This window comes from Ochotona princeps, chromosome 3 (genome assembly GCF_030435755.1).
Source record: "Ochotona princeps isolate mOchPri1 chromosome 3, mOchPri1.hap1, whole genome shotgun sequence".
NCBI classification, from domain to species: Eukaryota; Metazoa; Chordata; class Mammalia; order Lagomorpha; family Ochotonidae; genus Ochotona; species Ochotona princeps.
Window position 1 is genome coordinate 23134511 of NC_080834.1, and position 72089 is coordinate 23206599.

The following is a 72089-nucleotide window of genomic DNA, read 5'->3' on the forward strand; positions in this document are numbered from 1 at the left end:
CTCACATTCACACTCATACACACACTCACACACATACTCACACTCACATACACTCACACACATACTCACATTCACACTCATACACACACTCACACACATACTCACACTCACATACACACATACGCACACACTCATACACACACACACACACTCACACACATACTCACACTCACACACACACACTCACACTCACACACACTCACACACACAATGTCAGATGCTCTTTATCTCTGAGTTCCATTTTCTGCAGATTCTGTGAAACCCGTGTATGTGTGTGTACACGTGTGCGTGTGCATCTCATAGCATCACAGAATAAAGGAGTTCTTTCATCACTTCACATTTCACTATACTTGCAAAGCAGAATTAAATGAATTTCAAATTTTTACTGCTTATAAGATGGCTGTTAGAAATGTTGTCATTTAAAATTTAAAAATGCTAAGCATATGTATCATTTTAATATGCCAATTCTAGAGTATTCTGCAGATGCCGTATTCTCGTGGTGGAGTGTTGATCCCAAACAGGTGACCACAGGGGTCCATAGTCACCTTGGGCAGTCTAGGTGACTTCCTTTTCAACCGACTTCTCTGAAAAACTATATTATGAAGAAACGAGGCCCTATAATGATAAGTACTTAACATACTTTTAATCATGTAATTTATCATAGCCATTCATAACTTTACCCAAAAAGGTGATGTAGAATAACTGCTGGTAATAAAGATAAAATTAGACAAAATGACTCTTTTTTGGTGTGATGATTATCCAGTGTTCTTTCTCTTCATATTTAAAACTACTTTCTACATCTTCTGTAACTTCTATCCCAAATAAGAAATAGGAAATCTTAAAGGAAACTGGGTTGGAAGCTGGACTGGAAGTCTGTCGCAGACACTGTAAGATGGAATGCTGGTGCCCTGACTGGGGAAAAAAATCACTGCACCACAACTTCATGACCGGTGAAGAAATCGAGAAAGATTAGGTGACTTGTGGGCCCAACACAGTAGCCTAGTGGCTGAAGTCCTCGCCTTGAATGCACCGGGATCCCATATGGGCGCCAGTTCTAATCCCAGCAGCCCCGCTTCCTATCCAGCTCCCTGCTTGTGGCCTGGGAAAGCAGTCAAGGACAGCCCAAAACCTTGGGACCCTGCACCCACATGGAAGACCCAGAAGAAGCTCTTAGCTCCTGGCTTTAGGCTTGCACAGCTCCCCAAGTTGCAGCCACTTGGAGTGAGCTATTGGACGGAAGAACTTCCTCTCTGTCTCCTTTTCTCTGTATTTCTGACTTTCCAATAAAAATAAATAAAATCTTAAAAAGGGAAAGATTAGGTGAGTTTTCCAGGATGATTTTCCCCATCCTCTCTTTTTTAATAAATAATTTTATTATCAAGGTTGTTATCCAAAGACATTGTAGAATGATGAGACTATTATCCATAATCCTTGGTCCTTGGTTAAAGATCCTTTACTTTTGGAGAGATAAGAGAAAGCAATACTATTATTTGGCTTTTAACTTCTCAATAGTAGTAGTAGTCACAATTTCTTGAATCCTTCCTCTGTGGTAAGCTGCAAAATAGACGTTGAGTGTATATTAGCATACTTAATCGTTACAGTCCAGATTGTGGGTTCATTACATTGTGATGGGAACAGGAAGCTGGTCCCTGGCAAGGTGGGCTCCACTCTGGCCACCCACCCGTGCTACCTGACCTCCCCTAGGCTCCCTCCCAGTTCTTTATTGTGAGAGCGGTATATTCTGTACTGCCCTCGGCTATCATTTCCAAACCCTGAAGAGAACTGAATTTCCTTTGTCTTCTGTAATGATTAGTTATAGGGATTCATTGTAGGTCATCATTTGTTTTATAATATGCTGTTACCATTATATACAGTGCAGCTCAAAAAGATAAAGCTATTAAAAAATTCATATCAGGGACCTCTCTTCCTGGTGTTTATGATATATGGTAGAGTACCTGGCAATGACACAGAGAGATACTAGAAAGCTATTAGAAATAACAGTGAAAAACGACTTTAATCAATAGAATCTTAGTGAAGACTTCCTTTGGTGAGCCAAACGTACAATGGTTTCACTCACCCCAATGGTGCACAATGCATTATTCCTGAAGGCTATTGACCCTGGCCCCAGATCCCATGTGGCATGACTCCTGGGCAAGAAGGTTCCTAACTATGGGAAAGACTGGGGCTAACTCCAACACAGCTAGAATAAGAAAGGAATGCTCTTCTAGCACAAAGAATCAACCACAGGTTTGAAAGAACATTACTTAAGTGTAAGGGAACAATTCCAAAAGCCTCAGAGGGCACACATACACAGATGAATATTTTAGGTGGTCTCATGTGCTCAGACCCCAGCACCCATGCCCCTCAGATTCTCTTCAGGAGTGAGAATTTTAATGTGCTGTCCTGGGGTCTGCCCGTGTGAGCTCCTCAGTGCCCCTCCACAGCCCCACAGCACCTCACTCTGCCCTGGGCAGGCTCTTTTCTGTTCTCTGACTCAGCAGCTTGTACAGACTCCAAAGGGACTATCCCCAGTACAGTTCAAGGATGACGTTTGGAAAGGGACCATTCTGGTGTCTTAATTTCAGGTGTGAGTGGAGTTTAACAGATGAGAAATCATTGTTTTGTGAGATTTACTTATTTTTATTGGCAAGGCAGATTTACAGAGAGAAAAAGAAACAGAAGGAAAGATCTTCCATTCACTTGTTTACTCCCCAAATGACCACAACAGCAGGAGCTGAACTGATTGGAAGTCAGGAAGCAGTAGCCTCTTCCAGGTCTCCCACATGGGTGCAGACATCAAAGGACTTGGGCTATGCTCTGATTTCCAAGACCAAAACCAGGAAGCTCATGGGAAGTAGAGCAGCTGGGACATGAACCAGCGCCCATATGACATGCCAACAGTGTGCCTGAAGATGGAAGATTAGCTTGTTGTTTCAATATGCCTGCCCAAGACATTTTTCTTATACATGAAATCACTAACTTAGAATTCAGCAGAATTCTCCTTGAATCTAGGCTGTACTATCCCTTAGTTTATGTGATCACATACAGATATTTCACTGTTCTAATTCCTAACTTCCTTGTCTATAAAATCAGGCTAATACTTAGAAATTGACTTCAGAGGCTTGTTGTAGAAATTACGTGATTTCCTGCATATAAAGCACCACATTTGTGACATGAGAATTGCTCTACAAATAAAGGCTCTTGTTTTTAATCCAAGGTAGTTAGAAAGAATTGTATAAAGAGGTAGGATTGAAGCTGGTTCAAAGTCATAATGGACCGTCTAGATGGATGAAATGTGATGTTTTGTTAGCAGACCCTAATACATCATCAGTAAGTGCCACTCACATTCGCCGACACATGCGTGTCCAGGAAGAGATGTCATGTTCTCTTGTTGTAGCATGGGCTTCCTTGTAAGGATTCTGTTATATAATAGTAACAAAAAACAGTTTAATACTTTTCTTATTTGCATATTTAAAAAGTCATTTCTAACGTGAATGCTCACTAACACCTATGAGGCATTTAAAAGTATTAGGATCTCATCAATAAATATCCTCACTATTCTGTATTCCAGAGATGAGCAGAATCACTTGGGAGGTGCTGGCTAAAACTCCAGCGCCATGAACTCCTCCTCTGGAGATTCAGAGGTAGAATATAGGGGCTGGAGCTCAGGCAGCTGTGTCTTTAACAAACACAGCCAGCCAACCTGCTGTAGTTGGCTGCACATTTTGAAGATTTATTTTATTTTACTTTCTCCTTATCTAAGAAGAAACAACTGCTTAAAGTTTTATTTGTTTCTTGGAAAGGCAGATCAGCTTTAACAGAGAGAACAAGAGAAAAATCTTCCATCCGCTGGTTCACTCCCCCAGTGGCCTCAATGGCCAGAACTCAGCTGATCCGAAGCCAAGAGCCAGGAACTTCTTCCAGGTCTCCTATGCAGGTGTAGGGTCCCAGGTCTTTGGGCCATCCTCCACTGCTTTCTCAGGCCACAAACAGAGACCTGGATGGGACAAGAAGCAGCTGGAACATGAACCTGTGTCCATATGGGTCCTGGTGCTTGCTAGGCGAGGATTTAGTCACTGGGCCCACAGTTGTTAAGAGCCCAGAGTTTTCCGATCCTCCCAGGCCTCTTTCTCCTTTCAATAGCCTGTTTATGAAACCCCAAAGTATACTTGCGTGTGAAAGGACAGATCACCTGCTCACCTACTCCGGGGACTGTCGCCAAACTGCACCACTTGCATTTGAATCCTTCTTTCCAAGCTTAAAGCTGTCTCATAGATACAATTCTAAATCACTTCTGCCTAAGACATTTTGCAAGTGTTATTTTTGAAAATTCAGTAGGAAAACTTAGATTTTATGTTCTTTTCTTCATCTATTTTTCATAGAAAGCCCTTGGTGAATCTCATGTCAGAGTTAACATGAAATGACAGATGGGTCATGTAAGCTATCAGGTCTAATTAAGCAAAACTAATTAAGTGCTTTAAAATTATGAAATGGAAGCACCTTATGTGCACTTCCAGGCCTTGACAGCACAGCCATAGTCCAGGGTGTGGGCTTAGGTTAATGTTGAAAGACATTGGAGTTGCCTTTTCTGATGCAAATTGCTTTTTTTGTGACTCCTCTGGACCATGTCCTTCAGATGGTATTTCTTTCCTTTAACAAGTACAAGCACAAAGCATCATCTTGAGCCCTGATTCTGGCACCTTTCTCTGGCCTCCCTGGAGGACTTTAACGGCACCCGCAGGGCCTAGGCTTAGCGGTGTGTCATGAATTAGACCGTGAGTTAAAGCACGTGAGAAGCTTTTAACACGTGTTTCAATTACTGTGTAATTTGGAGCAAGTCATTTCATCTCTTTAAGCTTAGATCAAACCTTTGTACAACATGGTTGGTAAGAATGGATAATATTTAAAGTGCATGTGTTATGGGTTGCAGCCAGTGATAGTGGGCAAATGAAACTTGGTTGGGTCCCCTATCCTCTGTCCTGAAGGTGGGTCCTAACAGCAATGGAATGATAATTCAATCCTCCACCACTTCCCCCATGTCCTAATTTAGCCAGGATATTGGATACAGACAAGTCCAATTAGTCTAGGCATTTTCAGCTACAAGCCCAGTTCCTGTTCCTGCTCATCCCAATGAACGCCAATTAACTCCTTAACTCACAACACTTAGGTATTCACTCCTGCCCACCTGTGACTCACCTATCAACTGAGAGGGGATGGTATTGCATTGTCGTGTAACCATGCCCCTCAGAAGCCCCTTTAAAAGGCCCAGCAAGCAGGGGCTCTCTCTGCCCAGCTCTCTCTTTCTCTCTTTCTTTCTGGCCAGGTGCTTCCATTATGCTAGCACCTCGACTCTTGGCTGACCCAGGACAGGTGATCTCCTGAGCATGGTCCCTGTGTACTGCTTAGATAGAGCAATGGTTATAATAATGTTGTTTCTGGTTTGTGTGCTGTCAGGAGTTCCAGGAGGGGTGAGGCCTAGCAGTAGTAGAATGTGGGCAGAGAAGCCAGGGAAAGGCCAATGTCTGCAGCTTTGTAAGTGTGTCCAGGTTCTTTGTAAGTGTGTCCCGGTTATTCGTTGCATGTCTCTTAGGATAACTTATATTGTTGGGGAAGCTGGGACATAGGTCTTCAGCTTAATGGATGGACTTAAGGATAATGACCATTTGCTCCTTTTGGGATTATGATTGGTTGGATTATGATTGGTTGGGTTGATGTATGGACTTGTGATTTGCTATTGTGCTCTATTATCACCAAGCTTGGTTAATAAAGACTCCTTAATAAGCCTTAGACATGTCTGGTGTGATCTCACTCGCACCCTGCAGCACATGCAAAGTGAGTGGAAGCTGTTATTGTAACCTATGTGATGTTTGCTGAAGCCAGTTGACAAGTCAACCCACCTCTACAAAATGATCTGGACTTCAAAATAGCAGGTATTCAAAAATAGAACACGCCATGTTTGGTTCTTAGAGGACACATGCAGATTCAGTCCTTGAAATAGTTAGTCCTACAGGAAAAATTAAAAAAAAAAAAAAGGCAGGTTGGGGGTCGGGGAAGGTTTGAAGAGCTGGCAGCGTGCCTGTCAGCTGGTCTGGCCTCGGACAGCCGACATTAGGGAAAGTTCTTAGAGGAGCAGCCAACACTGGCATAGCAGCAGGGGACCTTACACATCTTTACAACACCGAATTCCTTTTTGGCAGGCACTTCCTTGTTACTATTTATTGTTTCGTGTATCAGCTACACATCCAATTAGTGTGGGACATTTAGCCAAACCATAAAACATTTTTTTTTTTGCCTTGTTGCACAGATGAAAAACCAGGTGACTGAGTTTATCCAGGCAACTTCTCAAAATGCTTTGTTGCTTTGTGCAGATTTTCTATTCAGGTCTACGGCCATACCACCCTGAACACACCCGATCTCGTCTGATCTCGGAAGCTAAGCAGGGTCGGGCCTGGTTAGTACTTGGATGGGAGATTTTCTGTTCAGACACATATCTGAAAAGTGACATTTTCCTAACGACCCCCTTTATAATAAAGATTAAGGCCTAGAAAACTGATTATTTAGCCACCAATCAAATATGCCTTTCTTGCATGTATACATTGCAATTCCAGAGAGTAAGCTTGTTAGTGCCTCTGAGTTAAAATAAAATTAAAATTTCTGTCTTTAAGTTCAGATTCTAATAATTATTATTATTATTGCAATCTATTTCGGTATAATAAACAACTTCATGGAAGAAATATTTATGAAGAGCCTACTGGGTGCAATGCAGAATACTGAATCCAGCCATGAAGTCTTCCTGCATCATATAGATACAGGTGGCATGTGGAACAAGCGGAACTCTTGATATGTAATCAGGAATGCAAGTCAGACTGCACACTCAGGTGTGCAGGCAGGTAGCAGGTAGATCAAAACTGAGAGATTTTACCCATCTTGCTCTCAATTGCTTTTCCCCCTTGTCATCCAGCATGGTAAATAGTTTATTTGCTTCATTCATTTAGTGGAGAATGAGGTCACCTTCCAAAGACATTGCAGAAGCTTTGCAGGTTTTTGTTCCTTGAAGTCTGAATTCAGCAGATGCAAACATTTGAAGGGACTCACCCAGGGCAAAATGGAGGCTGCCAGATCCCCATCGCGTGTTTAGTCCATGGGATGGGAGGCCAGGGAGGTCAGGCTTCCACATCTTTAAGGGAATCTGGAAATTGAACATTTTAATGCATCAAGTGTTCGATTCCAGCCTAAATAAGGGGAAAGAATTAAGAGAAAAGTCTTCCCCAAGACTAAAAAAGAATTTTCCAGGATTCAGGGAGAAAGAAGAGGAGATTATTAAGGGTTCCGGAGGAGTAAGGATCTTTGCCCAGCCTTGAGCCTTCCTCCACTATGGGCTCCAGATGGCGGGGGCGGGGATGGGTTTATACAAGTCTTGCAAAGGTGGGAGCCCAGGCACTGGAGCTTTCAGAAAAGTTGTTCAAAATGTCAGTGAATCACTATCACATGCTTAGAATCTCATTTCAGGGAAGAGAAGAAATTGTGCATATAAGAAATCCAGTTAGAATGTTTCATGTGCTTAAAGAATATTACTATTGGATTGAGAGTCCCATGGCTAGTGGTTTAATGTAACTTGAGCTCAGATACTAGGCTTCTATCATGAATCTCGAATTTACTAAGTCTACACCTTTAGGAAATTTGCCTAAATTGTGAATCCGTTAGTTTTCCTTACAGTCAGTGTGGTGGTAATACCATGGACCACTCTGGGACCTTAAAGGAACTGAAGTCAATAGTATGGTTATATCTGTTATGTAAATGAAGCAGAACTCTGGAGACACAGTCAGAAAGCTACTTGATTTCCATTGCCCACCGTCCTTTTAAAATGTAAGCCTTAAAGAAACCCTTGTCTTACCATTGATAACAAACAGCCTAAATAATTTTCCGCCACATTTTAGGTGCTGAAATGTTATTCAGATATTCAACATTGCCAACAAGCACTTCGATTCTGAAAATAAAGTGTGATCTCAGAAGCTCTCCACCTCTCAATAAGTTAACTTTAGAAAATTAAAATAATAAGCACAAGTTCTGTCAGCCATGCGCCTCTCTTTCACCGGATCTTCTGTCAGTGGGAAGGTAGGGCGAGGAGGGGTCTCCCTGGGTTGATGCTGTTAATGTTCACAGGTACTGGCAGGTGGGCTGACTGCTTCTGGGCACCCACCGAAACTCATCTGATGATACGAAGGATGTCAGCCACTTTGAAAGATGTCAGCCACTTTGAAAGAGTCCCTGTTTTCTTCTGGTGTCACAGGCCAGGAATCCTAGAGTACTCTGTCTTACTCCTGCATGCTACCACAGGGCAAAGGTTAAATAAATGCCAATTTTGTTAATATAGTTGTGGCAACGAGGTTGAGAAGATTGAACAAAAAAACATTAAGTCTGGTTCCAATTTATGTAGCTTGTATGTTAGACTTTGAAAAAATTTAAAGGTTTAAATACGATTATCTGTGCTTAGTATGCAATCTCCGCCCTTTCGCTTCTGTTCTTCCTGAAAATTCTTGTAACCAGGCTTTAGGTGGAAATGCAAGCCTGCGAATTACACACCAGATGGCACCAAAACATAATACTGCACGTTTTAACTCCAATCCAAACCTTCCAGAGCTTTGAGATTATAAAGTACATCTCGAGGGAAAAGTTTAGCAGGAATTGAAATTCACACTTCACTCTCTCAGAACATATGATGTTGGATTGTATGAGCAAGAAGGAAAGTGGTGCACAGATAGGAAAAGAACCAAACAAATCGATGGGGGAGGGGCTGGGAGGAAGAAGGATGAATGAGGGGAGCAGGGAGGAGAGAGAGACAGAGAGAGAGACACACAGATTTCCCCAGAAACAGGTCTTTATGATTTTGTCTGGAGTCAGACCAAAGAGCTCTTATGGACACTACAAAACCAAGAACATGAATATTCCAGGAATCCCGTCACTCACTCACTCCGTGTTCTTTCATCAATGCTAAAGCTGTTACAAAATTTTATTGTGTTGAGACATTGAATTGTAGTACATAAAGAATATTTTAAAGACTTCTTAATTTTATTTGACAAGAAAAGTGACACACATACAGAGAGAAAGGGAGAGAGTCTTTGTGTAATTTCTTTACTCCTCCTGTAGCTACATTAGCCAAGGCTGAGTCAGGCTGAAACAAGAGCCAGGAGCTCTCTCCAGATCTCCCATGTGGGTGGCTGGGAGCCAGCTTCCTGGGCCAGCTTCTGCTGCCTCCGCAGTGTTAGCAAGAAGCTAAATCTGAAGTAGAGTAGTGTGCGCCAAAAGCAGTACCCTGATGTGGATTCGGGCATCACAAGTGGAGGCTCAATTCACTTAACCATGATGCTGCCCCAAGAGCATCATAATTCTTTACAATGATTTCTTTTAATGAAAATAACAACTAATGGAAATGAAGACAAATCTACATCCAGTACCCTAGCTCAACAGTGGAGCAAGATTAAATCTTTCCTTAATCATTTTACAATTGGAAAATGCAACAATTTTTCCTCAGTTTCAATATACAAATAATATATATGGCCATTTAAATCATTAAAATATCCAACAAAATTACTAAATATGTCTTTTGAGGTACCACGTTTAGGATAGTTTTTGTTCAACCAGCACAATTTACAGTAGATGAAGTTGATGACATAGTTTAAAAAAAAATCTTGAATGTTTAGAAAATGCTAACAATATTAGATAGCTTTAAATATCACATATCATACAGCTTAGCACCTTTTAAAAATTTATTTTTATTGAAAAGTCAGATATGCAGAGAGGAGGAAAGAGAGAAAGCTGTTCTAAGCTCTGATTTACAGTCCAAGTGGCTACCAAAGACCAGAGCTGAGCTGATCTGAAGCTAGGAGCCAGGAGCCAAGACCTTCTTCTGGGTCTCTCGTGCAGGTTCAGGGTCCTGAGGCCTTGGGCCATTCTCCTCAGCTTTTCCAGGCCACAGGCAGAGAGCTGGATGGGAAGTGGAGCAATAGAGACACGAACAGGCACCCACATGGAATTCCAGTGTTTACAAGGTAGAGAATTAGCCAGTTGAGCTACTGCTCTGGGCCCAACTCAGCACTTGATCAGATATCACTTTGACAAGACTTGAACAAAATTTCATGTGAGGAAAAAATATCTATAAAGGGTTAGTAAAGTTACCAAAATAATAGAATACATGATAATGAATATAAGAGCAGAAATACTAACTTTTCTTATTTTTCTTTTCTTGTGAGAAGAGAAATGATTTATGAATAAATACACAGAACAAAGTGAATTTTAAAAATGAAACCATATTAAGAAGTTATGTGATGCTATTAACTTTATACATAATTTATGTATTTCATATAATATTTTATATGCATATATGCAATACTTTGCCAGAACTGTAATGTGTACATACTGTAGAAACATCTTTGTTTTTTAAGTAAAGAACAGAAGAGAGAGGCAGAAGAGAGAGGAAATCAGTGCTGCCATCAGCTGGTTGACTCCCCAGTGCCTGAAGTGGACCGGAAGCCTGGGTCTGTAGATGGAATCTGGACCTGCCACCTGCTGCCTCCCCGTGAGCTGGAGTTATCACTCACAGCTGGTGTCCAACCCCAGATGTCCTGTTGTATGACAACCACCCCAAAGTATTCTTTGTTTTGTAAAGTTCTACATGCATGGTTTGGGGGAGGGAGGCTGTATTTTTTTTTTCTGTGAAAAATGGAATGTATCGTGCTGTAGGGCATGAATGATCGTCTGGCTCTTTCTCCACCTCTATGGAGTCACGTGAATGTCTACACTTCTCCAAGTGCTCTGGGCAAGCTAGACTCACAGATGCTCTTTACTGCAAAGGTATCATTTTATTCTGAAGGGATTCTCATCATTTTGTGTTTGTGAAAACTGCCAGTGTGTCTTTCTCGAAATGCAATTATCTGGAAGAAGCAAACCAACACCGAATGGACCCCTTGTCTTCAAAGTCATTTTATTAAGAGTAAATTAGACTGGAAAAATGATAGTCTAAAATGCATTTTCAATAGATTGCTGTCAGGCCTGCTACCTGTCAAGTAGAGAGGCCTCAAGTTTCATAGTGACATGTGGATTAGCCCGGTCCTCCCTGCAGCGTGAAAACAAAAGACAATTGGTGATGCATGGGGCAAACTCATCTTTAAACAGAGATATCAACAAAGGGATATGACAGCAGAGAAAGACAGAAAGCAAGGCTGTCTGAATCCATAACTTCAATACACTCGGAGACACAAGAGGAGAAGATGCACACTAAGTGTAGTTGTTGTTTGGGTACGTTTCCTTAGCAGGTGCTGGATCTCAGTCTTTAAAGTAGGGACCAAGCAGGAGCAATGAATAGAACAGATACCATTGTAGAAAGTTAGTAAGTAAAAAAAAAGAAATTAGAATTATTTGATTTTTAAAACGTCATCCATCATACAGCCTTGAATGTCCAAAATTCCCATCCACTAATCAATCCAAAAAGAAAGGCTTGGAGCCACAATAGAATCTCAGGAGCAAGATTCTTTTCTGTTAGTTTTAAAGAAAAACGATGAGGTCATTAAATTCAGACTTTGCCCGGAAAAAAAGTGCATATCAAAGTTAAAGAAAATCATATAGATTTGCTTAGGTCTCAGAAAACATGATTTTTTTGGTAATATCCCATGTGAATCATTACATAGAACACTTGTCTGACCAGTAAGTTTCAATTAAACAGAAATGAAAGTTCCTTTAATAGCCATCTTAAGCCATGTATCATAGGGACTGCACAAGCAAGTGCAGTAGCCAATGCAGAAGTTAGTGAAGGAAAATGATGCGATGAATAACAAAAATTAATGGATCTCATGCTTGTGATGAAATGCTATAAAGCAACTAAGATGGAGCACAAGGGTGGTTGTCATGGTGTAATGGACAAAGCCACAATTTGTGATGCCAGCATCCCATGCAGTGTTTCTTCCCAATCCTGCTCCTTGCTTATATACCTAGGAAAGCAGCGGAAGATGACCCAAGTTCTTGAGCCCTTACAACCCACATGGGTGACCCAAATGAAGTTCCTGCTGCTGATCTGCAGCTCGGCCCCAGCCCTGGCCGCTGTGTCCATTTGGGGAGTGAACCAGAGAGTGGAAAATCTCGCCTACTCTCCTCCCTGTAAGTTTCTCCTTCCTTTTTTCCCTGTAACTCTATCATTCAAATACATAAATAAATCTTTTAAAAAATAAAGACATAGAGTTCAGTGGGAATCTTCAGGAAAGGGCACTTTTGTGGTCTTCTGAAGGAATCTGGTGGTAGAACAGAGGTCAATGTTGACTGCTACTTTTCCCCAAATACCATCCATGTGGTGGTCTGCTCTCCTGTCCACAGAAGTATCTGTGCAGAATGAATGGACAGCTCCTTCAGGAGGGGCACTGAGGGATTGCTGAAGGCTCTACAGGCACAACGTGGGACACTAGTACCTGAAACAATTGATGAGCTCAACATGTTTTGGTTAAAAAGAAGGCAGTCTGGTTTCTCATTAGCATGCTAGTGATAGTTCAATTATCCATGTCGTGGCATTTTGAACAGCAGAGCAAACACATTTGGGGATGTTCTTTGGCTTCACTTTGTGAGACTTGCTTCTCAGGAAGTTTTGGAGGAAGCTGGATATACTGGGATTCCAATATATCCCAGCAGAAAAAAAAATAAGGACCATCCATGACTGCAATTCCCAGTTTCACAGTTTTTAGTGTAAGTCCCATTCCTCCTGAGTAATTTAGCTCGTTGATACTTACTTAAATACTACATAGAGTTAGACATGCTTAAACATTACATGAGTAAAACAAGTATGTATAATATGGCATTATTTTTACATTGTGTCTTCTTTTTATAATTAGTTGCAGTTCTATTCATGGTGCTGCTTGTCTGTGAACACTTCTTTCCCAGGATTTAACAGGAATCAGCCTTGATTTCCAAGGCTTCAGTATGTGCTATTCTGGTCTAGTTACTGCTGGCTTTATGGCTTTTAGATTTACTTTTGTCGTATTCATGTGCTTGGCTTCCTGAGTATCTCAGTGTTAGCAAACGTACTGTGCTAGATGAGATTCCTTGTAACACCTGAGGCCCGTCCTAGCCAATCGTACAGCAACGGGTTTACTTTGCTCAGAGATAAGCAGTCCAAGACTGTTCCAGTTGCTTTTGGGGCCATCAGAGCTGACAGGATGTCCCTCTGTCTGCTCGCTATTTTTGACCTGGGACTTGGGATTTTAACCCACACAGCAGGCACATCTCATGGATCTAAGATACTCCATTTCTGTGGCCTTTCCCAGGTATTACAGTTGAAAGAAGAAAATAAAGAGAGTTGTGCTTATTAGGGAAGTGAAGTTCTCCCAGAAGCCCCCAGTCATCTCATACTTCTGTTTTGTTAACCAGTAGTGTGCCTGATGAGGCCACATGGACAGAGAGGTTATAGCTCATCACGGAGCTGGCCTGTTTTATCCAGAATGACACTGGAATGTGATGAGCAGACGCCTGCCCACATGGGCATCTCAGAGTGCTAGTACAGTGGAACAGGAAAATACATTCTTACCAAGATTCAATATGTAGCTTCCTATGGTACAAGGAAAATGTATTGGAGTATAATGTCATCCTGTGCAAGTAGGATGCTTAAAAATTCTCCCCTGGAGTGTGGGAGTTCGGTGTTTGGCCCAAGCAGACTTTAAATCTTTCTATTTTTGAAAGGATTTAAGGCTGACTAGCGTGCAATGAAAGGAGAGAAGCATGTAAGAATACCTAGGCAAAGGCACAGAAGAAGATAATCATGGTTCATGCCTTCATTTCATTTGAAAACAGAGATGAGATGAATTTCTCACTTCTGAATGGCTGAACTACAGATAGAGCTGCAGAGGTTCAACAAAAAGGCAGATGAAAGTGACCAGTGTGTCTTTTTCGTTCTCTGCTGCCTGTGCGGCTTGACCCAATTACTTAGCTTCTATCCTCACGTCCGGGACAATTACTATTCTTACCTTATTGGTAAGATTACATGACACAGTGCCCAAAATACAGCAGTCTATCAGAATATGCTGAGTAACAGTGGCTGCATTCATACAATAAATACAAAGCTGGGAATTATTTCATTGATTCTTGCCTAATCATCTCTTGTTATGACATTGCATAAATCATTTAACTCTAGGCAAACAAGTTTTCTTTCAATAAAATGAATGTAGTAATACCAAACTCACAGGTCAGTGATGGCAGACAGATAACTGTTACATAAAAATGTTTGGAATCAGGAAGTGTTTTATTAAAATGTGCAGTATCCTTAGTGTTACTATGTTGTTATTCTTTTTGCCATCTCCTAATTGCTGCTTTCTCTTTTTTCCCTTCCTGAAGTCAAACTGGGAGAGGACAAGGTAAATGATCTTTAAAAATTATAGGCCGTGAGTCTGGGTAGACTGCCTCCCATCTGCAGCTACTAGTGCTCAAATATTTATTTACCAGGAACTAAGCCAGGATCTAAAATATTCTTTGTGATTTTCAGCTCAAATGGAAAAGGAGTGTTTTCAAGCTGTGTAAGCCAGTGGTAAGCATGCTACTGTGACGCGTTACCAGTTGTTAGTGCTCCAGTTCAGCTTTGGAAAGTACTGATATTGTTTGCCTTTGTCATGAACAATCCCCAGCATAAAATGGTCTTGGGTCAAAGTCCCAGACGAGAAAAGTGAAGATTGAGTCATAGGATAGTAGAGATTGTGCTGACCTCTGCCGCCACCTGCCTCAGGCCTGGGAGAGTTTGCGCACTCTTGGCTGTAACTTTTAGTCAGTTTCAGCGGTCTGCAGTAAGTTCCAAAGAAATGCTTTCAGTAGAATAGTCCTAATTTTTAGAGCTTAGGTAGATTACAACACGTTCCTTGGATACCTCCCACATAATTTTTCTTTCGTACACTATGTTGAATTTCTATTCCAATTTTCCCTAATTTTACTTTAAGGGACACTTAGTACTTGATAACAGCTTTTTCCAAATTGATGCACCAGAACTTTTGCTTTTTTATCATTAATTCTAAACTTTTAAAACGAGGCTGAGTATTGGCTGGCGTGCTTCTTTTTCATGTGTTAAAAAAGAGAATTTCTTTGTATCTGGCCTCAGCTCTCTTCAGTTGATTTCTCTTTTTCTTTGATTCAGGGAAAGAATTAAAGTCAAGATGGAAGTGAAAGTGACCAGAGAGGCAAGACTGGCTTGCATGAAAAGCAAGGAAGCCAGGCAAGCAAGGCCCGGCTTGAGCAGAGCTGCACTGCACAGGTTCTGCTGTCAACCTTTACATAAACTGGAGGCAAAGAGCAAGGCGGCTGCTCCTCAGGCCTATTCAGGAGGGGCAGAATATGGGGTGGACCTTGAACGTCTTCAGTTTGCTTATCGTTTTGCAGTGAAATATCACGATGCCATCGTGGATGTGCCATCCACAGTAAGTTTATTATACGACCTTATAATGAGCCACTGTTCATTGTGGAGATGCACTCAGCACACCGGAGTATAATGTAGCCTACTCTTGTGACCTCAAGTTTATCTTCAAAGGCCTAAACATACGTTGAAGTTTAGCTCTTGCGGTTAACTTCTTCCTGAAGGAAGAGAGAGAAAGACATTGACTATGCCTCATTTCCTGATTGACATGCTTTTTGCTACTTCCTATGTCTTCCTTAGGAAGCTTCCAGTGGCTTGAAAACCTCAGTTAATGTTTCCTCCACAATGGCAGAAGGAGCAAATATTGCCACATATTGTGATAAAATGGGTACCAAGTGAGACCGATCTTTCAGGGGTCCTAAGGATATTGCCACTTTTTCCTGACATAAGGCTGGATTATCTGTCAAATTCTTGATTATATTGTAATTGACAGACTTGACCAAATGCTTTTTTTTTTTTTTGTAATACCAGCCATTGAATAGGTAACCATGCAGTCTTGGAATCCCTGAATTGTCATGGCATCTTTAATAACCCCAAGTAAGGTCTGTTTGTGGGATTGTCACAGCCCCTACAGCATACTAATTCACCTCCTGTATCACCATGAATCAGTATGGGCTTGGGTTCCAGGCTAGATTTGTTTTCTCTCAGAGGTAAAACAAACGAACTTAAAATAATGTGTGTGGATTATTCCAAGTCAAGTTTAAGGTGAGACTTAGGATCAAAAGTCCTCAGTGAAGTTGATAGGATTGTCTGAATATCTCTCTGTCTCTCTAGCTTTTGCTTGCACTGATTCATATTGGTTGCTGTGCCCCAGCCTCTGTTATTCACTTGCATGTCAGGAGCTCCCACTATAAGTCATCCATCCTTCAGAGAATGTTTTGGGTTGGGCTGCAAGATGAAGGACCAGAAGGAGGTGGAAGAGAACCAGGGCCTGGAAAAGTGGGATGGTTCTGAGGTACAGACAAACCTATCTGGAGCTGGGTTAACCTCAGGTGGTAGAGGGCCACCCAATAACAGGATCATTCGGCATATCTACTGCTCTTGTAGCTCACATCTCCAGGAACATATGGACTTGATAATGTCTACACTTTTCCCTAAGGCTGGGAGTTGGGAAGAGATCCACTCAGACCTGATGTCCCAGCTGTAGAATACAATACATGATACTGCTGTGTCCCCGGGCCCCTTCACTTAGGTCAGATGTCTGTGTTTTCTGGAAATATCCATAAGAAATACAGGGTCTGCAGTTATCTTGGGCCTCGTTTTGAAATTTTGACAAGTTGCTGTGCCTGGTGCTTCAGGCCCAGTCTGTTTGATACCACTATTAATACAATCCTTGAACATTCATAATTAAGGGAACAGAGACTGTTTTTCTTCAGAAGAATATTTCAAATAGAGTATTACTTAGAATATGTATTGGTCATGTCCAAAGCACATATTTATACCTCTTGTTCTGGATGTTGCAAAAGTATGGGAGATGACCACAGTGCCACAAACAGGGGAGAAGACACAATCCCCACGTAAGGAGGGTGATCACAAGTCCATAGTGTCAAAGTAGGAATGAGAGGGTGGCTACATCCCAAAGGGTTTTCCACACTAAGAGTTTTCTGAGGACAGAAGACGATAGCATATATAGGCAAGGGCTCACAGCCTGGAGACATGTTACCTGTCAGGTGGAGGCCCCTGCCCGCTGCCTAAGACCCATTCCCTCACAGGTATGGGCTCACTGTCCAAGTCCCAATGCCTCACAGGCAGGGACTCACTGTCCAGAGACCCAGTAGCCACCGTGCTGGGTCCCCTGGATCCATTTTTTAAAGACTTATTTATTTCACTTGCAAGTCAAACTGACTGAGTGAGAGAGATGAGACAGACATTAGTTCATCCACTGGCTGGTTCACTCCCTAGATGGTCGCGATGGCCAGAGGTGGCCTGTTGCAAAGCTCAGAGCCTCAGGTTCCCATGTAAGTCCAGGGTCCAACGACTTGAGCCATCCCTCACTGCTTTCCCAGACTAGAAGCAGAGAGTTTGATCAGAAGTGGAGCAGCTGGGACATGAACCAGGGCCCATTTGCGATGCGGCGCCGCAGTCAGAGGAGTAGCCTGATATACCATTGCGCCAGCCTTCTGGAACAAATCCTTAATGATTCCAGACTGAAAACCTCAATCGATTGGATGCTAAGATTGTGTTTATCAGAAGTCCCCCAGAGATGTATTTTAACATGTGAAAGGCAATATGCTAACTTATAATATAATATAAACTAATTCTTAACATGACACAATATTTGAGACTATCTCTACCTTAAGGCTTTAAATCCAGACCCACAAAACATCCTAGATTCATAAATAATAAATTATCATTGATTAAAATACTTTATCTTCCTATCTTGAACCATCAAGTCTATCTTTATTATAATACAGAAGACCACTTAGAAGTTTCTTTGTGAAGAGGAGCCAGCTTTGCTGCCTGCAATGTTCATGTATGAATAACCCAGTTCCAAGCTCTTTAACAAGGTGTCTCACCTCCAAGCTGTGAGCACACTCGGCTGTGTCTAAGTACAATCGACACAAGGAGCAGTCTCCTTTGGTCTCTCCTTTGTTGTCTTTGGGGAATGGGACCCAGGGAAGCACCTCAACAGGCAAACATGGAGCCATTAGTTTCGGCAGAAATCTGCAAGAGCTCTGGGAACCCAGCTCCTGCTGCTAGAACAAGGCTAGTCCTGAAAGCGTAGATGTGGTCCGAAAAGGGCCAGAGGGGGCTTCTCTGAAGGCTGGGATTCAGGACAGCAGGTCCATGCCACACTTTGAGAATGGACTGAATGATCAGGATGTCTGAGATGTTAAGCTCTTATTGGCATGTCACTTGATGAGGTGTGGCAAGATATTAAATGGAAGTAAGCTTCCATTAGGAATATTTTTGAAGCTTCAAACATGCTGGATTGATTTTCCAGTTACACGAACGAGTCACATCTTCAGTGAACACACATGCCTAGTGGAGGTAAACAGTCTTTGTCTCCACTTCTCCTCTTTCTTCAAGTCCTCCTTCCCTCACAGCCTAACTGCTTTCCTTGCTAATTATCCTAGATGGCTTTCTATATACTGTTGAATCTGATTTCCAGAAAGGGCACACAATTGATTCCATCTAATTAAAATACTTCAGTTTACAATCTTGAAATTCTTCTGAGTCACCTTGCCCAGATTTGCAGCTGTTTTCTCAACTCCTAACTTCTCTTGTGAGGAATTCACAGGTTTTTGTGCTTTTATTTTTTATTGATTAGTTAATTTGAGAGGGAGACAATTTGAGAACGACTCTGTTAGTCCATTCCAGTCAATGCTAGCAATGGCCAGCTCTTAGACCAGGATCTGGTGACAGAACCCAGGTCTGCCACACATGGAAATCACCCAGTTACTCCAGAGGTAAGGGTGTGAATTAGAGGGAAACTGGAATCAAGACCAGTGGTCTTGCCTAGTGGTCAAAGTCTCGCCTTGGTGGTGCCAGGATCCCATATGGTCACCAGTTCTAATCTCAGAAGCCCCACTTCCCATCCAGCTCCCTGCTTGTGGCTTGGGGAAGCAGTCCAGGATGGTCCAAAGCTTTGGGACCCTGCACCTGTGTGGGAGGCCTGGAAGAGGCTCCAGGCTCCTGGCTTTGGATCGGCTCAGTTCCAGCCATTGCAGCCACTTCGGAAGTGAACCATGAGACAGAAGATCTTCATCTCTGTCTCTTCTCCTCTCTGTATATCTGCCTTTCCAGTAAAAATAAATAAATGTTAAAAAAAAGAGCAAAGGTGAGTGTCAAACCCACACCCTGAGGTAAGGCTCAGGTGTCATGCAGAGTCCTAGCTAGGGTGCCCAACGCCCACACCCACTCCTCTTCTGTTTCACACTCAACCAATAAAAAACCTAGTGCCGCCTCCTCAAAGAAATCATCCGTCATCTGTGAAATATGAATGACCTTTTATTTTAACCATTCAGCTTCATCTGTGCTCATCCCATTCCCTCTGTAACATAAGTGTTTAGAAAGCTTGCCAGTATCTCAGGGTGACCCTGACTGGTGTGCAGGCTCAAGCACCGGTAAAGCGCTGTGAGGACATCCTTGGAACCTGTGCCCACTCTTCTTTGGACTATGGTGATAAGCATGAGAGGGGGAAAGCCAACTCCTTGGGTGACCACAGATGCCAGCTTGTGGGTGGGCAGTTGACAAAGTGCTGGCTGCTTGTGGAAGGAAACTGCGCAGATGCGGCTGCCAGGGGGAGAAACGGTGGATATTACCGTGGGAGCGTGTAATGCCTCCACAGGCCTGGTAGTCTGAGGGTGAAATTTCGGCTCCCAGTCACTTCCTGGATGCTTAAACAATGTCATGGTTGCCCTTTGCTGGAAATCTTTTCATTTTGCATGGCCTTGACTGATTTGGCTCCGTCTTGCCTTCCTCGTTAAGCTCTCTGCGCTCATCCTTTCCCTTTCATCTTTCCGCTCCGCTTCAGAAAAGGGAATCTTTATCTTTCAAGCAAATGTTTTATCCATTACAGGAGTTCGCTGTTTTCCTTGAGGCTTAAATCTTTGGAAGCGAAGTCAGGAAGAAAGCTAACTTCTTTTTCTTTTTCTTCTTCTTCTTTGCTTTCACCCAATTATGCAGCTCTCTTGGGTAAGACCCGCAGCATGGAGCAGGTGCTGTTCTGCAAGGTTATGGGGAGGCAGGCAGTGCCCTGCCTGCAAAGGGCGACTGTGAGGATGGTGTCAGAGCACAGCCTGCACGCCCACTCACTGTGCTGCCAGAGGACTTGACTGCAGCCAGTCTGTGGTCAGCGACTTGGGGCTGTTCGTCTGTGCTGCTCCCTGCCTGCCATGTTTGTTGGGAGGTCTGGGTGTAACGACATTTTACTCAAACTGATAGCTAATACCTCTATCTTTGGAAGAATTTTAAAGAGCACATGGAAAACCCTTAAAATGCTTACAATCTCAGAGCCTTAGGCCAGCTGGTCTAAAACAAAGCCTCTGGAGCAAGCTCACCCACTCCCTCCTTCAAAGGCATAGTCCCCCCCCATAATGCAGGGTCAGTGGCAATAGCAGGAATTCCAGCAGCAGCCACATATGTGCAAGTCAAGCTTCTCTCCATCTATTTCCTCCCTGTGGAAAAATCTAATGCTAAAATGACTTTCTAAGGGCAGGAAGCACAGCTGCTGTGCCCAACATCCCTGTGGAGTCACAGGAAAATAACAAAGCTGAAGTCCTCTTGCCCTAAGCTCTGGCTTGTGAATGGAAAGCGTGAATGGCAGTGATGATTCCCTGCCACCAGGAGACTGGGTCCAGCAGCACCTCCTTCACTCTTCTGTGTGTCTTCTGACCCAGGGAGCTGGAAAGGCAGAAAATCTCACATCTCAGGTACCGGTTCCTGGTAATATCTCCGTTATAAGCCAATCTGAGTGGGAAGAAACATCTTCTATTTCCCTGAAGTCATGCTGTCACCTGGGAGGTGGGCAGAGACGCAGGAGTCAGAGGCCCAGAGAATGAAGAGTGTCACTGGTCGTGGGGAGTTCAGGGATCCTTCAGGAATCTTAAGAGGGTAGAAACTTTGGACCAATATGGCAGATCACTTGCATTTCTCTAACACAAAAATGATGTCTCCGTAGAATCCCTTTGTCCAGATTTTCCAGCGCTGAAAAATCTCATCATAGAACTGAGTTACTTCGCTTATTTCACTTGACTTTCTTCGTCTAGGACCAGGCCCTGATTTTCTAAAGAAATTACAATTTCACAAATTAAAATCACTGGTAATAACTCTTAGCTTCTTTTATTTTATACAATGCATTCTTCTTTCTTTTCCTAGTATTTAAAATTTTTTTTCATGGTATAGTTTCAAGACACAAGGATTCCATCCCTCCTCCACATCCTTCTTAAGAAAAATAATCCAATTTACTTGATTAAAAGGCAGGACCTTTATTTTCAGTAGAGAGATGTACTGGAATTAAAAAATAGGGCTAAGTGGATTGTTACTTTGTGACTTAATAATACTATGATAGCCTACATTTTTAATGCATTTTGTATTTTTTGAACAGCTTTTATGTAATCTCATTATGGGCATTCTACTAGTATTTGCGAGGAAATGGGAGAACTCAAGTCCACTGAACAGCAATTTCTAGAGGTCAGAAACAAATGTGGCCTCTAACAAATGTGAGCGGCATAGAAGCTGTCCCACTCCACCACTTCCTGTGAGTAAGAAGGAGCGGGCAGCTGGTCAGCCAGTGTGCCTAGTTTATTTTATCTGGATTGAAAACTCAAGAGGACAAATGGTCAACTTGAAAGAACAGAGAAACTTCATACCTATGCGTGGTCTCATTTATAATCAGGAAAATGACTCAGACTCCCACATTGCCTAACTGCTTTCTCCTCACCAACATTTTCCTAATTTATATTTCTTCTGTGTCGACTTTGGCCCTGATTAAATGACAGCTAGATGATTTAATGTGGCTAATTTAAACTGAGAAGAGTGAAGCAAGCCAGTCCCCCAATCAGATATTATATGTTTTCTCTGATTTATGGTAACCAATAAAAAGAGAAAAATGCAATGTATATGGGTGAAACTGATATTTTGAGATTTGATTATTGTTCACAGCCCTTGTCTATATTCATGAGGAACAATGGTTCATTTTTTTTCTTACTACTTGCTGAAACCTTTGTTTAGTGAAGGGTTAAGCATGTGATTACAAAGTAAATTCAAAATATGTCACTGCAAATTAGAAAGAAAAATTAGGAAGGAAATGAGGGTGGGAGCATATGGGGGGGAAGGTTGGTAAGTATTTGCTCTTAAAACTATCTACAAAACACATGAGCTATGTTGCTTCCATAGAGAGAAGGGTAGACTGGAAAAGCTATGTCGTCAGGGAGACATGAGCCCTTTCTTGTTGGGAATTATTACCTAAGGCAGTTAACATCTCACAGTGTTCAAAAAATGACGATGGAACTGCACTTTCCACTTTCTCCTGGGCCATTGCAGTATCTCTCATGCCTAGTTATACCAAGCACGTAAATTCTCTTGACAATAAAGGAATATACTGATAACCCGATCAAGGAATCCAGATGTTTGCAATGATAAAAGGAGCAAATCAGTGACTCCATGTCTTTGTGTCTTTGTGTTTTCCTAAACGCTGCCTTCCTGCTGGCGCTGCCTTCTTCACAGCACTTCTGTGAGGGCATTACAGTTTGTGACATTAACATCGATATTTAAGCTTTATAATCTAAAGTGAGTCAAGAAGAGCTTTCTCAGTGCTTCTCCATTTGGAATAAGGAATTGTAAAATCCCAACAAATTCCTCTGCATTCCTGGTTTGATCAGATTGCTATGCACGTCCATGACGAAGCAAACTCCGCAGCCTCAGCAGTATCTCTGCTGTGTCGTCCAGGCTTGGGTTAGTTCAAAGCTGAGTGGGGTCACTCATGAGACAGCCACGTCGGCCCTATCCGAAGGGTGTGTGTTATGAATGGGCATGCTGCGTTAACTAAACATTAGGATGCTCTTTGGAAGGAGATAGTGGATACTGAAGTAGGCAATATGCAACCAACTAGTAGTATCTGACACGATTTTTAGGTACCAAGCAGCATACTAGACATAGGGCATATATTAATGTTTCATTTTTCTTACAAGTTGAATTTCTGTAAAGATTCAAAGAAAGTGGATGAATTTTGGGCCTGGCGTGGTAGCCTAGTGGCTAAAGTCCTCGCCTTGAACACACTGGGATCCCATATGGTTTCAAGTCTGTGTCCCACCTGCTCTGCTTCCCATCCAGCTCCCTGCTTGTGGCCTGGGAAAGCAGTCAAGAACAGCCCAAAGCTTTGGGACCCTGCACCCACATGGGAGTCCTAGAAGAAGCTCTGGGCTCCTGGCTTTGGTTCAGCTCAGCTCCAGCTGTTGCAAGCACTTGGGGAGTGAATCAGTAGATGGAAGATCTTCCTCTCTGTCTCTTCTCCTCTCTGTGTATCTGACTTTCCAATAAAGATAAAAATAAAATATTTTTGTAAAAAAAGAAGAACGTGGATGAATTTTCAAGTGCTGACCAGTCAGAAATCCAGCAGGAGTGGGGAAGAATGGCTAGTACGGCAGCCAGTGTCTCAAGAGTGAACACATAGCACACTCAAATGTGGAAAGAAAAGCAAGTTATGAAACAGCTATTTACAAAAGTCCAAGAAATGGATGAGGGATGGAGAAGCAGTGCGGTGCTGGAGATGAGGGAGTGCTTCCCTGCAGGCCGCAAGGAGTAAAGAAGGAAATTGGTAACCATGCTGAGAGAGGAGCTGCCAACTACTCCCAGGGGGACAGGTGGAGGAAGAAAACTGCGCCCCTTGGGGAACATTTGCCAGTGTCTGGAACTAGTTCTCTCTCTTATGACTGTGGGTTGCTCTTGGCCTCCAGTGAGTAGAGGCCAGGGATGCTGTCAAACAGGCACACACAATAAACAATGACATGCTCAATCTGTTGATAATATCAAGGTTGAGAACACACACATTGTCAAATGGGGGGTTTGGAGAATGTGGCATTTGATTAAATCCCAAGGGCTGGGGGCAAGTGGAGGCAACAGATGTCCAATCTCTGATTCCTGTCCACCCACATTCTAGCGGTTTTTATGAGGCAAAGCCTTCTCAAAACTAGAGACAAACCAGTGGAGAATTTACTGCCCCCCTGATCTCAGCAACAACAAAAACTGCTGGAAGTGAGAGAGCCAGGAATTCCATTGATGCAGATTTTAAATGTCACCATTACAGGCAGAACGTATGAACAATGGTAGCAAACACAGAGCAACAAATGAATCCATCAAGTCCAGAAGATAAGAGCAAGGGATGAGTCAAAGACCATCAAATACGATTAATTGCTTATGGTTCAGCCTACTGATGGCATCTGAGGGCAGGTAGGCAAGTTGTGGGTCTCATGGAAGAACAAGTTCAAGTTCTTCACTTTGCATTCAATTGCACTCACACATTTCTCTCAGTATTCTGAGAGTAAGAGCCACGGCGGAGTTCTACGGGGTGTCTGTCCTTTACGCAATTACACTTGTTGAACATTGAGCATGGGATGGCTGCCAAGAAATTTGGGAAATAATATACACACTCTGCTTTCCATAATTAAAAAAAAAACACATCTTTCAATTGATGGAAGCCTTTTTCTAGAAACAGGCAAATGGAGCAGGTGATCCAGGAGGTCTATTTGGCTACAGCCAAATTTCATGGGTGGCAGAATGTGTTGAAATACCATGAAGGGCACATGAGGTAATAATGGTTAAGAATTTTTCCATTTTGGGCCTGGTACAGTGGCCTACCAAGTAAAACCTCACCTTGCATGTGCCAGGATCCCATATGGGCGCTGGTTCATATCCCAGCTGCTCCACTTCCCATCCAGCTCCTTGTCTGTGGCCTGGGAAAGCATAAGGGGGCCCAAAGTCTTGGGACCCTGCCCCGTATGGGAGACCTGGAAAAGACTCCAGGCTCCTGGCTTCGGATCAGCTCAGCTCTGGCCATTGCAGCCACTTGGGGAGTGAATCAGTGAATGGAAAATCTTCCTCTCTATCTCTCCTCTTCTCTGTGTATCTGAGTTTCCAATAAAAAGAAATAAATTTAAAAAAAAGAAAATCAAGTTTTGTTTGGATGGAAGCATGCAGCATAGACTCCCTTTGACACCAGAGGGACCTGGTATTTTTCCCTAGAAAATGTATCACATTTTAGAGCTAGAAAGGACCCCAGTGTTTACCCCATTCACCTTGTTGTTAGAGGGGAACTCTTAAAGAAAGAGACGTTAAATGGTTTTTCTAAACTCACACACATGTTAGCAAAAGGTAGGTTAGGAAGCAACAATTTCTAATTTTAATTTCAACTCCATTCTATCTAACATTACCTTCCAGAAGCCAACACTAAGGGCACTTTGCACAATCACCCTCAATTAAGGGGAGGGATTTTTTACAATCTGTCAAAATGGGCTTTTTATTTGAGGTGTCAAACAAGGTTGGTAGCAGATATTCCTAAGCATCTTACAAATTCTCTTTGGAATTTAGAATGAACCTAGTTGCTTACAGTTCTATGAGTGACAATACCTCTGGTGCTGTTAAATGCCTGGGATATACATCAGCCAGCTTGGATCCATTAGAATATGTAAACCATTAATGCTGGCTCTTACATTGTTAATCAGTTTGCATGTCTGTGGAAACTCTTTAGTTACAGCATCCAGCTTTCATAGATACACCTCCTACTTCAATCTTTGCCCCAAAAATAATTTTATTTGTGTTTGTCACCTTAGAGCATGATGTTGATATTAGCGTTATTTTACATACAGGTAATGCTTAATAGTCATCTATGGTTAGTCTCCTAGAGGGTTAATATTCCCATTCGTAACTCAACTGTTTGTAACACTGCATCTCAGGGAAAGTATCAGCAGAATGGAAGCAGGCAACATCCTTGGAAACATCATGAAAAAAAGCCAAAATTATACGTTTGCTCCTCCTTTGTTTCCCCTCATTCTGCAGCTTCTTCGCGCTGTGTGCTGGTTCCAGCGTCATCTGCGTTTGTACGAGTGTACTTTTAACTCGGTTGGAAATGAACTGAATGCTCAACTGCAGGGGAGGACTATTTCAATCTTATTATGAAAAAACTTACTATTCAATTCTATCAAAGGCATATGAACTGTCCTGTGGGGATGTTAGTATGCATTATTTTAAAACTGACGTTCTGAGACCAAAGTAAGTTCTCTCTCTTTACTTTTCTTAATGCTGAATATTATCTCATTCCGTGACATTTCATGTCCTGTTGAGGGATGCAGGCTCCTTCTATATCTTGGTTACTGTAAATAATGCAGGAAAGATCATGGGCGTATAGATAACTCTTCAACACGTTGCTTTTGTATTCTGGGAATACATACTCAGAAATATGATTACTAAGTTATGTGATAGTTTTATTTTTGGATACTGGAATCTTTCATCATTGTAAGTGTTGGTGCCATCAAAACTTTGTGTCTTTTGTAGTAGATTGATCATAACTAAAAGTTGAAACGTCTCAAAATTATTTTAAGAGAAATAGCCAAAAACGCAAGGCATACTGTACAATGCCCTCGTGAGTGTATATATATTTCCCACGGACAAAGTTGATAATAGTGGCTAAAAATTGATCACAAATACCAATAAATAGTGTCAAACATGTGACATTCATAAAACAAATTATGTCATTGTGGTCTCTAACACATACGTATCCTCCATTCTATCTTACATGTTCTAAATGGTCCCCCATTTTCTTTCTTTTTTTTTAATAGTCTTTTTTTTTTTAATTTCATTGCATTATGTGACACATTTTTTTTTTATGCACTGGAATTCCCCCCGCCCCTCCCCCAACCCTCCCCCCCCATCACGGTGGATTGCTCCACCCCGCTGTGTTTCCATAGTTCAAACTCAGTTGAGATTCTTCTTCAGCTTTCCTATTTTACATATACATGTATACATATATATGTATATGCACTCTGTGCTTTAAATAAGAAATGAAAGAGATTTTTCCCACTCATATATTCTTTCCACTCTTTTCCCCTGCTCTTATTCTTGGAGAGAATTATATAGTGCTCCTTGTCTTTTATTGTTATCATAGAAATATTCTGCACTCCACTAAGCATGTAGCAAACTTTTATGCAATTTTTGAATGACTATCACATGAACACACACACCTAAAACAATGTTTAATAAAAACGTAAATTAAAAATATTTGCAATGTTTACTCTTTTGTTGTATACTTTTGATGTTACGTAGGGTTGCATAAGACATCCCACTTCAGGATATTTTAGCTAGAGGACACCGAAAATGAAGCTGCTCCAAGGCGTAAGCAGATTGATTCAAGACTTTGTGGCTCTTGGCTGAGCCCCGAGTAGTATGTGAAGGCCAGAGACAATCATCATAAGACCACAGCCATATTAAAATTTTTTTCTTCATATAAAGAGAAGAGATAATACACATTCCATAGACACAGTTCCAAAAAGAAAACCATGCTCCCTTCGCTCCCCTGCGCTGCCCAGTCTCCTTCCCTGCCTCCACTTTCTTCATCACATTTAGCAGACTCTAGCGTATTTTAACCCACGCCTTATTCACATGCTTAAATTGCTGGAGTTTTAATTCTGTTAAATTGGCCTACATGTCTATTTTTGTGCTACAAACAGGTTGTTGAGGTCTGATATTGTGATAGCTCCAGCTTTGTTTTTATTGTTGAAGATTGCTTTAGTTATCAGGGACCCTTGAATTTTAGCATCAATTTTTCTAGATCTGAGAAGAATGTCATTTGCGTTCTCATTGGTGTCACAGAGTCTATAAATCGCTTTCAGTACTACAGACATGTTGAGTTAACCCTCCCAAACCAAATACATGCTAGCTTTGGTTCTTTTCTACTTCTTTCTTGAACATTTTGGAACTTCCACTGAAGAGATCTTTCACATCCTTGGTTAAAGTTTTTGCTAGGTATATGGAGTTTTTGGTAACTACTGTGATTGATCTTACAAGTTCTTTCTCAGTCTTGGCATTATTTGTATATTAAAAGTTTACTGATTTTTGGGTGCTGATTTCATATCCTGCCATTGTACTGATCTTTCTTATAAGCTCCAATAATCTCTTTGTGTAGTCTTTTGGTTCTTCTATTTACAGAATCATGTGCCTGAATAAGGGTAATTTGATTTCTTCTTTTTCAATGTGTATCCCTCATGGCTGTGGCTAAAGCTTTAGAACTACATTAAATAGCAGTGGTGAAATTGGGCATCCTTAGTCTGGTTCTAGACCTTAACGGAAATGCTTTCGATTGTTCCCCATGGAATATGATGCTGTGTGGGTTTGTCATATATTGCCTTGACCATGTTGAAGAATACTACTATGCCAATTTTGTTTAAGATTTTTTTTGGTCATGAAAGGGTATTATATTTTATCAAATGTTTTCCCTGCATTTTTTGAGATAATTATATGGTTTTATTCTTCAATTCTATTCTTCAATTTGTCAATTTGTCAATCACATTTATTGATTTGCATTTATTGAACCATCCCTGCTTACCAAAATTAAGTCCCCTGTGGTCTGGGTGAATGATCATTCTGACATGGTATTGAAGTGTATTAGCTAACATTTTGTTGAAGATTTTTGCACCTATATTCATTGTAGATATTGGTCTACAGTCCTGTCTGTTTTTTGCAACTTATTTATTTATTTCCCTTCCTTCCTTCTTTCCTTGCTTCCTTCCTTCCTTCCTTCCTTTCTTTTTTAGAATTAAGGTGATTCTGGGCCCTGCACAGTAGCCTAGCAGCTGAAATGTTCGCCTTGCATATGCCAGGATCCCATATCGGTGCCAGTTTAATCCTGGCAGCTCCACTTCCCATCCAGCTCCTTGCCTGTGGCCTGGGAAAGCATTCAAGGAAGCCCCAAAGCCTTGGGACCCTGCACCCACTTGGGAGACCTGGAAGAACGTCCAGGCTCCTGGCTTCAGATCAGCTCAGCTCCGGCTGTTGCAGCCACTTGGGGAGTGAGTGAACAGACATAAGATCTTCCTCTCTGTCTCTCCTGCTCTCTCTATATGTGACTTTCTAATGAAAAATATCTTTTAAAAAAAGGAATTAATGTGATCCTGACCTCATAGAAAGAGTTTGAGAGGATTCTCCCCTTCCCTTTTTATGGCTTTGAATATTTTGAGAGGAATTAAAATTAGTTCTTCTTGAAAGGTTTGGTTGAATTCAGCAATGCAACTATCTGCTCCTAAGGTTTTCATTTCTGAGAAAGTCTTCATTCCTGACTCGATGTCTCTCTTGGTTGTTGCTCTCCTTCTGTTTCCACATCTTCAAGGCTCAATTTTGGTGTACCAGGTAGGTCTAGAACTCTATCCATTATTGAGGATCCTTTAAGTGAAATCCAACTTAAAAGCACATTCCTTATGGATTTGAAGTAAAAAATCCTGATTTCAAGTTTCTGAAATTTACTCTCTTTTTAAGCGTCTCTTCGCAGTGTTTACTTTTGGACCCATATATGTAGAATCAAAGGAACAAAGTCCTTGAACATCTTGCGGACAAATCCTGATATAGTTGTCGAATTTTATGTGTTGAATGAGTTGGAGATTTGTAATCAGTTTGCCCTTAAAATTAAGCCTAATAACTTGCTCAGTTCAGGCAATTTGAATAAACTGGTGGCAGCAATGGGCAAGAGAGGCAGAGCTCAGATAACAGGTGTCTGGTGGAAGGAAGCAATGCCTTTCCAAAAGCATCCTGGACCTGGAGCAACCCAACAGGTTGTCAGCATGTGTGTGTTGGTTTTCCACCTGCATTCCTGAGAAAACCATGCAGATGTAAGGAATAATAAGCAAGCTGTCATTGATTATAGACATTATAAACACCAAGAAAACATGCAGAATAATTTATTTAGCCTTCTCTTCATTCTTCATCTGTAAGAGTGTGGTATTTATTTTGCTTCTGATATTGTAATAAATTGAAATTAAAAGTTTTATATCAAAAAGTTCAAGTTAAAATTTTGAAATATAAACAAATAAGCAGGCATTTAAAACACAGAGAGATATCATTAATGTCTATTTCCAAATTCTTGCTTTCCAGCAGCAATGGAATGTATTAGATCACATTTGATTTTTCCTAAGGAAAATTTATCCAGAATGTTTTCCAGTGGTTCTCTAAGCAGGCAGAGTGTCAGGAACGTAAGTGCTGCATAATGTGGCCTTGCGCTTTAGCGATTACTCCCCACAGGAAATGCACACAAGTCTCCTGAGGGCTTTGGTGAGAGAATATTCTATCCTGGGTGCAGATGCCCCGTCTTCGACCCACTCCCTATATTTTTAGTGGGAGAATCTCATCTAACAACTAGGAAATAAAGTTAACTTAGTTCAACATTGCTTTTCTGTGAAATTTCCTGTCAAGTCTTCTACAGTCCCAGGCCAACACCTCTGGTGGTACTTACATAAAGCTTGAGTAACTTCCGTACTTGCCCTTTGGTATGCCTGCTGACACCTACAGCATACACAATCACAGCTTACCTCTTAATCCAGCTGAATGACTCCACACCATTTTATCACTGAAAACACCATCTTACTGCATAGGTGGACTGTGTTACGTCCTTGCTTTTGATACTGCTATTGCTTTATTGGGAATTCTAAAACTGGCAATCCTTGACAGCAAGAATATCAAGTCTGGTACAATGAGCCCAAGCACCTTCCAGATCGAAAGCAGGCCTAGATGACTGCTTGGTATAAAATTGACAGACTCCCTAAAATGGGAAGTGGGGAAAGGAATATGATGCTGACAAATAAGACTAGTGGAAAAATGAAGCATTTGCGTTTGCCACAAAATCGGCTCTAAGGTTTCATTGAAATCATCTAATTTCTGCCGGCATGAGAATGATTCCTGGGACGATGAGGCGGTATACTCAGGGGACAAAATCGGGAGAACCTAGAAGCAGGTTTGGGAAGCATCCTTTTCAAAACACCCTTTTTCAACCAAGCTGATAAAAGCATCTGGAGAAACCCATGGCAGAGGCAGCAGTGAAACGGGCTGTATCAAGAAAACCATCTTGAAACATTTATCTCCACCCAAAACGGAGCTTTATAATGTGTTTGCCATAAATGCACATATTCTCTTCCAGATAGCTGCAAAGCAGAACCTGACATCAAATGGCAGGACAATAGTATGCTATCTCCCTCCCAGTAACATTTAATATGGATTTTTTTAAAAGCCTATCCCTCAACCAGATTCTGTGCTTAATAATGAAGAAACACTTGATTAAGAGCTCACAACCAAACTGGAAGAAAAAATGTCCACCTTGAGCAAGAAATCATGATAGAACAACTCAGCCAAATGTTCCTTACAAAGTACTGTTAGTATCTGCATGAACAGTATCACAGATGTTCTAAAAACTAGATCATCCAAAGGACAGATAATTCTGAAATTCTTGAATCAAATATTAATGTTATCATGTGCTTCATTTTCCATTTGAGAAAATTCAACCTGGTATCTTTACCTTATATGCTATATAGCAAAATAATCATTAAATGGCCTTTCATATGTTAAAAAAATGATTCCTGGAATGCTCACAACTATTTTTCTAATTTTGCTTATTTATATTTTTATTTGAGAATCACGCTGAGAGATAATAAGACAGAGAAGAACAGAGAGAAAGAATACAGAGGGGGCATTCTTGCATACATTGCTCAGTCCCCTGGAGCCTGCAATAGCCCGGGCTGAAGTTGAGAGCCAGGAGCTCTTGAGGTCTGCTACATCGGTGGTAGGGCCCAAGAATTTGGAGGCTCACCAGCTACCCCCCAACATGCTATAATGAGTAGAACTGGAACCCAACTGCCCAAGTACTCAGACATGGGGAGCAGGCAGTCACAGTTCAAGTAGAAACCTCATGGTCACGCTTTACAGAGGACTAAAACGCAGGCCCACAGCTATCTCCTAGGTCATCTCCTCTCAAATGCTAGACCTTTCTCTGGACATCCCAGGCATGAATACTACAGGCACAAGACAGAGTCCAAGAGAACACCTAAGTCAAGTCCATTGCCTGGGTCGGCTCCTTACTCATGTAAGAGGTCGTTGGACTCTACGATTGTGCTTCTTTGGTGTGCCATCACATGTGCTACAATACACAAATGTGGAAACATATGAAGGTAAAAGTGATTGCACTTCTACTCTGGAGAAACAAAAATGGCATGAAAAATTCATATTTATTTCTTAAGTTTTCCTCTCTTATATCCATACCCTAGTTCCAGCATTTCAGCTCTGTAGGATTCTAACTTGGTCTTTAAGGCATCCCTCATATATTAAACAATTGCAATAAGGGTTGCTCAGCATGCTACTTGTTAATAAAGGACATCTGCATTTGTTTTAATGCTTATTTAAAAAGAAATTGGGATTTAGTGCTTGTCGGCACTAATGGAATCAATGGTACTTTAATATGTGTTAATGGCACTTCAGTTCCTTTAACAGCACAAAATAGCGAGGTTGTTAACCAAAACACACTACTGCATCAAATGAAAGAGAAAGTTTATAGAACTTAGAAAAGATGGCCCATGACTCTGCTTCTGTGAGATCATTTAAGCCCAAATGAAATGTGTACATTTCTCTCCTTCATTATATATTAATCCTAAAGTCAAGCGATCTTGTAATGCTGAGTGCTGAGTGGGGCCATCCTGCATTTTATCCAAATGGAATACAATCAACATGCTCCATGTCCGTCTTGTGAAATTTCAGGGAGATGCTGTGAGCTGTTAGCTTTAGGAAAGCATTTAGTTCCCCATTGCTTCATACATCTTCAAAGGACCAAACAATTAGGAGGATAGGAGGAGATGTGTTCTAGAAAGAATTGAGACGGGCAATATAGTGGGCTGGGTAGCCCTGAGCTCATCGTATCAAACTCAATAAAACAGAAAAGGCCATATTGGAAGTTGAGACCTTGTGGTGGGCCACCAAGCTCCCCTTTGCTGTGTACAGGCGTGGAGTTTTGATCTTACAGTGTTTATTGCCACCTATATTTATGTATAGGTATATGTATCAATATACATATATGTGTATTATAATACATCTACAGGCAGAACTTGAAACTTAGGCACTGCATGTTGTTAATCCAAAACTACAAATAATGCCAGAAAGCAGAGATAATTAACTTCCAAAAGAGATAACTATAATTTTTAGATAGTTGTATCAAAGTGATGATAATTATCTCTTAATTCAGGTATTCCTTACTTGGTTTAGACTAGCTAAAGTTTTCTGCAGTTAAAAGATTCATCAAGGGCCCGGTGTGATAACCTAGTGGCTAAATCCTCACCTTGCACATTCTGGGACTCCATTAGGTGCTGGTTCTAATCCTGGCAGCCCCGCTTCCTGTCCAGCTCCATGTCTGTGGCCTAGGAAAGCAGTCAAGGAAGGCCCAAGGCCTTGGGACCCTACACCTGCTGGGGAGACATAGAAGAGGCTCCAGGCTCCTGGCTTTGGATCAGTTCAGCTCTGACTGTTGTGGCTACTTGACGGGGAGTGAATCATCGGACGGAAGATCTTCCTCTCTGTCTCTCCTCCTCTCTGTATATCTGACTTTCCAACAAAAATAATAAAATAAATCTTAAAAAAGAGGTTAGTCAAATATTTTGAATGAATGAAAAGTAAGTTTAATAAAAGGAACTAAAGTGCCATTAACACATATTAAAGCACCATTGATGCCATTAGTAGTTATTGTAAAGTATCTATGTTATTGATATTTCCCTAACATTTATATAATTTTTGGAAAAATAGAATTACACCCTTAGTTGAAAATGAAAGTTGCTTGAATTCTCACACGGTCGATGATTTAACTCTTGGTCAATGGTTGGTGGGCTTTACAAGCGTTTCTGGAATGAAACCCTTTTCAAATCTCGTACATAATGGGTGATTTCTGGCATTTTTGGAAACTCAAAGGACAAGTAATGATCAAGTGTTTGAAATACTAGTTTGGCAATCAGGAAACTGAAGCTATTACCTCAGCTTAATACACTGTGGCTTCAGTGTCTGTAACAACACAGTTGTAACAAAACTCAGCAAGGCACTTTTAAAGGGGTGCTTTTTTATTTTTGAAAGCTTTTCTATTAATATAAAGCATTAATATGCGTTGCTTAGAGTGCCTTGGCTGAAACCTGGGAGCCAATACCGTGTTCTCTGCTTAGATAAAGCACTCCAGGATTATACAGTTCATTTCATATTCACACAGGGCTTTTGTTAACACTCACTGTATAAAGGGGTTCTATGCGCTGAGATCAGTCAGCTATTAGAAGTCACTCCGCATGTGGACAGCATCGCTTTCTGTATCATCACTCTTGGTTTCCTATAGGAATTTTCTCCTGTCTTGAATTTCAACATGTTATATTAACTTGTACATCGTAAAACCTAGCCTACTGTTTAAATTTTCTCTATTTTCGGGAACAATGAAAAGCAAAAACCGTAGATTTGAACATTTCACAAAGAGAAGCAAATAATACCCTTGTAAATTGACAGCAGATTTCTGGACATGAGTCAAACCATAATGAATTAACTCGATAATGCTGGAGCTTCAGTCTAGACAGAATGGGCTGCCTGGAAGGCAAGAGATCATAGTACAGCTTCTGCCACAAGACTGTGCTGTTCTCAACTTTCTTAGATGTATTTCAGGCAACATTCTTAGCACTTTAATATGGGACCATTTTCTTCCACATTTTCTTTGGTGTGAATAGCCATCATCCTAAAAAGTGAGAATTCAGGCCACATGTCAACCTCTCAAGGAGGTACACTGGGAGGTGATAACGGCCAGAAGATAAACTGGAAAGATACCATGGGTGTTAGCTTGTGTCAATGCTGCTTTCGATTTGTGCAGCAGACACTCTAGCACTCTCACAACAAGAAAATGATTTAAATGAAATTCTTGGCTGTCCCCTGAAGTCCTAAAAAGAACCAAATATCTGGATTCAAAATGATTTGAATCCTACCCTAAAACCATTCCACAGATGCCTCAATCACATTTGATAATTGGGCCAACAGGCTTGAATATAGCTTAATTTCTACCCTCTCTAAAACACTGACAAGGGTGATTCTTGAATTGTTGTAAAATCCTCTGCTTTTTCTGCTTAGAAAGGACTCCTCAAATGCCAGAACTTGTCCTTGCTTGTCATTTTTTACATGGCTGTTGCTTACATTGAATCCAAAAGAAGCGTTTCTATTAGCCTACCTTTTTTGTCCTGCTAAGTGAATTACTACTGACAGTATAAGTCAGCCCATTCATGGACTAGTTTTCTAAATGACACTTTAAAAATTTACTTTTAACTAAACCATTTAAATCATCCTGCATAACCTGTCCAACACTGTCAGATACTTTGTATGCCACAAGTAAGTACACAACGATTTCCAACTTAAGGAACTCAAAATAAATTTTAGTGGAAGAAATGGACAGTAAAATTAAAATATTTGTATATTAAGTTAAAGCAGTCAACTCAAATGTCATGTGAAATTCACCGTTAAGTGGACAGAAACTCTTGTAGTTGTTTTTAACTTGTTTGTTGCTAGGAGTGGATTGGAAAGGAATTTGTTGTGAGGGCGTTTTAAGAAGAGCTTAGCTTCCTTTGGAATATGCATAATGGTATTTTCTAAATTCAATTTGTATTTTGATGTATGCTTTGCAGGGCTTCTCCAAAGTGGCTCAACAACTAGTCCATTGAAAAGGATTCATTTGCAAGTCACTGTTTATAAAAATTAAGCAGGTAGCATTGTTCAGGTCAGAAGGGAGACCCTGGAAGCAAGGTCCTGCAGAGGGAGAAGCTGACCTCAGAGCTCCATGCCCATGCTGGCCCAGGGAGGGGCCTCTCCTGCGAAGGCAGCCGGCCTCTCTGCCCACGTGGGAGCCCTCACAGAGCCCAAGGACTGCGAGCTTCCATGTATGTGTCTGTAGTAGTACTTCCTCTCACCACTCCAACAGCAACCCTTTTGAATATATAAGTGCTCTTCAAAAAGGTCAGTGGGAAATAGAATTAAAAGATGTCTATTTCGGTTTCCTCCCAAACTGAAATTCATGTATAGATTTGCCATTACTCTCATTCTCCATGAACTTGATATAGACTAGACTGAAGGTTTTCGCTGAGTCTGATAGGATTATCAACCTTTTCTTAATGTTATTTCAACCAACTTCCCAGGCCACTGGTGAATTTTCTAATATTTGTCCCATGTGCAGAGTTTCCTTCATCTTATTGTAGTCTCCTTGGCTTTAAAATTCGTTGTCACTCTTTGAAGTACTAAGTGGCAGTCAGGGACTTGATGCAATGCTTAGTATGTCGTTCCATATCAGAGTATTTGAGTTCCAGTCTTGACTCTTCTGATCCCAGTTTTCTGCCAATGCATGCTGTGAAGGGCACCAGGTGACCACCCCCGTCCCCGCAGCCCTGCCACCCGCCCCAGAGACCTGGAGAAGGGCACCAGGTGACCACCCCCATCCCCGCAGCCCTGCCACCCGCCCCAGAGACCTGGAGAAGGGCACCAGGTGACCACCCCCGTCCCCGCAGCCCTGCCACCTGCCCCAGAGACCTGGAGAAGCTTCTTGGATTTCTGCTCTGGCGTGCCTGGCTGCAGTAGGGAGTAAACCGCTGAGTGGGATGTTTTCCGTTTTTGTGCCTCTATCTTCCTAGCTTTAAATAAATAAAACTAAATGAAATTGGTGGGGAAATTTTGGACTCAGGGGAACGGCTGCTACTGACAGTGAGTGTCTGGCTGGCGACTGCAGAGCCACCACTAAGCATGGCTTTGAAGCTCGGATCCCACATCTTTTCCCGGAACAGGAAAACTGCAGCCTGACTACTTGCCAGGAGCCCTGGCAGCCCCTGGTTGGTGTTGCCTCTGTGGAGTGGCAGTAAAGCAAATAGGGTTCTTTGTATTGAAGCTTTTACTATCAAATACTCAAGACAGTATAAACCCAGAGCTTTTCAGGATTTAAGAAAAATGAGTAATCTTAAAAAGAAAGAAAATTCTTGCCTCTAGAAAAATCAGGTAAAAAAACCCCATAGCATGTGAACAGTAGTAGATTTATTATTTTATTCAGCAGGAAGGGATATAAAGAATTCCTGTATACCCAAAGATTTTCTAAAAGTCTACCTTCATTTTATTTTTTCTTCCCTCCGAACTTAATCTCTTTTGGAAGCTCTGACATTTCTTTTTTTAAGAAAAATATGTTCAATCAAATGCTCCTTTAAAAAAAATTAATGCCTTTGCATTAGCAAAACGTACTGTTCTTTAATGCTGTGGAAGGGAATTTGACAGCAACGGAAGGCAAGAACCTGTAATGAAGTATCAGGTTTTGCATCTGTTCTTGGGAGCCAGGCCACAGCAAGCAGTGCGTGAGTCCACACAAGGAAGCTCCAGGAGTCGTAGATCTCAGCGATCACCCGGTGTGATAGCATAGTGGTTAAAGTCCTCGCCTTGAACGTGCCGGGATCCCATATGGGCGCCGGTTCTAATCCCGGCGGCTCCACTTCCCATCCAGCTCCCTGCTTGTGGCCTGGGAAAGCAGTCAAGAACAGCCCAAAGCCTTGGGACCCTGCATCCATTTGGGTGACCGGAGGAAGTTCCTGGCTCCTGGCTTTGGATTGGCTCAGCTACAGCCATTGCGAGCGCTTGGGGAGTGAACCCATCAGACAGAAGATCTTCCTCTCTGTCTCTCCTCCTCTCTGTCGGTCTGTCTTTCCAATAAAAATACATAAATTAAAAAATATATATCCCAGATGCTGAAGTCAAGCAGCATCATTTGTGCATCTGGGTTCCATTCCTAGCCCTGTCTCCTGACTCTGCTCAGGCACATCCTGGGAAGCCACAGGGATGGCTTCAGAAACTGGGCGCCTATGACTCAACTCACTGAGGATTCTGGGTTACATTCCTGGTTCTCAGCTTTCACCTGACCCATCCTTGGAAAGTGAAGTGTTGGGGCCATTTAGGAAAGTAACTCTGTGTGTGTGTGTGTGTGCATGTGCGTGCAAGTCAGCCTCTCAAACATAACTGTAAATCAAACTTTTAAACATCAAAATGAAATCTAGCAGCAGGGCTGAACTAATTATCAGATGAGAATTGAAGCATCCTGAAAGAACACAGGGCTCTCAGGCAAGGCGGCTCCCACCGTGTACCGATGAGATCCTTCCGTATTAGCCAGCGTTCACTGGTGCACTCTGATTTATAAACTGATAAACCAGGGGTGTCTTCAGGGTGTCTCAGGCTTCTAACACAGGAACTGACAGAATTTCATTATGTGGCGATACCAAGAGAAATATGCACATTAGAACTAGCTCAATAAGTCCATTTATCTAAAAGACATCCTATGTTTCTCAGAATCTGTTCATCAGCTCTACAAGAAAATCCGTCCAAAGAGGGAAAAAATGTTTCAACCTGGATATCAACTCCGAAGTATAAACACCGTATACCTTTTAAGCTTCTTAGATTACCTATCAAGCAACAAATAAAGCCATGTGCGAAGCTTTCAGGAGAGTCCCCAGTGAGGGCTACTGTGAAGACAAATGGTTAATGTCTGCTCTCCCAGCTGCTCAGTTAATTACTGTAATAGAAAACATCTTGAGGGAAAACACTGCATACAGTTATTAGCAATTAACCCACAACTCTAAAAAAAAATCAGAATTCTAACTAATAGTAAAACATCGCTCAGCCAGTCTAATTACTGTTTCTATGCAAAAGTCTTATATTTACAAAAAAATGTGTAGTATTAGGTAAGTCACAATGTGGACAGGAAATGAGGAAGATGATTACACTTCAAAATGGAGTAGACAGAGGTGGACGAGGCATGATTTTTGTGGTAACAGGCCAATTCCTCACCGTGTAACAGATTCAGATGTATCAGCCAGAGAACTTCTCTCTAGGTGCTCGCCATAATACAGGATCCCGTGGTGTTAATGGTTGGTTACACTATAGTGGTGTGAAATGTGGAATAGGATAATGCTGGGCAGGAGAAATTCATGCGATAAAATAAACAGACACTGAGTTAGGATGCTATTTCTTAATCATCTCAGATAAATCAAAATCTTGAATCTCAGATGTTTTACCTCCCATTTGGATATGTTTCTTTTATTGTTCTCCTTTTTACTGACTTTTCTCCGTGCTATTGGGCTTTTCTTCTCATCTCTGGAACACATTATTCTTGCCTCAAAATCTCAACACTTGATGTTACTTCTCCCTAGAATATTCACCTACCAGATATGACCTGATACACTCCTTTTAAGGATTCAAACATGTGCTCAGAAAAGGCCCATCCCCTACAAACATCCTGTCTCTGCTTTTCCTCCATCCTGTTGCATTCCGTTGCTTCTCCCTTCATGTTCCACTATCTGCTGGTTTGGAGACCACACACTGACAAATACCAACTTCGACACGTATGATCTTTCTGGTAAATGCGCTCTAATGCTATCGTCCACATTCAGAGACACACTGAGGCGGTACTCCTCTTTTGTGGCTCGCCTCACACACACACCACAGAAGATCTTCCCAAGGCAATCCCTCCCATTGCATTCTATGTTTACTTGCTTTGTGATACGAACCACATTGGACAAGTTACATCTTTTGCTCCCTTACAACCAAACGAACTGTTAGAGCAAGCAGCAACTTAGTTTTGGCATAGATTCGACTCTGCCTTTCCTTTCCCTCTTCTTCCTCTTCCTGGTCTCAAGGATGATGAAAAGAAAAAACTGGCTCAAAAACCTTGCCATGGAGGAGAATGTCACACGACCCAATTCATTTGCTAAGCGGTAGAGTCTGATCTCATTGTGGCAAGAGCTGGTATGATTATTGGTATGATTATAAATTATTGGTATGATTATAAATTTGATGACACATATATTTTACTGCGTATACAGAAAAAAGTGTTAGCTGTGAAGGATACATTTCTCACAACAGTACAAGTTCACCGTGTCACCAGGCTAATCTTATAACTGTGGTCCAATAAATACATATTAGAACTCACATTTGATTGGTCAGCGTTTACAATCAACAAATATTGCAGGACTGAGAAATTACTTATAAAGCATTAGAGATCTTAAGAGTTCAGTATTGAATTTATTTTTTGAGACAGAGAGAAACAGAAAAGAGAAAGAAAGGGATGGGTTTTTAACGACAACATTTAGCAGCATAGGAAACCAAAGTCAGGACGATTCTGTACATCTCAGTGTGACAGTCCCAGTTGGTTCCTGGGTGGATTTCACTGTATTTTGCCCGGCATCAAGATTTCAATGCACATGGCTCATTAGTGTTTCCAGGCCTTTCTATCAGGGCCATTCATTACACTTGCAGGTGACAGGAGCTCTCCTTTGAAGAACTGCTTCCTCACCTCCTCCTCTTTCAACCCACAACACCTACCGAATGAAATGGCCCTGCTCTCTGTTTCTGTCCCCATACGGATACTGGAAGTTTTTTTGTGTGTGCAGAACAGGGCTGATAAGCTTTGGCAGGGAGGTTTACGCTGCAGACTGCCTGTCGAACTGCATGGCTCAACAGTTTCTCAATTAGAAGAAGATAGACGAGAAGATAAAGTATTTGGTGACTGTGAGGCTTCAAGCAGCAGCTGAGAAAGATTTTGAGAACATCTGGTCGGAATCTATTTCTTTTTAGGTAAGCATTCCTTTTTTACAACTGGCATACATAAAGCATGAAATTGGCTTACGCCACCTCCTCCTAACAAGAAAGAAGCTGGTTGGATTATTCTGCCTTTGATGCGGGCTTGGAGCGAGACTGGCGTGGCAAGTGCTGCGCCCACTCTATGGCCTCCCCAAGTCTCTTGGACTGCACCCAGAGAGAACATTTGTCTGCTGTATCAAACTCATTTTAAAGATGACAGTACAAAGAACGATTCACAAAAATAGACCTGATTCAGGCTTTAACAGTTTTTGTGCCATGAAATTTATGCCTGAGAGAAGATGTTATTAACATAAAAGTTCTCCTGCTCTTAATTTAAAAATGGGGTATTTGGAATCTTGCTTATTTCCTGCCTTGGTTTGTGTAATACACGCAGAATTAATGGTTTTTGTGTATATCTGACATTATTTTGTGCATTGATAGGGCCTCAAGGCCACACAATGGCATTTTGTTTGTTTTTAGATATGACTGTAACTAATGGTGTCATGACACAGCCAGTTTGACAGACAGCAGAACTGACCAATCAAGCCATTGAAAGACGAGACTACAAAAGAGCTGAATTCAAATCAGCGTTCACTAGTTCATGGCAAAATTTTTAAGGACCATGTTGGAAAAGTGTTGATTATTTAATGATTGTTACTTTCATGACATTTTGCCCATATTATTATCCATACTAGAATAATTTGAAATCAACCTTACTCAATGAAATGTACATTAACCATATTTAACCTGTGACAAAGTGCTTAAATATTTATTTAAAACATGCTTTCAAGCAGGTTTGCCCAGAAAAATATTTTTCTAGCTCATGATTTTCAGTACACTGATTTATTTCCATTGTAGCAAAGCTGCCTTTCACTAAACAATCTTGCAATCAGATAATTGGCATAGATTCTTGCCTAGTTCCATTACTTTTCAGCTCTCAAAACAGTCTGAGCTTCAGGTGAAGCTGCTGCATGAAATTTAGCTTTCCAATAGACATGGTCCATGATAATGTGAGGCTTTCTGTGAAACATGGCATACTCCTGGATAGAAATAGAGTTGAAGATAAAGTCCTTAGAGTTGAACTCCAGGAGCGTAGAAAGACTTAGCAAGTCACAGAAAGTTCTAGGATGCCAGTGTGCATAGGCATACTGCACATTTTCATCAAAACAATACAAACAGTATTTTAAAACCTGGAGTGTTCAGATTTCATCCAAAAGATGAATTAGCACTTGAGTCAGTGGAGAATGGTCTTTCCATGAGTGGGCGTGCCACACCACACTGCAGGAGAAGCAGCCCGCCTCCGGCAGTGCCCTGGGTTCAAATGACCTTCACTGGGCATTAGCTGGTTGCCTTTTCTGCTTTTCCACCCCCAACGGGGCCTAGCCTGTTTCTGCTCATTTTTCTGCTCATTTACATTACTATAAGAGCTAGAGGAAAAGGGGGTAAGATTCTGCAACCAATTTTACTTGTGAACAAACTTCACTTGTGGCAAAGAGGTTTAGACGTTTGGAGTTAAAAATAGATTTGAAAATTGTTGAGCCCAGCACAGCAGCCTAGTGGCTAGCGTCCTCATCTTGCATGTGCCGAGATCCCATATGTACGCCAGTCCTGATCCCTGCTTCCTGTCCAGCTCCCTGCTTGTGGCCTGGGAAGGCAGTTGAGGACAGCCCAAAGTCTTGAGACACTGGGCCTGCGTAGGAGACCCGGAAGAGGTTCCTGGCTCCTTGCTTCGGGATCGGCCTAGCCCCGGCCATTGTGGTCACCTGGGGAGTGAATTATCAGATGGAAGATCTTCCTCTCTGTCTCTCCTCCTCTCTGTATATCTGACTTTCCAATAAAAATAAATAATTAAAAAAAATCACCCATGTGTTTTAGCCATCTGCCCAAGCCCTACTCTTATCAGGACTAATTAAGAGCCAGCCAAGAGAGCAAGGCCCTCTGCGACCCGGATGTAGGTCTGGTCAGGTCAGACTGGCATTTGGAAAAGGAAGTGAGGGTGAAACCTGCTTGATGAAACAAAGAAGATCAAATCATGATTCCTACTGTCAGACAGCTTTTAAATTCTGTTTGCTACAGATGTTTGTCAAAAGATAAAGGTATAACCTGGTAGAGTCTTCATGATTTTTTTTCACCTTAAATTAAACGTCAATAAAAAGCCACAGGAAAAAAAATGGGTGTGGCTGAGAACAGACACTGCGAAGTGGCTTGGAAGTCAGAGTGGCCGGGTGTTGGGGAATTCAGGAATGGTGCCTTCTCCATGGATTATTGTGGTTATTTCTAGAAAAACCTGAAAAGTTTGCCTCCCAGTCTTTCCTGTAAATGACAAGTTGAAAGGGGTGACAAAGTCGTGGATTGAAAAGAAGGGCCAGGTGGTTCATTCAACTCCGGACGGCAAGTCGGAAGCCCTACAGACTTTTTGGGAAAGGTGATTTTACTGCTCCAAGGACTGAGGGAGCCACGTGGCTTTGCTTTTGGCTGGGAGTCCTTCAAGAGGTGTTTTTGATAAGTTCAGGACTCAAAAAAGTTGTCCTCTGCCACGCTAAGCTGCCTATTATGGCTCAGAGCCTGGGCTGTCCTCGTTGGAGGGCAGGATGCACCACACATTTTTGCTTTCAGGAAACGGGCTCCAGAGGTTTGCGGCCTTGCACCCAGCAGCCCGCAGAGGCAGAGCCTGGGGCCGGGGCTCCTGGCGACCGTGGCGCGCAGCCCTGGACAGCTCCGCAGCCGGGGATCCTGCTCCAAGCCATTGCCCGGCCCTTCTGGAAGGGTCCCCGGGGGGTGGGGTTCGCCGCTGGCCGCGCCCCCGGATCCATAGAGGGAATAGGGGCTGGCATGCAGAGAGGGTAGCTTTGTGCAAGCATCGGCTCCTCCTCGCAACTTTGGGGCCCAGAGGGAGTGAGATAGCGGCCAAAGAGAATGAGAGGCGAGTGTCCCCCTCGTGGGGAAGGAGCATTTTATAGGAGTCGGCGCTGTGAGCTGCCACTGTGGCTCTGTGGGAGACTGGACTGAATCAGACGCTCTGAGGTGCCCACTTGAAACATGCCGCGCTCAGCCAGCCTCTGAGCGACTCCCCAGACGGAAGTGGGGAGACAGCAGCACGCGGGAATCCAAACTCGGTCGTGCCGGGTCTCTGCTCTGGCAGACGCGCCGGCTGCGCGCGGAGCAGGTGGGTGAGGGAGGGCAAGGCCGGAGCCGCGTCGCCCTTCTGCGGGGCTTGGGCGTGTGCCAGGGGAGGCTTGGGCAGAGCTGGAGAGCAGAGTCGGGCGGCGTGGCGAGCGCAGCCCCTCCGGGCGCGTGCCAGCTGCCTCCCGAGCCCCGGCGCCCGCGCGGGGAGGGGTGGGCGAGGCGGGCACGGGGGGCGGGGGCGCCCAGCGGCAGGGCTGTCTCTTTAAGCGCTCCGGAGGGGCAGGGGCGGGAGGGCGGCGAGCGCGTTGCCATGGCGCCGGGGCAGCGGGGGCTGCGGGGGCTGCGGGGCCGCGGAGAGCACCGGGCCCCAGTGGCTCCCCGCCGAGCGGCTCCTCCCGCACTGCCGCGCGCGCGTCACGCCCGCCGGCTCCGCGCTGCCGCCGCGCCCTCCGCGGGACGCGCACCTCGCCGGCCCAGCGCGCCCCGCGCCGCAACTTCTGCCCCGGCCGCGAGCCCAACTCGTGCGCCGGGCTGGGCTGCGGGGTCCCCGGCGGCGCGCGGCCGGCCTCGCCGAGAGGACCTGGCGCCCGCGGGGCTCGCCGGCTGCTGCGCCCGGGTGGCCGGCGGCAGAGCGCGGGCAGCGGCCTCCAGCTCCGGCCGGCCGTGTAAGTGGCGCCCGCGGGCTCCGGGACGGGCCAAGCGCGGCCGGCCGTGCGCCCGGAGCCGGGCCCTGGGCGGGAGGACCGGGAGGGCCGGGACCCCGCGCCGGGTCGGAGGGCGAGGCTCGGGGCGCCGCCGCGCGGGGCTCCCCACCCGCGACTTTGTGAGCGTCCTGTGGCTTCTCCCCAAGTTTGAGTGCGTGTGAGCGCGGGTGTGGTGTGAGGAGATAGGAGGGCAGAGAGAGAATGTATTTCTGTGTGGAAGAGTAACCTAATGAATAACAAGTGTCACTTTCAGAGAGGGTTTTGAATGAAATCCTGTCCTTCATATTTTCTGATTTTTGGAGAACTGGGAGCGTATAAACTTTTTAAGAATGACGGAATGGATAATTCCACCGGTTTGGCGAGAGACGCCGTGTGAGGGGCCGCCCCTCAGAGAGCAGCCCCTGGGGAGCGCGGACGAGTTGGGGAAATGACCCCGAGGCGCCCTCTAGGCCGGGGTGACGGCCTTGGCCGCGGCCTGGAGGAGCCAGGAGCTCTCCAGGGAGGGTGAGGAGCTGCCAAGCTGGCAGAGCCCGAGCTGGTGCAGCCGTCCCGGAGGCCTGCCCCGTGCTGCCGCGCGCCTGGCTGCTCCGCTCCCAGCGATGCTGCACGGGCTCTGGGACCTTGCTGCTACTTCGGCCCTTCCTAGCTTCATCCTCGCTTTTTGGAAATGTGAATATTTTATAGTAGAAAAATGGCTTAGATAAGTGCACAGGACCATCTCTAGCTCTCCGGAGCTTTACTTTTTTCTTGTAAGAAAAATACAATTTTGGAAGTTTGCTGTACATTTCCGTATTTCATTCCTTCTCGTGTGAGATTCCATTTGCTTCTGGTTACTGCAGATGTCATAACGATAAATCTTTCCACGTGGTCAGAGTGTAGGTGGCGGCAGAGACTTCCTGCATGATTTGTAAACATGTTTGGCAAAATGCAAGGGGTTTCTGGCTATGTGATGTGTCTCGTTTAAGTGCAAGGGGTTGATGTAGACTTTTCCTCCTCAGTTTTTCTCAGAGGGCATCTCGCCCTGAGTAGCTTGCGCGTGCAGGGAGCCTTCCCTTGCCAGAACTGCTCTTGAGCAAGCTGTTCCACCCAGTGATCCAGGCCCACCTGTAGCAGGATTGTTTAGAGTGGCTGCCAGCCGGGGGCAGCCGGGCACAGGGAGACTGTGCCAGCACTCACAGATCCAGCACTTTCTACGGCGCTCAACAATTCGACCTCTTGTTTCAGTATTGACTCTTACTGAAAAAGCTTTAGGGATGACGTTGGGTTTTGTCTTTTTTTTTTTTTCCAGGAGGCTGCCATGGCGGCTCATTTGTTTATCAGGTGAGATGAGAGCAGACAGGGAAACAATCCAAATGCTGGGGTGTTTAGTAGAGGCGTTTTTCCTGGGAGTTATTAGGAGCCCTCTGAGGACTCCTAGTGCATCCTGGGATCTGGATAGGGGAAATTCCGCCTCAGTTGGTGGCGGTGTCTTCAGCAGGAACACGATTGGGACTTGGTGCTAGGTGTCTGCAGGTATGTACAGTTGTGACCTTGTAGCCTACAAAGATGTGGACCACGTGGCTTCACACACTTGTGCGTCTCTTAACAAGATGTCTGAGATTGTCATCGACAGCTGAAGTCCATTGGCAGTGAGAACAGGCTGTTTATGAGGTGCAGGCCAGTCAGGAGAATGCCTCCTCTTGCTGATGGCGTGCGGGGCCACTGACGCAGGGGAGAGTTCTGCAGCCCGGCTTGTGCTTGGGCGGAGTTCGGAGTTGGGAGGGCCCTGAAGGTAGGGAAGGATTGGTCAGCCTGCATGGAGTACACCGCACTTAGGATGCACTCTCCGAGGGTAAGCTCATTTGCAGTGGGAGTTTTTGTAACGAACTGGAAGATGTCAGCACATGGACGCTCAGGTCTGTTAAGAGCTGATCTGTGCGATGGCCTTAGTTGGTTACTAAGTTCACACTGAGAATTCAGGAGGTTGGAACCCAGGACGTTTGTTTCTTGATGTATCGGGTCTGTTAAAGAACACCCAGGTTGAGCCTCTTGTTTTACACTCCTTTAGCCAGTTGCAGTGGGATGCGGCTGGTGGCTAGTGCATCTGGGGAAATCTTTGGGGCCTTTCTGGATCTCTCTGATAGCTGTGGGTTTCGGTGGACATTTGAGACCTGGTGGGGAGTTGGGATGCTAATTGTCTGGCAGTGAGTAGCGAGGTTAGTGTGCAGGGAAGCTCTGAGTGCCTTCCTCACACGGTCTCTTGTTTAGAAATTGTTCTGCTTTCTGATGGCTTCAGGCACTTAAATATGTAAATGAAGGGCCAGGCGTGGAGTGGGAACTGTGGAGCAAGGTTTCCCTGGCAAGTGCAGTATGAATTGGACAGTTGTAACTGGTGTTGGCATTTTGATAAAGGGAGATTGAAGAGTTTACTTATGTTAATGGTACCCTGGAAATGTTTTCTATAGGATTAAATGGGAGGAAATAAACTCCCCTCTCGGTCTTTCAGGCATCAAACGAAAATGACTGGCTCTAATGCATTCTATTAGCATTTATCCTTTGTGGTACACCTTTGTAAACACTTTCATAATTATTTTATGCAACATGATGAAAACTAGTCAACAGCCTAGGTTGCCGGCATAATGCAAGGCAAAGCCAGGAATCTCTTCAAATTTCTTTACCACCTGGAGGGAATTTTAAAGCTGCTTTGTGCCACAGCTGCCTCCTGGATTCTGGGAAACATTTCAGAATCCATGCCATAATACTACCTGATATTGATAGCTTTGACATAGAAATCCAAAGTGTGCTGGTTTGATGCTCTTCACCCACTGAGCAGATGTAACTTGGTTGCCCTCATCTTTGTCTCGCTGATGTGAGAACTCGGAGATAGTGTTAGAGGGTTAGATTTGATGAATCAGTGGGTTTAGACAGAGCCAGAAGCTCTGGACAGGAGCTCTGAAAGTGGAGGGTGATTGTAGGTGGTTGTCTACATAGTGGCAAAGTTGTGTCTTGTCTCGAATACCGTGCCGGAATTTATATGTTTATATATCGTTTCTTTATAATTTTATTTTTTTTTGTGGTCAAACCTAAAATTGACTTGTTTTAATTTGAACTACCAGAACAAAATGCCATAGCCTAGTGGTTTGGGGAATGTGACCATTTATTGCTGACACTTCTGGAGGCTGGGAAGGCCAGTCTGGTAGGTCCCTGTGCTGGAACATGGCCTTAATTGTCTTGTCACTTGTTGGAAGGAAACAGGGAATTAACCCTATTTCTGAGGGCTCCACCCTTTGACTTCAGTCTCCAGCCTTGTCTTGTAATGCTGTTGCTGCGCCTAGCCGAAGCTGGGAGCCCTGATAGTCTTGGTTTTTCATACGTGTGACAGGTGCTAACACCTAGTGACTCCCAGGATGAGCATCAGCAAGAAGCTGGTGTCCAAACTGGAGCTGAGAGCCCAACTGAGGCATCCCAAGAGGTGACAGAGTGGCTGGGGGCAACGTATGTGTAGCTAGCTAGCAAAGTGCCTACTCCACCATTTCGCATGAAACATGATTGAGGGCTGCCACAGCTTTATTAATGTACCTTAGGTCAGAAAAGAATTTCTTGCTTGTGATATCTACTGTTTTAAATGGCCGTGGCATGATTGAGAAGGTTGTGTGTGCTATTTGTGTGTGAAACATTGCTTTAAGCTGGGTGGTTTTACGATTTTAATCCTAACTGCAAATACGTGAGGTTACTAATGCTACCATCTTTTCTTCCGTATGTGTCTTCTGAGACACAGAGAGCTTCCGTAACCTACTTGTGGCTCCACAGCGGCGAGATTGGAACCCTGAGCCGAATCGTGCTCTGCCCTTGCTGTCTCCTCCGCTCTGTGCATTTAGTCTGTGCCTACGTCCTTGTGTTTGCTGTTGCTGATCTTTCGCCTGGTCTCCCAGATACATCTGAAACTCTGCCCTGTAGCTTCAGCTGTCGGCCCGAATCACTGCTTTTCTCATGGAATAGAAATCATATGAATTTTCCAAATGTCTCAGTCCTGAGCTCTGCTATTTATTAATTTATTTATTTTTGTATTTTTTATTCTCTTCTAACTTCTGGGTCTCATGGATTATATTTCTCACTCCTGTGTGAGGGCAAGCCTTTCCTTATATGTTCTTCATATGTTTCATATCTTATCTTTTAAATACTTTTCTCTTTCCTCCCCTCCTCTCTCCCCTCCTCTCCCCTTCCATCCCCTTCCCCCTCCTCTCTCCCCTCTCCTCTTCCCTGGCTTTCTCTTCCTTTCCTCTGCTTTCCCTTCCCTCCTCTCCCCTCCCTTCCCTCCCTTCCATCCCCCTTCCCTCCCCTTTTATCTGTTCCCTCTCTTCCCATCCCTATCCTTCCCTACCCTTCCCTCCTCACCCCTGCCCTTCCTTCAACACCCTACCCTTGCCTCCCCACCCCTACCCTTGCCTCCCCACCCCTACCCTTGCCTCCCCACCCTTACCCTTGCCTCCCTACCCCTACCCTTGCCTCCTCACCCCTGCCCTTCCTTCAACACCCTACCCTTGCCTCCTCACCCCTGCCCTACCCTCCTCACCCCTGCCCTACCCTCCTCTGGCCTTCACCACCTGTTCTTCCTCTCCTCTGCCATTCTCCCTTCCTCCCCCTTCCTTCGTTCCCTTTCTCTCGTTCTCTTGCCTTTATGGTCTTTATGTCAGCGTTATCCTTTCTCACTGGTTTATTTTTTTCATTTTCTCCATCTGTGGTGTGTGTCTGGCCCATCCTATCTGTACAGTTCTGTCTTGGCTTTGCTTGTTTGTTCACCTCAAGTTTCTTGTGGATAGCTCATTGATGGCGCTTCCTTTTGTGTCATTAATCATTGAACCCATCTTGGTATGGTCTCTTGTGATAAACTTTTTTTTCCCAGAAGCTAATAGCTTTTAGCACCTTTCCCATCACTCATTTCTGCTTGCACATGACTGTACTGGCTGTCCTTGTTCTCCGTATCTTTCCTGGACTTTGCGTCGTATAGTCACTGCCATCTGCACTTTTTTTCCTTTTCCATTGGCGGCTATGCCTTTCTCCTACCTGCTATCTTTCTTCTCTAACCATCTTTGCGATTTTTTTTTCATCCCGCTGTCTTCTGCCACCTGCTGTGTTCTTGTGGGAGCCAGTTGTACTTCCAGTTGCAGTCTCTCTGGAGTCACAGCCTTGCATCTGAGGCGTGGTTTTGGATCTGCTGGGTGGCAGGCTCAGGATGTGCGTTGGCTCGCCCTTGTAAGCCCCACCTCCCATGTCTTCCTTCTCCCCTGTTGTGCTTGGCCTCCCATGTCTTCCTTCTCCCCTGTTGTGCTTGGCCTCCCATGTCTTCTTTCTCCCCTGTTGTGCTTGGCCTCCCATGTCTTCCTTCTCCCCTGTTGTGCTTGGAGTCTTGCAACTGTCACTGCTCTCCGACTTTACTTCTTATGGTATGATCTTTTAGTAACATGGCTGACATGATTCAAGTAGTGGCTAAATACAGGTGAATATCTATATTCCTATCTTCTGTCAAATCCTATAAATAACAGGTAAGAAACACGCCGTGAATAACTTACTGTTTATGTGAAAACAACTTAAATCCAGTGACTTTAAAATTCATAGGCTAATAGAGTTATTTCTTGGTTCATCTTGTCTTTCATATCCTTCCTTTCGTGTATATTATATATACTATTTAATTATTGTAGGTTTGCCTGTGAAACATCCATAGTAACATGAGTTCCTTTCTTTTAAAAGCCATGGCTATGCATGAAATGAAACATCAAGATGTTGTTCTTAAATACACTTTTATTCAGGGGCAGTTTATGTACATTTGGTATTTTAACTCATTAGTCCTCACAAAAACTCTGTCACAAGATAGTCCTAGAATCTGCATTTAATGGTTAAGAAAGAGAAGCCCAGGGCAACTCAGGCTGTTGCAGAAACTGTGTAAAGACGTGAGGCTCAGGAGAGAAATTTCATATATCAACAAGTGTTACAGTTGAGACAGGAACCTGGGCTGTTGGAACCATCTGGAGTCTTACCTTCATGAGATTCTCAAGTCTGGCATTTAAGCACCTGTTGGCTTTGTTTCTTAATTTTCCTTTTAACACTCCTCTACTGTCAAGTCCTTGGAAGAATCCAAGATTTTATTGTATTTGGTATATGCCAAGTGAACCTGGCACCATTTGTAGCTGTTGGTGACACAAGATGCCTGAATGGAAGAAGAATGAGTGCGTTGATCCTGCAGTCAGTGGCAGGTGGTGTGTCAGCTTGCCGTGCTGTGCGCACAGTGAGCCTGTGTCCAGCCTGGAGTGAGTGCAGAGTGGTCCAGTGGGTCCTGTGCGCACAGTGAGCCTGTGTCCAGCCTGGAGTGAGTGCAGAGTGGTCCAGTGGGTCCTGTGCGCACAGTGAGCCTGTGTCCAGCCTGGAGTGAGTGCAGAGTGGTCCAGTGGGTCCTGTGCGCACAGTGAGCCTGTGTCCAGCCTGAGGACGCTGTAATCCTACAGGGACTCTGCTGACAAACCTGCACATTTGTCTTCAGAGGTGGATTATTTTTATCTTCTTCCCTAGGAGGGAATAAGGCACCCTCAGCCCTGGAAGGGGACAGTCCCTCTGTCTTTGAAGGCCATTTGTCTTATGATCGTCCTTCCAGAATATCTCTGTCATTGCTTTTTCACCAGACTTACAGAAGTGCAGGAGATTGTAGGCTAGAATCTCCCAACATGCCCGACAGTTTCCCACCCCATGTTAGCAGCACAGGTTTTGTCAGGGCTGAAGTGAGGCCTTGTTCTGTTCAGTTGGATCTGGCGCCAGATTTTCCATTTCCTTAAATAACGTGACCATGCTGGAGTAGAAGGTCATGGGTTTAGTGAGCTTACTGAAGGTTCTAGATTCAGGACCCAGCAGTCTGTCTTTTCTCGAGGGACACTGAATTGAAAATAATTACTCAGTCACTTAATGATGTTGGTTATTTTGCTTGTTACTTCCTTGAAAGAAACTTTTTTTTTTCAGTGACAGCTTTTAATTAGATGTTGGAGATACACAATACAATAAAGTGCCACTCATAAACATGTCCCAGACCTGGAGAAAACATAAAAGAGACAGGTCGCACCTGGTGTATTTCAGGTCACACCTGGTGTATATCAGGTCACACCTGGTGTATATCAGGTCGTACCTGGTGTATTTCAGGTCACACCTAGTGTATTTCAGGTCACACCTGGTGTATTTCAGGTCATTTCTGGTGTATATCAGTTTGACCTGGTGTATTTCAGGTTGTACCCGATGTATGTCAGGTCGTACTTGGTGTTTTTCAGGTCATTACTATAAAAAAAAAAATGAGGCTAGGCAACTTTACAAACAAGCCCAAGATTGTGTGTCACATCTGATAATGGCCTACTTTTGGCCTGTTCCCAGCTGTGCAGACCATCACGTGGTAGTGTAGGTGCTGTGTGCATGTGCCTCCTGGGGTCTCCTGCTGTTCTTACAATGCACCATACTGAAATATAGGGGTTCTACTCCGAGTATCATCTCTCATCCTAATCTCTTACCAAACACCCCACTTCTGAATGTCATAGCTGAAACCAGATTTCTACTCTCAGTAAGGATTAAATGTCAACATGTGGAGCCTTTGGAGACAATCGTAGCAATGCCAGTACTTAATTGCTAATAGTCAATGTAGAATTCAGCTTTGGGGGTTCAGAATACCGAAATTCAGCATAGGTTTTAAGAGTGTTTATCTTAAACTGTGCCTATCAGTAGAGTTTAGATGGTGGTAAAAGTAATAGTGGTGATAATTCCTATCTGATGAGAAAAATGTGTGCAAGAAGGAGGCAGCAAGAACTCTGCTGTTCAGAAATCATAAAGATATTTTGCAACAGCATATCTGAGGAAGAAATCTTTGGGGCCCAAAATAAAAGATGAATCAGGAACAGCAATGGAAGGACAGCTCCAGAAAGGTCTTGAATGTGAAGCTGAGAACTTGGTGTTGGTGGTGGAACTGCCAGGGAACCAGGGAGAGAGTGGCGCGAAGTAACGGAGCAACTTAGTGAAAGCTTTGTCTTTGAGTAATAGTGGACTGAGGGCAGTGAAGCCAGAGGCAGCTAAGCTAGTTGGGAAAGTCTCTCAGTAGTTTAAAGGGAAGTGGAGTAAGCCTTTTAGGCAAAGAAAACGGTGGTGCTGAAAGGAAATAACAGGTAGAAAAATTACTGTTAAGAGGAGTTTATGATGGATGTCGTTGAGTGGACACCCTGAGGGGGCCTCTGCGTCACGGAGAAACACAGAGATGTGAGGGGAGGAAGAGGTTAGTGATGTGAGAGAATGAGTTCAGTAGTGATGTGGTGCTCATGAATGTGTTGTTTATTCCCAGCTGGATACGTGCAGGGGTCTGAGGCTCAGAGGGATAGTTTGGGCTGGACCTATGTTTGGATATTCTAAGAGTACATATATTTAAAGGCAAGTGTTTATAAAAAGTGAAAAGAAGAGATTATGATGGAAGGAAATGAAGCTATGAGAGGACAGGAGAGAAAGGATTTAGCACATTAAGAAGGAAAGGAGTGGTAAACTTTGTAGAAGACTGCAGGGACATTAACTGAAGTAGGAACTCGTGAAGTGGTCAAGTTGGAGATGCCTAGACGGACCTACTGGAAAAGCATTGTGCTGGTTGAGCACTTGACTCTCACAAGTGTCACTGGCTTCTGATGACAAGTGGAAACCCCTGTAGAGTGGCTTCCTGGTGTTGGCATGCGTGCCTGTGCGTTTACTCTGTATCTGCCACCATTCTCATCTCGTTATTTCCCTGGCCTGAAAAGGCAATGCCAAGAACTTGTGCAGATTACTCTGTAAGAAAATGCCAGATGCGGTGCAAGTCAGGATTCACGTACGTTCACCGGGATATTTTTCTCAGTTCTTCAGAGTTGGTAGAGATGGTGAAATGAAGTATGTACCTACAACGGGCTTATCACCAATTATTGTCTATTTGTAGCATAGTCATATATCATAAATTAGTTACACAGAGAGTTGCTGAAATTTAAAAAAGGAGAAATCAAAATCATGAAAGGAAAGCATGCTTAGCAGAAGTGGTGGCATTTGAGGATTTGGTCGAATTGGGTTCGGAAGAGCATTCCTCATGGGAGAAGTGCCCAGGTCTCCCAGGGCTGCTAGGCACTAGCGAGCTCTGGCGGCAGCCACACTGTCCCCAGTCATGTGCAGCTGTGCCCTTGCTGGGATATGCGAGGGTTACTGCGCCTTCTACATGTCACTGCTATTTTGCTCCTGCTGTTTGCTCGTTGCCTGCTTCAGTTCTTGTAGGCCAGTCTCTTGGGCACAGCACACAAGTCACCCATTTCACAAATGCTTCCAGATCCCTCTGATGGGATTGATTGCATGTCTGTCTGTCTCAGCAATCTGAATTGTCATTTTTACTTGACACAGGTATCTGCAGATCTCTACTTAAATCTATTTGATAACCATGTGATAACAGTGAGGACGTGCTTGGGATCAGTAAATGTGTTTCCAGCTGGCTCTTCATAAATCAGCTCCCTGTATATAAATTATGTGGGTTGTCAACTCGTGATCTGGATAATGTTTTCTGTCACTCTTCAGTGGACAGCTTGCTGTGGTGTTCTGTGCTCCTCCTTCCTGATTTGGCTGATTGAGGATTGACAGTAATTCTGAGCTTTAGTGGTTTTTGCTCACAAGTGCAGAGACATTCCCAAGAGATCTGAAGCATGGTTTCTGTGAATTAACTAAGAAAACTCATGTTCATGGGCTGGTATAGTGGATGTAGACCCGCAGAAAAATCACCCAGTTTTAAATGGTTCTTCTTTTCATTTACACAAAAGACCTGCAGACTGGTGTTACACTGTAGAGAATTCATTTTATGAACCGAAGTATGTGAGTCTCTAAAGGACCGCGTGGTGACCAGATATCTAGGTCACAGGACTGTATCCCTGACACTTTCTCAGAGTAGATCTTAGAGGCTCACACATACACTTACATATATGTGTTTATAAAAACGTCACATGGTAGAACTTAAATTTACAAAATTTTATTTGCCAGTCACACTTCAATGAAAGCAGGAAATGTATGTAGTAATAAAATGTCATATTACATTGCTTCTTTGTCTGTTACATAGTTTAAGCAAATTTTGACTCTTCTGGTTTATGAAGTTCAAAAGATAAGAAAACAATTCTCAGCATGTATTAAGTGGAAATATATCTTAACATCAAAAATTTATTTTCCAATGCATTTCATGGTTTTCTCCTGCTGAGAACCACTTCTTATCTTTTGAACTTTTGAACTCTCCGTATATCAGGATGAGCAAAAATGAACGTAGGTTTCCTTTAAATGTACCAGAATACCACACGTAAAATAAAACATCTAGACACAGGAATCCATGTTGGCCAAATCACATGATGCCAGCATAGGATTTGTATTGGGCTCCAGGCATGTATATGCAATGCTGGAACAAAGTTGGACGGAGGAAATATCATAGACACCAGTCACTGAAAGTTAGGCCTTAACTCTTACAAGTAAGCACATCTTCCTTTAGTGCAGCTGACAGCAGCCAGTCTGGGGCAGGAAGCAACTCTCAGCATTCTGCCTTCATAAATCTGTTTACAGTAGACGCCCCATCAACATTCTAATTGTTTCGCAGTGAAAGTTGCTCTCAGTGCCACCCTTGAAGGACCCAGGTTCATTAAGATTTAAGGGACCATAGAGTTCATATTGTGTTCTGATGACTTAGCAGTGGCCGTAAGGGCTCTACAATTATTCTTTCTTTCTTGGTTCGTTGACCCACTGAGGGATCCTTTGTAGTGACTGACTATGCTTGTAGATGGAGCATTACCTCAAGCCTGTAGAAGGCTGCTGATTTTTTCTTCCTTATATGAATGCGAGGGTCCGATAAGACTTCAATAATTCCCAGTTATTGCTACAGGTTTCAGTGTCATTAACAATAGAGTTTGAGTCCAGTAAGTTTTAAATTATATTGAGTTGTGGTTAACTCGACTTCAGCCTGTTTTTCTTTACCCCCTACATACCAACTCCTCCCAGGGTTAAAACATCTTTTCCAGACGTGAGTGAACTTGAAGGTTTGAGGACTGCTTTTTCTGGCTGGGCTGCAGTCTAGCTGCTGTAGTAATGGTTCTAGTTCCATGGCACTATCTTGGTTTGAAGATATGTGTGCATGCCAGGCTAACAAGCTTTAAAATATGTCCTTACTTATGTTTTTTTTAACAAGCAAATCTTTCCTTTCTTTTTTAAAGATTTATTTTATTTATTTTTATTACAAAGTCAGATATACAGAGAGGAGGAGAGATAGAGAGGAAGATCTTATGTTCGATGTTTCACTCCCCAAGTGACTGCAACGGCCAGTGCTGTGCCAATTCGAAGCCAGGAGCCAGGAACTTCTTCCAGGTCTCCCACATGGGTGCAGGGTCCCAAGGCTTTGGGCCGTCCTCGACTGCTTTCCTAGGCCACAAGCAGGGAGCTGGATGGGAAGTGGAGCTGCCGGGATTAGAACTGGCACCCATATGGGATCCCAGCGCGTTCAAGGTGAGGACTTTAGCCACTAGGCCACGCCGCCGGGCCCATCCTTACTTATTTTATTTAATCACTCAGTATCAGTATTCCAATGTCAGAGAGTAACTGCTCAAGACAACTTTTTTTTTCTTGTTTAGGTCCAGATTATGTTAAATCCTCCATGAAGGGTCCTTTTTTTTCTAAAGAACGTTCTCATTCATAATAAAGAAAAGTCTATCAAAAGACTATAGGGGAAAAATATTTGGCTATCTATGGAAAATTGAGCGAGAGGGAGATAAAGAGTAATTGGCCCAGAAGCCTTACGCCATCAGAGTAAATTAAAAGCTAGTAAGACTCAAGATTATCTCGCTATTAATTATAGTTTGGGGGATGTAGATCTATTTTTAATTCTGTTATCTGGCAGTAATAAGATGCAGATTACAGAAATGTACTCCCTTGCCCTTTTAAAAGCGTATTTTATGCGCTAACAAACCTGAAGGAGGTGGTGAAATATGTGTTTGATTCTCAGTTGTCTCAAGTGCCCCTGTGAATTCTACTTTTATTGTGTGTTCATTTTGTAAGTGCTCTATTTGCCTGTGCAGAATGTGGCTTTGGACCCGGGCGGGGAATTTGGGTTGCTGGTGGCAAATACGGATGAGAGTGGATCTGAGTTTATTTAATTCCAGGGTGGTGGTTTAACAAGACAGATCTGCACTAAAGGCTCTGGAAATTGTTTTATTTTAGGGAATGCATGCCTAAGTTTCACAATCAGATTTTTCCAAATTTAAAAAAAAATTTATTCACTGGAAAGGCAGAATTGCAGAGAGCGAAGGAGAAATAGATTTTCCAAATGCTGCAACACTTGGAAGTGCTCGGCGTTTGCATTTCTGCGAATCATCGCAATGGCCAGGAATTTCTGTTCTTCCCCATGGGTGCGGTGACCCAAGCAGTTGGGCCACCCTGCTTTGTTTCCCCAGGTGTATTAGTAGGGAGCTGAATTGGAAGTGGAGCAGTTGAGATTCAGACTCGGCACCCATAGGTGCTGTTGCCACAGCTGGCAGCTGTGTCAGTTACTTCACAATGCCAGCCTCTCCAATCTTTAGCAACAGTGAACACTGTTGGGTTGAACAATGTGCCTCAGTGGTTGAAACTGTCGCTTGTGACAGCTGCATGCAGCATATGAATGCCTGGTTCAAGTTCTGGCTAGTCCATGTGCTGGTCCAACTGCCCACTAATACGTACTCTGAGAGGTAGCCCGTGATGGCTCAAGAACATGACTCCCTGTCTCCATGGAGTAGAATCAGATGAAGCTCTTGGCTTTGGCTTGGCCCAACCCAAGATATTACAGACATTTGGGGACTGAGACATGAAGTGTCTCCCCGCCTATGTTGCTCTCCTTTGCTGTCATTCTATCTTCCATCAAATAAATAGGTCTTTAGAAATCTATATAACATAAATTGTCCATCTTAATTATTTTAATGCACTGTTCAGGTAGTGTTAACATTGTTTTATTTAACAGTCCCTGGTAATTTTTTATTTTTCAAAACTAAAATTCTATATCCATTGAAGTACTCTTCATGTACTGCTTTCTGCATCCTCTGGAAATCATCATTCCACTTTTTTATATTGATGAGGTTAGCTACATGGGGTACCACACATCCACCGAGTCATGCAAGATTTGTCTGTTAGCGACATGGGGTACCACACATCCTCCGAATCATGCAATATTTGTCTGTCTCATAATGGACTAATGTGACTTAGCATAATATCTCCATAGTTCACCCGCATTGTTGCATGTCTCCAGGGTTCACCCACATTGTCGCATGTCTCCAAGGTTCACCCACATTGTCGCATGTCTCCAGGGTTCACCCACATTTTCCCATGTCTCCAGGGTTCACCCGCATTGTCGCATGTCTCCAGGGTTCACCCACATTGTCGCATGTCTCCAAGGTTCACCCACATTGTTGCATGTCTCCAGGGTTCACCCGCATTGTTGCAAGTCTCCAAGGTTCACCCACATTGTTGCATGTCTCCAGGGTTCACCCGCATTGTCGCATGTCTCCAGGGTTCACCCACATTGTCTCATGTCTTCAAGGTTCACCCACATTGTCGCATGTCTCCAGGGTTCACCCACATTGTCCCATGTCTTCAAGGTTCACCCACATTGTCCCATGTCTTCAAGGTTCACCCGCATTGTTGCATGTCTTCAGGGTTCACCCACATTGTCCCATGTCTCCAGGGTTCACCCACATTGTCTCATGTCTCCAGGGTTCACCCACATTGTCTTATGTCTTCAAGGTTCACCCGCATTGTCGCATGTCTCCAGGGTTCACCCACATTGTCTCATGTCTCCAGGGTTCACCCGCATTGTCGCATGTCTTCAAGGTTCACCCACATTGTCCCATGTCTCCAGGGTTCACCCGCATTGTTGCATGTCTTCAAGGTTCACCCACATTGTCGCATGTCTCCAGGGTTCACCCACATTGTCCCATGTTTCCAGGGTTCACCTGCATTGTCGCATGTCTCCAGGGTTCACCCACATTTTCTCATGTCTTCAAGGTTCACCCACATTGTCCCATGTCTTCAAGGTTCACCCACATTGTCCCATGTCTTCAGGGTTCACCCGCATTGTCGCATGTCTTCAAGGTTCACCCACATTGTCCCATGTCTCCAGGGTTCACCCGCATTGTTGCATGTCTTCAAGGTTCACCCACATTGTCGCATGTCTCCAGGGTTCACCCACATTGTCTCATGTCTCCAGGGTTCACCCACATTGTCTCATGTCTTCAAGGTTCACCCGCATTGTCGCATGTCTCCAGGGTTCACCCACATTGTCTCATGTCTCCAGGGTTCACCCACATTGTCGCATGTCTCCAGGGTTCACCCGCATTGTCGCATGTCTCCAGGGTTCACCCGCATTGTTGCATGTCTCCAGGGTTCACCTGCATTGTTGCATGTCTCCAGGGTTCACCCACATTGTCGCATGTCTTCAAGGTTCACCCGCATTGTTGCATGTCTCCAGGGTTCACCCACATTGTCGCATGTCTTCAAGGTTCACCCACATTGTCCCATGTCTTCAAGGTTCACCCACATTGTCCCATGTCTTCAGGGTTCACCCACATTGTCGCATGTCTCCAGGGTTCACCCGCATTGTCGCATGTCTCCAGGGTTCACCCGCATTGTCGCATGTCTTAAAGGTTCACCCACATTGTAGCGTCAAACCTGGATGCTACTCCTTTGAATGCAGATATCATTTTTTATTCTGTTTTTAGTGTTCTTTATCTGACATTTGGATTGCTTTTGCCTTTTGGCTATTATGAATAGGCTTCTGTGAATTTGGGAGTACTAATCTCACTATTAATTAATTTTCAGTGTTTCTGGACATATACCCAGATATTGGTTTGGAGAAACACATGGAAGTTCTACTTTCAATATTTAAGGAAACAATCACATTGTTTCCTATTGCATTTACTCCATTTTATTCTCATGACAATGCATGCATTAATTTCTTCATATCATCATAAGCATCTATGATTTAAATTTTTTTTAGAAAAAAATATTTATTACATTTCATTACATGCTTAAGATAAAATGAAGCAAAGCATAAGGTTCCTAAACCAGCCCTTCTAACAATTGCCAAAATACATTCACACGGTGAATGTTTGTAAAGCTCATTTAGGAATTAAGTTTAATAAAGTCTTCATATTTCTGCTTCACCATCATTCTGTGGGAATAGTTTTCGTATTTATGGTTCTTGGAAATGAGGGGAGTACTCCACAGCCAAGTTGAAAGGTCTTTTTGTTCATTTCTTTCATATTCCTTGTTTTCACCTTGGAATGAAGTCATCTTTTTTCATTTTAAGATCTTCCTAATTTTTCAGATTGTCCACATGATCTCTGATAGGTGGATTTAAAAGGGTGCTTGCTGCAGCTCATCCTGCTGCAGCTCACCCTGCTGCAGCTCACCCTGCTTTGTCCAAGCCTGCTGGAGCCGAGCCTATGGCAGCAGAACCTTGATCTAAAATTTTTAAATGAACAAATGAAGTGGGATGCAATTATGACATACAATGTGGTGTTTTAAAATATAGACATTGTTGGCTAAGTCAGGATAACTGGCTTACTTTACCTCATATACTTATCAGAATGTGTTAACCAGCTCTTTTGCCTTGTGTCTTCAAAACGTTATTTTTATTTCCAGCATTGTTTAATCTGTGTGACATTAGTGTACCTGTACTTTATTTCTTAAATTACTTATCCCTCTTAGATTTACACAGAATGCTGGTTTACCCGGCAATATATGTTCAATCATCATAATTTATCCATAATTCTAAAATTCTGAAGCCTCAGAACGCTAGCAGGAACTTTAATGTTGTTTCGGTGATCTGCTGAGAACCAGCTGAGCTGATGTGAGTAGTTAGACATGTGGTTTATGTTTCGTATGAACATCCCTGATTTTTCCACCCATGTTTTCCTTGATAAGTGTATGTGTCTCTAGAGAATTGAGTCTGTATATACCAAAGGCCTGTCTAATGATCTGAAATGCAGTCAATTTCAAATCATTCTAACTTGCATTTGTCAAATAGTAATTTAGTCTTTCAAAAGTTAACTTATTGGGAAGGATTCTTTTATAAAATGAGATATTGCTTTTAATCAGAGAGCATCCACCTATTTTTGTTGAAATTCTGGATGTGGATCAGCATATAGAAGACACATCACCTCCGTGAAGTTCTAAAGAAAGAAAAGGCTTTATATAAATGTTAATGGATGCTCTTCTCTAAAGTCCCAGCATTTATAACTTGCCTAAGTCACAAGTTAATAGAAAATGCGTTTTTATTATTTTGAAAATGCTCTTGTCTTAATGATCAGAATGTATGGAGTTCAGTGGTCTGTGAGGGGCAGTACATGAAGACAAGTTCAGTTATTCTCTTTCTAGTTTCCTTGTTGGAAGAAACAGAATCAGCTGAAATCTTCTGGGATCTCTGTGCTTGAAATGGTAAGGGATTTCTATATTACTTTTGTTATTTCATCTGAAAAACAAACACTTTGCCTTTGATACTGAAAAGTCACTATTTTGGGGTTAATGATGAGGCAAAATCATTGTCTACAATGAAGATGTCCTATTCAATCTGATTTGATTTTCATTGCAATGAGAATAAACCTTGGGGGATTGCATTATTGATGACCTTTTATGATGTCTGATTGCTGAGAGAGTACCTGTCTTTCAAGGGATGAAGTGGTGTGGTTTGGCTCAGCCAACTGGAAACCCACTGCATAAATATAAAGGGACCTTGAAGTCTTCAGCTGTGCTGTGCTTCAAAATTCTCGTATTTTAACTTCCCATCCATTTCATCCTGCTTGTCTTGTGAAGTCTCTCTTCTGACCCTAATAAGCTAAGATTCTTTCACTTTAGATTGCATTTCTGATAGATATGTAGGCCTTGATAAACTGTTAGGTTCCATGACAAATCGAATGAAATGCCTGATTTGTTTTGCCATAGCTCTTGAATTTCACATTAAACATGCTTATGAATATTCTCTTTTGTATGTGGAATCTTCATGACCACATATTGCATTATTAATATTTTCCCCAAGGCTTTGCTTCTTGTTGTGACTACTTCAATTATCACAAAGTTTAGGCTCTTCATCTGGTGACAGGGTTGGAACATTTATGTTTCTGGCGTGACTTTCTGGCATACAGGAAAAAGGTTTCTTCTGAAGGAAAGTGAGGTCCTCTTATGATGGGGTGGAGTCCTCTGATAGGAAGCCTGATCTTTATGGAGATGGACAATTCAAACGAGCTGAGTACCTGGGAAGAAAAGTTAATTGTAAAAGACCCCAGAAGTTTAGGGAAGTTGCATTGGCATCCAACATACTGGCTGAGGATTGAACTTGAAGAGGTAAACATTCTCTTAAAGGAGTGTGGTAACACATGGGGAGATTGTAAGTGAGATTGCCTGCCTCCATTCAGTGTGGCAACAAAAGATAGTAGGGTTTTTGAGCTACAGACAAATTAAATGCCACCTGTCAAAAACAGTGAGCATTATAACTGAGTCTTCGCAGTTGTATGAGATGGAAAACACATTTGTGAGGGAGCAGCTAGGACTGGAAAGTTTGAATTAAAATTAATTATTACTTGAAGGAAAGATAAATGCCTGTTCTGATTGAAGCTGAGGCGAGTGGTGAATCCATTACCCTAACATATCATCTCTGTTTCATTGAGTGCTTCATTTGCCTACGAAATTAGCTTGTTTTCTTTGGAAAACCATTTTTTGAATTTCCGTGTGTTAGCTTAGAAAAATAAAATTGTAAACAACCTAAATGTTCAAGAAAGAGGAAGCAGGTAAATTATGGTATATCCTTACAGTAAAGTGTTGCTTATAAAGAAATTTAATGCCCTCTAAAATGTTAATGTTACACTAAGTCAGAAAAGAGGCAGGATACAAATGTCTCTAACAGCATGGGTGTCTATAAATATATGTATCTCTGTGTAAGTATAGAAAGACAATAAGCACAGTGGGGAAGATGCAGTGGAATATTTTAATACTGTTTATCTCAGTGCTGAATAATGGATAATTTTTATTCTGTCATCAACAGTTTTCACTTTTGGCTAATTTTTCTATAAGGAACATCTATTCTTTTTCTTAGGAAAAATACTATAAAATTTTATTAATTTCCTCTGGAATTATTTTCTAATTTGAAATGTACCAACGAGAGCCACTTGAAGAACTTTGGAAAACTCCCTTTGAGCCACCAGTGCCACCAAACTTCTTTGCTGGCAAGAACCTTTGTGGTTCATTTGGCAAAATTTCATTCGGTAAAAGTGTGTCATTGTGCGTTCTTATCTGGTTGCTATTATTGAGTACTCCATTAGTGGTCAACTAAAAGATACATTATTCTCTACTTATTGTTCTTGAAGGTTCCTGGGGCAGGAGGAAGAACGGATCATTCCACATGGGTTTCAATCTTACTAAACTTGCTGCAAGTGAAAAATAAGCAGACTCTAAACATGGTTACTTCAGATTTGAGAGTCACTGGTTCCAAATTACAGTCCTCTGTTGTTTCTCATTATACTTCTTTATAGCATTCACGTGGAATTACTGTCTCAACTAAGGCTGCATGTTAGGTAAGGTGTGAGTTGCTGAGTACCTTCAGAAGTTTGTTGTAGGTTTTTCTACTCCTGTGAGTGGGATTAAGCTGAGTCTTCAGGTGACTCTTACTTCTGTAGCCAGTTGTTTACACATACAACTATTTTGCTTACTTAGACCTCAGTTATATGGCAGCCTGCAAACCCAGAAAATAATTTCGAATCAAGAAGTAAATTAGAAGAGCAATGTGAATAGTGCTAGCTGCCATTCATTGGTATTTGCTATTGTTTCCGATTTACTGTGGAGCACTTTCCCTGTTCAGTCGTTTTATTTTCACAACTGTGCAGTGGCTGTTAGTTTTCTAAATACAGATAAAAAAAACTGAGGCTAAGAAAAGTGAAGTAGCTTGCCAGGGACACGTATCTTCTTCCCTGGAGCTGGGAATGTAACGAAAAAAATCCAAACATGTTTGAATTATTAGGATAAATAGTAAATGAAATCAAGTGCCACCGTTTTGATATGCTAAAATCGCTGGACTTCACATTTAAGGTTTAAGAATGAACAACTCTATCCTATAAAGCAGTTTAGAACTTCTACAAATGACACATTGGGAAGAGGAAAGGAGATTACTGTAAAGGGAATGGATACCAGAGCTGATATCCTAAGAGGCCTTTGCCAGGAGGCAACAGTGAGGATTGCTGAACACAACAGAAAAGCAAAGCAAACCAACCCTGGAATATGGTCCCAAGAACTCAGAAAACATACAATCCCAGATTGGGAGGACAGAGGTCTTCTTGCCTTGTTCACTGCTGAGAATATCAGTACAAATGAATACAGAACGCCATCTTAGTAGATGACTCATGTCAATGAAATGTTGGAATCAATTTAGCCCAGATTTTTAAAATTCTATTTTATTGTACAGTCTACACATTTTCTTGTAAGAAAGCTTAGAAAACTCAGGGAAGATAAAATTTTAAAAAAATTTAAGGATCTTGTAACTCGCAACGTAGGATATCCACTGTTGGCATTTTAAGAATTATATAAATATAAATGTAAGTTTTGCACGTATGTTTTAGTAAAATGAGACTTTGCTTTACGATTCAAAAATTATGTTGTCACTACACTGTGACCATGTTTTTGATAATCTGTTATAAAAGTGGAGGATTATATGATACATCTGAGAATAATTTTCTTCCAAAAAGATTTAGGAAATTCTTTGTTTTTAGGCAAATACATATTAATACAGAAAATTATTTTATGTGACTCATTTCATTTCTTAATGCTGCCGCTTCAGTGAGGCCCCACTGTACTTTAGTAATCTCCCTGCTATAGAGCTCTCATTATCATCCTCTACTTAAACAGTTTAAAGAAAGCATTCTTTAAAGAGGAAAGAATCAATAATGAGGATGATAATTGAAGGATGTTTTGAAAGGAAACGAGAATATATTCCCTGGCTGGAGCTGCTGTGACCTGAAGCCCACTGCTCCTCTCACTGTCAGTGCACTTAGTCTGTATCCATCAGCCTGCTTGGTTCAGGGGAAGGGCAGGGCCCACTTCCAAAAGCCGTGTTTTCATTTGCTGTTTCACTTGACAAATGTTGTTTAAGTGCCGGCTTTATGTGGACCCTGTCTCAGGTGCTTATTTAATGCAAAAAAGTTCAAGATGTGCCTTCTGTGCTGAGAAATATCCAGTGTAGCGATAAGAATATTAACCGTAATAAAAGATAATTTGTTTGGTATTGTGGGCACACAGAAAGGACGGGCGGTTAGGGGTTGTGGTAACATGTGCAAGATGAAAGAGGCCTTGGGGCCGCAGACAACCCAAGTAGAGAAGCCGAGTGAGTGAGCTCAAGAAAGCAGGTGCATATACAGAATGCTGGGGGCTGAGCTTGTGGTCTGGCGTAGGGCATGGGGAGGGGAGAAGTTGTTGTGCACCCTGGGGGCTGAGCTTGTGGTCGGGCGTGGGGCATGGGGAGGGGAGAAGTTGTTGTGAACTCTCAGGGAGGTACCTTGTGCCTTGCTGAGGAGCTGGGATTTTATCCTGAAGAAAAGGGAGTCGCTGGAAACTTCAGTGGTGCCATAGAGAAAAAAGCTGTGAATTCAGGAATTTACACGGGCATTTAGGTAAAGAAGCTCCAGGGTGGGAGAAAAAATGATCAGGATGTGAACTGAGGTGTTAGGAGGACATCAAAGTGACGGAGATGCTGAAGTGGGTTTGTGGGAAGCAAGAGTCAGGGAAATGGATGCCGTCTTCCTCTGAGCTGGATGGTTGGGTACATGGTGGTGTTTCTGCAGGTTGGTGGGATCTTCCATGGGTGATGCGTTGCTCACGTGAATTCAACATCAGACAGTTGGATCATGTTCTAAGAAGAAGGCCGTGGCCGCAGCAGCAGCTGTGGGTGTTGTTAGGATGGACAGGCATGATCAACAGGGAGAAGGGTGAGGTAGCCACGTGTCTTTAAGGGGACTCTGAGGAGCACCGCCATTGGGAACATCAAGACCGAAAAATGTGGTTCAGATGTGAGTTCCATCACTTAGGAGGGCAAGCTGTCCTTCAGGCTCCTCAGCTGTTACAGAGACAATGCTTGTTTAAGTCACAGAGTGGCAGTGAACTGCAGGTGTTTCTGTCTTAAAATCTGTATGATGTGACTGGCTGATACGTAGAGGTTAGTAGATTTAGCTTTGGCTGTACCACATTATTCAAATGGCTTATGGAAATTTAACCAAAGGAAGAAACAGTGAAGAAGAGAGAAGTTGGCCAAAAAGAACGAGGAAACAGTCTGCTAAGGGAGTCATACAAAGTAGAATTTCCAGAAGGAATTTTAGTTATACTAAATAGTACAGCTGTGCAAATTGTCCTTTCCTCTTTGTTTTAGGAGATTGCTGGTGCCTTGGTGGGAAGAGGCACAGATCCTATGCAATGATCCAAGAAACCCACAGTGGGTGAGTGGAGTGGGCAAGTAGAAATCACTGTGGAAGAGGCTTGAGCAAAGTCAAAGTGATTGGAGGGAGAAGCACAGAGCTGAGGGAGAAACGTTGTAAAGTATGAGTGAAATTAAAACCCTTGTCTCTTTGTGGACTCTGGAATGTACCATATTCTGGGTTAGTGGCAGTAGGATCCCTACTGCACATCCTACTGGGCTGGGCATCTCAGTGGATTCCAGCATCAGGAGGTGAATGGGGAGAGACCCAAATGATACAGCACCGAGACACAATTGGAAAGGGAGTGTTTTACAAAATTACATTAACATGCTTTCCCTTGATAAATGCTCCCTCTCCCCCAACTAGTTAATTGGTTAAATTCTGAGTTTAATAACAATGAACTCGCTGTCAGCTTGCAACCAATTGAATATAATTGGTAAGTTATAGGTGTTGGCTTTCAGTAACTTTACTGGTGGTTTATCTTGTTGCATTTTTATTGTGGACTTACAAATATAAACACTTTTTGAAGCTTCCAGAATTCCCTTTAGGGAGACATGGGAGGGGGCACTGGGGGCATTCACATTCCTTGGTAGAGTGATTCCTGTGCAAGTTGGAGTGGCTGGCATCTCAGGTGAGGGCTTTTAGCAATTATGGGCAGTGGAACTGTGTGGAAATATGGCCCTATTGATGTGCGTTTGAAATCTGAAAGAGATGAAAGATGCTGTGAAAAATGCGCTGCGCAGTGTTGGTTAGGAAATGAGATCGCCCAGAAGAGCATAGCCAATGGCTGGCACAAATCCGTTCTTGACCTACCCTGGTGCAGACGCCAGGCCGCGAGGGGCTGTAGGATCAATAGCCAATCTTTGGCGCCGCGGGGTGGGGGCTCCAGTGGCTCCAGTGGCTGTGCCTCTCCAAGGCTCGTGGCTCGGCGCTGTCCTGGAAGTGCAGGATTTCCTTAGAATGGGACTGCGTGCCTCGGTTAGCATTAGTGCTGTCCCAGGGAAGGAGGTTCCCAGCTTTAAAGGCAAGGCCATCATAGGTCACTGTGACTTGACTTCGGTTCCGTTTTTTCCAGTGGTCAAAGAGTACTGTCTCCAGTTTTCTGTGTGTCCTTCAAACAGAATGATTTATGGTTGTTGCTATGGGAACTGGGTTATCAAATTTGGAAAATTAGTGTATTTCAGGTCTCCGTAGACTGCAACACTGTGTGAGTGTGTGTTTAAAGAAGGAGTGCAATCTTTTGCATCTGTTGTTAGGGTGAAACATACATCTTCGTTGAGTGGGTTCTGGAGCCTGTGGTGCAGCACTGTTCATTCACTCATATTTACCGACCGTCTTGCAATCCCATAGGCGGGAAAGCGAATATGCTGAGGCAGGGAGCGGTGGCTTTGATGTGCTGACAACTCTTTCTTTTCACGTTTTTAACGAAAAATTAACTGTTTCCTCACAATCACAGGGTAAATAGCTCATTCTGAGTATAATTTATATGTGTGTGTGTATCTAACATTTTATAAGACCATGTCATGGTTTGATTTTATTTCAGACAGTTTGACCACTCTGCCCTGGGAAGCTGTGGCATGCTTTGGGCAGGTGGCAGGGGTAGATGTGGACAGTGGGTGCCCTGGGACTGTTCTGAAGTGATGCCTGGCCCCTGGTCCTGACAGGGCTCCTGCCACCTCTGTGAGGACCATGCTGCCTGCTGCCCTTGACCCCGAGGCACCAGCCGGAAGTCCATCACAGGCAGTTCAGCTGTTCCTTCCTGGATTTGTCGAGATGATTCCTACCTTCATTTCCTGCTTTTTATGTCAGCCTCGTATCGCCCTTTCCTCCCAGCCCTTATCCTCTCCGTCACTTCAGAAGGAGTATTTTGTTAGCTCATCTCTCAGGGCAGGAATGTGCTGTTACCACACTCTGTTGAGTATATGCACTCTTCATTTAATGTTTCTTATAATTTTCATGTCGTGGTCAGATTATTTTGCCTTAGTAATTCTGTGTTTTGCTAGTTCTGAACTAATCTAATCCAGCCTTTCATCTCCTACATTTCTATTTGCAGAACCCTGCTTCTCTTCAATGCCACAAAATGCTTGCTTGCTTTTTTAACGTTTAGGCATTGGCACACCCCTGTTTATGTGCTGTGAGCTCTGCCCTTAAGTGTGTCCGGGCAATCATCACGATTGGACATGTAGGCAGTGGTCATCCTGGTCCAACTTGGACTGTGGGTTGCCTCCTAACTGGCCCCTGTTGGTCCCTCTGCTTCCTTTCCCAACCCTGCTTGCAAAGTGATCTTGTGGCCATCTGCTTCCGAGTTTACCAGACTTCTGCCTCGGAGATTCGGAGCTGCCCGTTGCTCTTGCTGTCGAATGCTCTCTCCTCTGGATCAGTCTATGTCTCATTTCCTCATCTCATTCACACCTTTGCTCAATCTCATTTTTCCAGCAAAGCTTCCAGTTTTCCAAATACTGGCTTGATCTTTCACTTACAGAGATGTGATTTCCTGAATATTTTGCTTGTCTAACCATTTCTGTTGTTCATCTTGCATTAGGATAAAAGTCTCAGCGGAGTAGAGCATTTCACAGTTTATTTACTGCCGTATTCCCAGTATTTGGAAAAAGAAGTAGCATGTGACAGTTGCTAATAAAAATACTTGTTGAATGAATAAGCTTCATGTTGGTGTGTTGCGTTATATATTCTCTACAATAACATCTTATTTCTTCTGGAAATAGCTATTTCATGCCAGTTCAAATGATGATGGCATGTTAAGCACCAAACAGCATCTTTCCTAGACTACGGGAAAAGTCAGAAGTGGGCTGTCAGAGAGCTGTCATTGCTGCAGGGGGTCAGACAGTCCCAAGAAGCAGCGGTGAGAGAGCTGTGAGAAGGGAAACACGCAGCGTTGGTGATGTAGTAGGCGTCTTGCTCATCCCTCAACCAAACTCGCCTGTTTTTCTGTTTAGAAAACACAGATTCTGTGTGTTTTCCGAAGTCAGCTGACGTGCAGGTTAGAAAGTTGGGAGTCATTTAGTCTGTTTCTTAAGTCCACATCCAGGCAGAGTCCCTTTTGCCTGGCAGGCATGCTTAGCTGGACAAACACCTGTTGGATTCTTTCTGAATGGTCCCAGTGCAGATGGTCTTTCGAATTTAAAAGGAGATGATATACATTCATTTAATTGTGCCTAATCAATAAAATTTTCGAGTCACATTGACAGCACAATCACGGATGGGGACAATAGAGACACTTTTGTACGAATCCTCTTTATGAAGTGTTATTTGGCCTCCTTGGCAAAGTTTCAATGCTTTCTTTCTGTAAATTAATAGTTCTCAATTGCACATCCATCAGCTATCAGTATTTTTGGTAATGGGTGTTATTTAGGTAACTCAGCAGATGCGGGAACACCTTGAAAGGGAGATTGTTATCTTGGTCATTTTTTTGTGCCTTTGAAAATGTAAGAAAATTTATGGAAGGATTTAAAATTTAAGTCACAACTTTATAGGAAGTGCCTAGCATATTAATGAGATGCTTCTCTACAAATCTTGTATATCGCAGGAGTCAGAGAACAAAGGAAAATTATGTGAGATTTGTAAACCATGCATTCAGATCTGGACAGTGACAAGAGGAAAAATTGATTTCTAAAATGGAAATAGTCGTGACATTTGGTGAAAGTTGAAGAAGCCTGATTTGTAATTAAGATCTCTCAAATAGTTCATGGCTTTGCAAGTGCTATCACAAAAATTAATTATCATAAGACTTTGTGATTTCATGCAAAATGCATACTGTGGCATAACTGTGTGAGGATTACATTTTTTTTCACCCAAATAAACTTGTATTTCTGAACTTTTCAAAGTATTCATGCCTAATCGATTTTATAGATAATATTCAGAGATTAACTTAACATTTTATATTTATGAAATGAATACATTTATTGTATTTCATAACAGATTCAGTAGTATAAATATAAATCCCACCCTACTCTTCTTCCTGCCTGCTTCCTGCTGTATCTTTGCTCTCCCTAGCCTCTCCCCCTCATCCCCCTGCCCTCCCTCCTCCCCCTTTCTCTCTCCTCCCCCTTTCTCTCTCCTCCCCCTCCCTCCTTCTGCCCTCCTTCCTTCTCCTCCCCCTGCCCTCCCTCCTCCCCCTGCCCTCCTCCTCCCCCTCCTCCTCCCCCTCCTCCCCTGCTCCCCATACCCACCCTCCCCCTCCTCCCCTGCCTTCCCTCCTCCCCCTGCCCTCGCTCCTCCTCATTCTTCTCCATTCCCTCCCTCCTCCCCTCCCTTCTCTCCTCTCCTTCCTCCTCCACCCTCCTCTCCCCACCCTCCCTCCTGCCCCCTTCTCACCCTGCCCCTCCCTCCTCACCCTGTCCTCCCTCCTCACCCTGTCCTCCCTCCTGCACCTTCTTAACCCTTCCCTCCCTCCTGCCCCGTCCTCCCCTGCCCTCTCTCCTGCCCCGTCCTCCCCCACCCTCCCTCCTGCCACCTCCTCACCCTGCCATCCCTCCTGCCCTTCCTCACCCTGCCCTCCCTCCTGCCCCGTCCTGCCCTGTCCTCACCCTGCCCTCCCTCCTGCCCCTTCCTCACCCTGCCCTCCCTCCTGCCCCGTCCTCCCCTGCCCTCTCTCCTGCCCCGTCCTCCCCCACCCTCCCTCCTGCCACCTCCTCACCCTGCCCTCCCTCCTGCCCTTCCTCACCCTGCCCTCCCTCCTGCCCCGTCCTCCCCCACCCTCCCTCCTGCCCCTTCCTCACCTGCCCTCCCTCCTGCCCCGTCCTCCCCCACCCTCCCTCCTGCCCCTTCCTCACCCTATGCTTTTCCTTCTTTTTACAATGGCGAACTTTCATTTCTCTTCACAGTCACAGGCTTAGCACTCCAGTAGGCAAACTTGGTCAAGTCAGGCTAAACTATGGATTCACATTTATTGGATACTTTTCATAATATCCTGTTCTTTTTGAATACTGGATTATAGCCCTGATTTATATTCTCCATTTAGGATTTCTGCAAAAATGGGTTATGTCATTATTTGTTTCATATCCTTTTTTTCCTTGCAAAAAAATTTTTTTTTTGGTTTCTGATTTAACAAGGTCTTAAAATTCTTGCTAAGACAGTTTATGTTTTGTTCATCTTCCATGTATAAATGAGGATTGTATTTCTCTTAAGGAGCACCTTGAGGTCTAGAGTAGGTTGTGTTATGCAGAATATGCTTGGACACAACCATTTCATGAATTGGAGTTCTGCTGGCGTATCATGGCCTTTGAGAGGTTTGTGATGAAAACCCAAAGCAGCGCATCTCTATGCTGTTAGGGTGAGAGCTGTGACAGAGGGAAGACGTGATCTGTGCCGATGAATGACAGTGATCTGAAATAGCAGTTATTAATATGAACAATGACAGCTTATTTAAAAATATCAAGTGAACTTTTGACTTCATACAGCAAGCCTGCAGAGAGAGTAAAGAATAGACAGGAAGTCACGTTCCACAGCTGAATTCTTACACTGTCTGAGGAAGTCTGGATTCCTTCAAGCATCCCCATTTTCATTGATTACAGTTTTTCATCTTTCTCATTTTGACAAAGTTTTTGGAAAACTATTAGTGGTTAGATGATCTGTGTATGTTTGCTGATTGATTGCATTGTTCATGAAGCACAATAGAAAAAAAATTCATATGGGTTTTGATTAAATAATGTGCAAGATGTCATAAGCAAGCACTCCCAGCTGAGTTTTCATTGAATCTGCTGGGCTGAGATGTCTTTTTTCGTATTGATTTGACAGCTGGTTGTTGGAGACAGGGACTGGAAGCATCTCTAATAGAGAAATTCCATCCTCAAGGTGAACGTGTAGGTCTTTCTGTTTTTCTTGGCTCGCTTGGTGAGAATTCTGGAGAGGTTTATGGATTAACTGTTTATCTGGTACCCAGAATTTAGTGAAGATAATTTTTGGAAATCAAACCGTAGAAGCCTCTGTGAGGATAGCAAACACAGACACGTTGGCTGGAGATTGTGATAAAAAATCATTCGCTTGTTTTGACCCTGTCAGTGAGTGAAGACAGAACTCCTGAAGTGGTAAACTGGAATATCATGAAAATCAGCTGTACGCAGACGTAGGCACTTGGTGCATCCCCCTAAGGAGGAGTGGAAAAGCACTTCATACAGGCGAAGTTCGAGGGAACTTAGTATTGTGTGTTTTCGTAAGTCTGGCCATGAAGGTAGATCTGTAGAAAAAAGTAAC

The 72089-nt window shown here is 43.1% G+C and overlaps 1 pseudogene; it reads left to right on the plus strand.

Moving 5' to 3' along the window:
* Positions 1 to 15173: 15173 nt before the first annotated feature.
* Positions 15174 to 31341, plus strand: LOC101519573 (large ribosomal subunit protein mL42-like; annotated as a pseudogene).
* Positions 31342 to 72089: the final 40748 nt, after the last annotated feature.